Source organism: Mauremys reevesii, linkage group 27 (assembly GCF_016161935.1).
Source record: "Mauremys reevesii isolate NIE-2019 linkage group 27, ASM1616193v1, whole genome shotgun sequence".
NCBI lineage: Eukaryota > Metazoa > Chordata > Testudines > Geoemydidae > Mauremys > Mauremys reevesii.
Genome location: NC_052649.1, coordinates 8,737,928 through 8,790,097, shown reverse-complemented (window position 1 = coordinate 8,790,097; position 52,170 = coordinate 8,737,928). Strand labels below are relative to the sequence as shown.

At 64.1% G+C, this 52,170-nt stretch overlaps 2 protein-coding genes across 4 annotated transcripts; one reads left to right on the top strand and one right to left on the bottom strand.

Annotated features, from left to right (window-relative positions):
- Positions 1 to 7,734: 7,734 nt before the first annotated feature.
- On the bottom strand, positions 7,735 to 22,087 carry NAGLU (N-acetyl-alpha-glucosaminidase). 3 transcript variants are annotated; one of them, XM_039516934.1, is made up of 10 exons: positions 21,650 to 22,087; positions 18,702 to 18,849; positions 18,089 to 18,235; positions 17,611 to 17,696; positions 16,760 to 17,016; positions 10,975 to 11,136; positions 10,236 to 10,415; positions 9,673 to 9,766; positions 8,421 to 8,604; positions 7,735 to 8,034 (listed from the first exon to the last, which is right to left on the bottom strand). In XM_039516934.1, the coding sequence occupies exons 1-10, from the start codon at positions 22,048 to 22,050 to the stop codon at positions 7,864 to 7,866; spliced, it is 1,830 nt and encodes a 609-aa protein (XP_039372868.1). In that variant the 5' UTR covers positions 22,051 to 22,087; the 3' UTR covers positions 7,735 to 7,863. The 3 variants fall into 3 exon arrangements, with proteins under 3 accessions (XP_039372868.1, XP_039372869.1, XP_039372867.1); XM_039516935.1 differs by having other exon boundaries at positions 8,430 to 8,604; XM_039516933.1 differs by lacking the exons at positions 7,735 to 8,034; positions 8,421 to 8,604; positions 9,673 to 9,766; positions 10,236 to 10,415; positions 10,975 to 11,136 and adding an exon at positions 13,135 to 15,855.
- Positions 22,088 to 36,005: 13,918 nt separating this feature from the next.
- Positions 36,006 to 51,242, top strand: LOC120392265 (serine/threonine-protein kinase 17A-like). The gene is made up of 7 exons (XM_039516952.1): positions 36,006 to 36,256; positions 42,741 to 42,953; positions 46,846 to 46,990; positions 47,224 to 47,350; positions 47,721 to 47,769; positions 49,231 to 49,410; positions 49,706 to 51,242. The coding sequence occupies exons 1-7, from the start codon at positions 36,162 to 36,164 to the stop codon at positions 49,989 to 49,991; spliced, it is 1,095 nt and encodes a 364-aa protein (XP_039372886.1). The 5' UTR covers positions 36,006 to 36,161; the 3' UTR covers positions 49,992 to 51,242.
- The last annotated feature ends 928 nt before the right edge of the window (positions 51,243 to 52,170 follow it).

Here is a 52,170-nt window from a genome sequence, read left to right as displayed (position 1 = left end):
GTGTGTGTGTGCGTGCGTGTGTGTGTGCATGTAGCGGCACAACGGCAGGAGAGAGTCAGTGCATCACTGTGAAGTACTCAGAGGCAGAAGACATCGTATTGCCAGGACTCCACCTAAACGGGAAAGGTGGAATCAGTCAGTGCTAGACTCCGGAAGGCAGAATGCTTGTAAGAGAGAGTTACTGTACACACTGGAGCAGAGCATTGTCCCCTCTAGCCTGCTATCCCGCTTCCTGCCACACTGGCTCCAACCCTCAGGCCCATAGAGCCTGTTATTCCCATCGGCTCCAGCATCCTGCCTCCTGGTGTGCAGCCCAGAACTTACACTCCTCTAATCCAGGCTCTGCTTCCAGCAATGGCTTATGCCTGTTAGCTCACAGTGGCATAAACCCCCCACAATGCACCTGGTCAATCATGAAAATTGTCTGGAATTTTGCATATTTCGTTTCTTATAGAACAATCACCGGGACAAGGCTGGTGTGGGGCCTGGGCCTGCCCTCCCTTGCACGGGCTCCCTTCCAGTCGAACTCGAGGGTACCAGTTATACTGCATGTGCTTGGGAAGCAATGCAGAGGTGGGGGCCGATGCTTGTCACAAGGCAGGGCTCGAACACTCCCCATGTGTGGCTGGGAAACATGCAGTGGAACAACTCTGTCTAGTTCTTGCTTGGGCTTTTCCCCCTGAGTGCTCTTTGTAGACACACACTGTGGCGTGAAGCTTCACCCCCCGGTTCATCATCCCCATCAGAGGGACAAGGCCACACTGCTCACAATAAACCTGCTGGCTCCTGGGTTCCAGTCCCATTTCCACTCCACTAGCCCACGCTACCTCTGCAGCTGTCCGGGCAACTCGGACAAATGCATTACAGAGGGGACAAAACTAACTGCCCCTGGGATGCTCACGGGGCCCCCTGCGTCGTCTGTCTTATGAGTGCCAAGCCAGCCGGTCCTGAGCAGAGACAAGGAACTGGAGCAATTACCTGCCATCAGCTCTTCCTAGTCATCTGCCCCCTTCTCGGGGGCCAGCAGCTCTCCTCCTTCCTGGTCCCCCTGGTGGCGATTCCTCGTGGACAGCACGAAGGCCGGCGCAGCCTTCTCTATGTGGATCCCTCTGCTGCTGAAGTAGCTCTGCAGGGCACTTAGGAACTGTGGGGGAAACTCGGCCTGAGTCGGCTGGTGCATTAACAACCTGGGTCCTGCTAACTGCTGGAGCCGGCTCCACGGAGCCTGCTGGGAGCAGCTCTCAGTCCTGGGCCGGAGGGTGGAACAGGGAGCAGCCTGCAGCTCCTGGCTCTGCAAGGCAGCTGGGAGTGAGCAGCTCAGGCCCACAAACCCCCTTCCCGGGCCCTTAGCCTCGCTGGAGCTCACATCCGCCTGGAACAGCCAGCCCCAGGGCTCCGGTACCTCTGCTGCGCGGCTCCTTCTGTGAATGGTTTTCTCTGTCCAGCAGCAGCAGCCGGGGAGAACGTCCCAAGGGGCAGCGGCTCTGGGCTTGAGGTGCCAGCTGGGTCTGTTCTCAGTCAGTCTGAAGGGACTGGCCGTTCCGATCCCGGGGGCACCCCCGGCACCCGCTTTGTCTGGCTGAGAGCCAGGTGGACGGGACGCTTAGGGCTGTGCTGAGCTCCGAGCGCTCTCACCGATGGGCCTGGGCATGGGGGACCCTGCAGGGAGCTCCTTGTGGAGTCGGGCTGAGGAGCTGTATCCGCTCCCAGCGTAAGGGCGACAGGCCACGGCCTTGCCCCCGTGTCTCGTACAGACCCACGTGTTAGCCATGTGACCCTCTGCTTTCAGGGCCCCATTGAACCTGGACTCCCCGGGTGGGGGTGGGGGTGGGGGGCTTTGCCTGCTCTCCCCCAGACAGTGCCTCCCGCAGACCGGGAGCCGGGCTGGCCTGCAGGACCTGTCGTGGCATGAGTCATCGTGGCGAGAGCCAATTCATCTGGCACCGGTATTGCGGCTCATTAGTGAGGCCCTAATGGGCACTTGAAATGAAGCCTCCTGTATGGCACGCGGCTGCAGAGACGGCGGAGAAAGCCCGGAGGCCCCTCTCAAGGGCTTGGCTAATGTAACCTCAGCACAGAGGTATCGCACTGCCTCCCCACTTCCTTTGATCCCAGCCACCCCCTCCCCAAGCCTGTGTTATGGAAAAGAAAGAGACTCCCTCCCCCCCCCATAACAGCGACAAGGGAGACATGATCAGTTATTCATCAAAAGCCTTTCCACACCCCCGCCTCGGGGGTAGCGAGAGCCGCTTCCAGCTCCTATGTCATGGGAATGCCTTGTGCAAAGCGCCCCAGCCCCCCAGCTCACCAGCTCTCTGTTCTGCGGCAGGTCCAGCTGGTTCCATCTCTCACTCTGCAGGGATCTGCTCTGAACCCAGCCCTGCACCGGCAGGGACAGGAGACCGAGGAAGGTGACTTGAAGCATCAGGTTCATCTCTGGAAGTAGCCTCTGCTGGCTGTTAACAGACGAGAACTTGCCATGTCACGACCCCTGGGGGACCTCAGCCAAAGGCTGGCCTGGAGCAGCAGCATCACCCTCCTGGGGGTGCCTGGCTGGGCAGCGCGGCATTTGCACCGGGGGGTGGGGACAAGCCTTTGGCACTGAAACCCTCGCACTGCCAGAGTGGGGCAATGCTAAGAAAGCAGGCAGGGCTGAGCCCTGTGCCCTGTGCCAGCACCTCCCCTGCTGGGATACCTCCCAGCCATGGCTGAACAGCTCCCTGCGAGGCTCTGGGCGGCCAATACACAGCCAGCTGGTGGCGGCGCGGGGAGGAGAATCCAAGTCCCTGCTCTGGCCACTGCTCCCGACAGACAGGACAGAGTGAACCGCGCCGAGGGCAGAAAGAGCCCCAGGCCCTCTCCACGGGCCGGCTAGGGGCTTTCGCCAGGCTCTTCGCAGGCACTGTCCACACGGGACTCAGCCCTGACGTGGGAGAGATTTGCTCGCTGGAATCTCGGGGCTGGGACCGAAACGCAGTGTGGCCAGACTGCTGGGGGAGATGGGGCAGTGTGTTTTCAGCTGGATGACCTGGGCGGTTACTGGAGTGAACCTCAGGGCATGTCCCACGCAATCCGCAGACCTGGGCTGCGAGGCTCGCGCCAGCATGCTAAAAATAGCTGTGTGACTTGACATTGCGGCTTGGGCTGGAGCCTGGGGTGGGGGTGGGGGCATTAATGGCAGGTCATTTCTGCCAAGCATGAATTCCATCCTCAGTGGCCGCGGCTTTGCAGAGAGCGGGAGACGGTGAGCAGCCCTGCATGGACAGCGGCTATCCCTATGGCCAGTCCGCTGCCTAACGGGGTGTGGGTGGGTGTAGCTCCCTGATTTTTCATTATTATCCTCCCGCGGCTGCTTGCGGGACCCGCCTGCTTCTGCCTTTCCAGCCTGTGGGCATTGCTGTCAGCACAGCAGCTAGCCCCACCACTGCCCCTGAAGACCCCGCATGTAGGTCAGCCCAGTGACGTGGTTTGTGTGAGGGGCTGCAGAGGCTCTGCTGAATTATTATTAGTTCTCAGCATCTCATCCTGGAGCCTTTTAGTGGGAAAAAGTCCTAAAGTTTCCTAAGCACAGAGTCCCTGCTAAACCCTGCAGCCAGCGGCAGATTCGCCTCCGGGGGGGCCTAAATGTCAAGCGGCTGCTTTGATTTAAACCGTGGTGCGAAGGACGGGGGCCGGAAGACAGCAGGGAGGTAGCCCCATAAAGCAGCCCGGAGACCCGGCCCCCCTGTAATTTGAGCACTGCCGTGGGGTTGCTAGAGCTGGTCCCAGGAGTCCCTCCTCCCTCCTTTCCTAGGGGAGCGTGGGACTCAGGTGCGCTCTGGCCCCATTGCAAATACGAAACACAAAGAGGGCACTTACCTCTGCTCTTCCCTGGCGCTTGCTGTCCTGGCTGCTGATTGAAGTGTCAGGCAGGCAGCGCTTCCCCTCCTTATATCCAGCCCTGCGTTCCCGGTGGGTACGTCAGAAAAGGGAGCCATCACCCTGCCACACAGGGAGGTGGTGGGTGGACACATTGTTAGCCAAGCAAGTTGTGTTGGCCTTTGGGAGGACAGAGACGGGGAGGTCCTGCAGTTCATCTTCCACGCTCAGGCTGAATAGGAGCCGGTCACAGGCTTCTTCACTGAGCTGGGCGGCCAGAAAACGTGAGCTCCCAGTCCCCTGGCCTGGGGAAATCAGCCTCCCGGTCCAGAGCAGGGCAGCCTGGGCTCTGGGGACAGTGCCCCTGCCCAGAGAGCTCCGGGATGGGCTTTGTAAGGTAGGTGCAGCCTGGCAGCAGAGGGGCCCAGGCGCTCTGGGTGGCTGCCCTCTTCTCCACGCCCCGAGTGACTTTGGTGCTTGTTGAAGTGAGGAGCCCAAAGCGCTAGCAGGAGCCAGGCACACTGGGCAGGGACTGTGCAAGCTACCCACCCCCGGCTCTGCTGGTGCCCCTCAATCCCGACCCGCAGCCCCCTGTTATCCCAGCCCTGGGCTCCCCCTTCCCCACAGTTCTGCCAATGGACTTAATTTACGCAAACAGGGAGCCAAACTGCTCCCATTGACTCAGGCCCAGGGGAGCGTGAGCACTTTCTCGCCCAGTCCCACGGGGAGGGGGCTGCTTACATCTGTATTGCTGTAGGAAGACCTGAGCCTCCGGGGTGCCAGCGGCGCTGCTGCGCCTGCCCTCGCTGCCCGCCAGCAGCAGGGGCGGAGGCAGGCGCGGGCACCCAACACACCTGAGAAGCTTGTTCTGCGGGAGAACCGCACCGGGCCTGGGGTCGGGCCCCAGAACAGACAAACAATAAGAAAAGCAGGAGAGCGCCCAGGGGCCAGATCCTGCCCTGCTGGGGGTGGGGCTGAGAGCTGTGGATTAGCCTCTTCTGCCCAAGCCCCAGACCCTGCGCTCTGCTTATGGAAACCCAGCCCCCACCCGACCCCTTGAACTGGGGGGGACTCGCCGGCCTGGGGGGTGCAGGAGCTCAGACTGGTCTCTCGGGCCTTGCGCTCCCCAGCCCTGTGGTGCTGCCCTTGGACGCTCTGAAGCGCCTGGCTCAGCTCTGCCCGGCTGGTTGAGCGCACGGCCTCTCTGGAGAAGCTGTTTGTTCCCATGTTCTCCTCCCACGGCCTGTATCACGCAGCACTAGCTGCACCGGCTGCTCACGTGCACCAGCCTCTCGTCTGAGAGACAAACAAGTGGGCCTGGGACGCTGGCTCCTCCAGGGGAGCCGCTGGAGCAGGGGGCTAATTCGCCTGCAGCAGCTCCCGCGCCCATCGGCCCTCTGCACGGCGAGTCCTGGCTGAGCCCACCCCCAGCCGAGCCCAGCAGCAGGATTTGCACAGCTTAGCCTGGTCCTGCCTGCGGCCAGGAGAGCGCTGTCTGCCGGGACAGGGCTGGGATGGGCCGGGCATTAACGAGGCACCAGGCAGGACTGTCAGTGCTTGGCACTGAGGCGCATGGAGGTGAAGGAGGGACCGGTGAATATCCCTCCCTGCCCCCGCTGATAGGTGAGTCACATAATACAGCTTCCTCCCCCACCTCTCTGCTTCAAGGACCCAGGTGACTCCGGCCCGGCAGCCCCAGCAGGCAAGTGGGAAGATGAAAGTGCCAGGGCAGGAGGCTGGAGCCAGGGGTGAGCTAGGGATGCAGCTGGGCACGAGGTGGCCAGAGCCTCACTGCAGAGGCGGAAGCAGACGTGGAATGGGGCCAACACCGTGCTCGGTTAGCGCCAGCCCCAGCCTGCGGTGCCAGGCTCACCAGAGTGTAATGCAACTGCCCGGCTGGCTTTAGGATAATGCACCCGCCTGGCAGCAGAACACACCAACAATGCCTAGTCAGCACACCGCCGCCTTGCAGCTGCCAGGGCTGCCAGGGGGAATGCCCCCACCCTGCTGGTGTGTTTGCTCTGATGCTTGTGACAGGCTGAACTACAGCCTGCACCGCTGCCAGGGCTGGTGCCAGGCAACGGTCACTCAGCCTCCAGGAAGAGGGACTCACTGGGGTAAATCCTGAGTTGTCCCAAGACATGAGCCCTGGGCCCCTGCACTGCCTTCCCTGAGCCAATTCTAACCCCACAGCCACACGACGAGGAGCAACAGCCCCAGCCCCATGGAGCGGCCAGGCCCGAGCGATCTGCTCTGCGCTCATCTCTGACCCAGGGGCTCAGGAGTCTGCTTCACACATGCCCAGTAATAAGCAACATCTATTGCCGGAGCACCTGCCATGCAGCGGGAGCCCCATGGGCTTTACTGACTCCAGAGATGCAGCTACTTCTGGGGTGGGGCAAAGTGGCCATTCTGCACCCAGGGCACAGCACCAGATTCCGTAGGCGGGGAAGCCAATAGTGACTGCTCCGGCCTTGGTGTGAGAGGAGCTGATGCTGCTGCACTGGGCTGTGGCTCCCACACAACGAGGAAGCAGGACAGGATCTTCAGAGCCCAGGCGTGGTGAGGACCCGGCTGTAACAGCTCCTCTGACAGAAGGCAGCTCCAGCATCAACCCCTGCTGGGCTGCCAGTCATGCCACCCACAGGCTGCATCTCACCCGCTTGGGGCCGCCCATATTCAGCACGTGAGTGTCTAGCCCTTCTGGGGGTGAAGAAAACCTTCCAAGGTGAGCATGACAGCTGCCTGCATCTGCAGAGAGCCTGAACCAGTAGCTCAGCGAGGGGTGAGCTCCCCCATGGCCCTGACACATCGATAGAAGTATCGCTGAACCCAGGCCTAGAGGGGGCAGATGGGAGCTGCCATGGGGGAGGAAGGGCAGAGGGAAGAGAGGAGGAATGATGCACAGGACAGGGGGCTGGAGAAGGGAGAGAAGCAGCGAGAGCAGGAGCTTAATGCTGGACGGGAGAGTCCGGTTCTGGAGCACTGGAAAGGGCAGTTCTCCCCTCGAACCTGCCATGGGTGCCAGCGGCGCTCGGCGGGGGGAGGGGGGCTAGGAGCCGTATGGCCCAGCCCTCAGGAGAAATGAAATCCAGCCCTCTGCACCTCCCCGTTCCACTCCTGGGCCCTGCGCCACCCTGGGGGAACGAGCCACAGCCCCCCGCTGCAACCTGGAGGGTCTCCCATGGGGGGGCACTGAGAGACCAGGGTCTCTGGGGGAGCAGAGGAGACAGCAGCTAATGCTGAGGCCCCTCCGGCAGCACGGCTCACGCTGGTGAGCTGCTGCTCCAAGCTGACTGGCACATGAAGGCAGCTCTGCCCACTGGGCTTGGTGCCACACACAAGGGCCAGGATTCCTCACACCCCAGCCTGGGCAATGGGTATCGCCCAGCGGCTGCTGGCACAGGCAGGTTGAAATGCTCCTCACTTTCCACGCCCTGGCGTGGCCTCGTCTTCACGCCCTGCTCCAGAAGGCAGAGGGCAGGACCGCAGCCTGGCAGGGGAGACTCTCTGACCTGCCTTTTGGGGAGCGGGTTTAGCTCACCCTGGCAGAGCAGCAAGGGGTGGGGTACCAGGCCCCCCCATGGCCAGGCAAGGCCCAGCGCTGCCCCAGGCTGCCGTGGGGGCTGGTGGGTTCAGCATGAGCCTCCCACGCCTGCTGGGGAGGCGCGTAGAGACAGCCAGGCGTCCCCTTCACTTCACCGCAGCGCCTGTGGCACTTAGCAAGGTGGGCTGGGGTCCCAGCCCCATCTCCCCCCAGGGCAGGCACAACCTGAGCAGGAAGCACTGGCCCAGCTCCCTCCCACATCCCCCCGCCCCCAGGGCAGTGCAGACTGCAGGGCGCAGCGCTGGGGTGGATAGAGCCAGGAGCCATGCTGGGAGCAGACATTTATTGGAGCTCCGTGGCAGGGTCGTATCCAGCCCCCCTGTACAAACTCAGGGCAATGCGGGGGCTGCTTCCCGCCGAGCCCGCCCCTCGCTCTGGGACAGCCGCGCTGCTCCTCCTCACGCCCGGTCGCCCTGGGCCTCGCCCGCAGAGAACACGAACTGGTGCATGGCGCGGACGTACTCCGAGCCGTCGGGGCTGGACAGCTTGAGCCGGGTGAGCGGCATGAAGAGCTGGGTGGTGAAAGAGCGCAGAGGGGGGCAGGGGGCGCAGATGGCTTCCAGGAAGACCTGGGAAAAGCAGAGAGGGTGCGTGTCAAGCTGGCGGTAAGCTGGGGCCCCCCTCGCTGATGGGAAGAGCAGGGCCGCCTCAGCGTTACAGGGCCATAGACCTGCCTGGGGCCGTATGGCCCCCACCCCAGGCCCCTGTGGGCAGAGAGGGCTGGGCCGGGCTCCCTGCCCCTAGGCTCCCCTGGGAAAGGGGGGCAGGCAACAGGCCCCAGCCAGTCCCCCTTGCCCCAGCTGGCAGGGTGAGGTCAGGGGGCAGCGGCACCCATCACTGCTCTCCCCAGGGCTGGGTAGCGCTCTGCCGGGACCCCTCCGCGGCAGTCTGGCTGCTCTCGGCCCCTGGCCCTGCCCCGCTCCCCTGGGCAGAGAAGCAGGGAGCTGGGAGTGACCTGCAGGACCTCCTCGGTGTCCTGGGCCACGTCACGGAAGAGGCTCTGGCAGTGCTGGAGGTACTGGCTGTACAGGGCGCGGGTCTGCGGGTCCAGGGCTTGCAGCGCGCTGCCCTCGGCGTCCGTCCGCTGCAGGTTGGCCAGGAAGCTCGTATTGACCGGGCCGCACTCGATCAGCGTGACGCTGCAGGAAGAGAGGGGCCCTGTCAGGGGGCCAGCACGCCCCACCCTGCCCAGGGGCAGAGCCCCGAGTGACACCCTCCTAGCATGCACAGAGGGGCTCTCGCCCCCATGCCCTGGGTACCGGGCATCTTGCGCCAGTTCTGCAATATGGCATCTCTGAGCCCATGGCCCCAGGAGCTGGAGGGGTGTGCGAGACAGGGACAGGCCCAGAGGCAGGGAGATCACAGCCGTTACACGCTAGGGCTGAGGGTGATGGCACTGGACGTCTGCAAGCCCCCTGGATTTCCCCTCTGTAGCCGGCCGCGGTGTGAGCGGTGCTGGAACGCTGCCTGCAGGCCTGGGGCGAGCATCGTGTGGAGACGCTGGGGAGGCTGCAGGGAAGAGCCACAGAAGCGATTCCGGGGCTGGAGACGATGCTGCACAGAGCGAGGGATCGAGCCCAGGCTGGGCAGCTTCCCAGAATGGCGACTGAGCGGGGCCCAGGACAGCGTGGGTGGATCTTCCCAGGGAGGAAATACCCGGTGCTAACGGGCTCCCTAAGCCAGCCAAGAAAGGCAGAACAAGAACCAGCGGCTGGAAGCTACAGCCAGACAAATTCCAATTAGAAACAGGGCCGTGGTTTGTCACTGGGCAGGTGATTAACCACTGGAACAAGCTCCCCAGGGCACTGGTGGGTTCCCCATCTCCTGGGGTCTGCAGGTCCTGACTGGCACCTTTCTGGGCGATGCTTTAATCAGAGCCCAGCTCTTGGGCTCAGGGCGGGGGAACTCTCTGGCCTGTGCCATGCAGGAGGCCAGACCAGACAATCTAACGGTCCCTCCTGCCTTAAACTCCAGGAATGGATGAACCCCAACAATTCGGGTGCTTCCATCCTCTTGCCTGGAACTCCCCCTGCACTGTCAAGTGGCTGCAGGATTATTCTTCCCTTCCTGTCCTAAACTACTGGGCATTAGCGCCAGGCTACAGCTGCCTCGTTCCACCCCAGAGGTGGCTGCAGGGCAGCGAGTGCGAGTGACAGGGACAGGCGTAAAGCACTTTGTGTGGCCTCAGGCCCGTTCACGGTACTCACTGCATGTTGAACTGCTGCAGGATCACAGCCAGGCTCTCACACAGACCTTCCACTGCAAACTTGCTGGCGCAATACACGGCGTTGAAGGGGATCCCTAGGGCATGGCGGGAGGGACGGGTGAGAACCGGCAGGGGGAGCCTGGCCAGCTCCTCCCAGACTGCCCCCAGGAGCTCAGACGTTACGCTGGGCCCCACATTTCCCCCCCAGGAGGGGGGATTTGCAAGGCCACGTGGGTACCCACAGGCCAGGGGCAGCATCACAGAACACAGGCGTGGCTGTCCTGGTGTGGGCACGTGGGGGGAGCTGCTCCCCAATCCCCACCACAGCAGCTGCCTGGGCTCCTGGTGCAGTCGCCCCATTCTCCCCAGGGTCCTTGGTGGACGGTGAGGCCATGCATGGCCAGAATCTCCCCAAGAAGGGCGAGGCCAGCACCCCCCAGGCTGCAGTGAGGGGCCGACAGCTCTGTGCAGTGGGCAGGGTCGCTGGGTTTCCCAGGCACAGGGCTGCTGACTGAGCCTGGCCAGGGAGGTAGCTCCCCCATGGGGAAGGGGGGGGTCTCTCACCTTGCAGCGCCCCCACGCTGCTGGAAATGATGATCTTGCCGGCTTTGCGACGCTTCATGCCGGGCAGAAAGGCCTGGATGGTGCCAATGGTCCCAAAAACGTTCACGTCGAAGATGTTCTTCATGGCCTGGTAGGAGCAGGTCTCCAGGGGGCCCATCAGCCCCACCCCGGCATTGCACACTGGCAGGGCACAGCAAGGAGCCGCCCTTAGGGGGGTGCAGGGAAGGGAGCTCCCTGGGGCCCGCGCCCCCCGCAGCGCCAGCCCCACACATTCCAAAATTGGCATGAAATCTGAAGCGGGGGGCTCTGGTCACCGGGCTCTTAGGGCTCGCCCATCCCAGCGGCCACCCTGACACCAGGGCTGGGCACTTCCGTCTCTTTCGCAGTGAGCAGCACGATTCTCGCCCAGTCACGGGGCTCCAGGTGCGGGGGCTTCATGAGAAACCCCAGGGACCGCGGGAGCAGCAGGACTGGACATTATCCCCCTTCCCTCAGCGGCTCTGCAGGCTCGGCCCAGGGGGAGCCCCTCGAGGAGCTGGCTAGTGGGGTCTGAGCTGCGTGAACCCCCCGACCTGTCACACATGGCAGATCTGCCTTGGTGCCCAGCAGGCAGGGAGATGCAGCAGGCCGGCTGGGAACTAGGCCCCCTTCCCAGGGCTGGCTCGGGGGGGCGGGAAGGAAGCTGGCACAGGGCCGAGCAGCACGGGGCTTGCAGAGACGCCTGGCCAGACTGGCTCACCCAGCACGTCGACGCGCTGCTCCTGCACCTGCTGCGCGGCTGCAGCGAGCGAGAGCGGGTCGGTGACATCCAGCTGCAGGATCTCCAGGGTGCTGGCGTGGCAGCCCCGCACGCACTCCAGCAGCCGCTCCTTCTTGGCCAGGTTACGCATGGTGGCGTAGACTAGGGGAGAATGAGGGGGAGGAGGGGCTGGTTGCAATCCCCTCCAGCCCCTGGGCACGTGGTGGGGGATCTTCTCTGCCTCCAGGGGAGCCCCCCACTCTGGGGAGTACAAAGACCCTCCTGCTACAGGCGGCTCCAGCGAAAGGCTTTGCTGCGGCTTGCACCATGCAAGTGTCTCCCTAACATCCCCCCCCCCCGGAGAGACCTGGACCCCCCGCTCCCCTCAGGCTGAAGGCTCGTCCCAGCCCAGCTCAGCCAGTCTGTTGGCCCCCACGAGCCACCTCCCTCCAGGACCAAGCGACTCATCTCCCCCACCTCCTGGGATGGGGTGATCTCTAGGGAGCCCCATCTGCATGGACCAGGAGCAGCTACTGCCCCCCAGGTGCTCAGGGCCCCAGGGAGCTCATGGCCAGGCGCTCCCTGTCCTGCCTGACACTACACGGTTCCAAGTCGCCTCCTCCGTCCGAGCCTGCGACCTGCCCAGGACCATGTGCTTGTCTCCTCCCATCTGCCCTCGGGCCCCAGGGAGCTCATTCCGCTGAGATTGCCTGGACCCCAGCCCCCGGGCTCCCCATAGCTTTCCTTCCTAGAGGGCCTGTATTCCTTGACCTTGAATGGAGTGTGTATCCCGTCGGCCCCACCTTGCCCAGCCCCACAGCATCCCCATCTCCAACCCACAGCCGCTACTCCCACCTCCTGGGGCTGCAGAGCCCGGCTCCTTCCCAGCGGAGGACCACGCATCTGCCAGCCCCTTGTTCGCCCCAGCCACTGGGTCAGGCCCAGCTCCCGCTCTCTGCTGTACAAGCCCTGGCAGTACCTTTGAACCTGCGGGAGGCGTCCGAGGCCAGGCGCACAGCCAGCCCCAGGCCGATCCCCGAGGAGCAGCCTGTAATGAGCACCACGGTCTTCTCCATCGCTGGCTCCAGCTCGGAGACAGAGCATGCACTGCCGTGCAAGTCCGGTTCCCACAGACAGCCGAGGGGCTGTGGGCTCCGCTATTTTGTCTACTTTCTTATCTCAAGGCTGGGCTCTTCCCCGTCCCCCACAGAGCTTCACTCTCCGCCCGGCCCTGCCCGGCCCTCGGCAGATAAGATTCCAGCAGAGAGGCCATGGCGGAGGCGCTGAGCGGGGAGGGGTGTGGGGGGCAGGGGCAGCCTGTTTGCAGGAGGTGACAAACGGCCTCCCCCCCAGCCCAGGACACAGGCTTAGGGCTGTGGCAGCCTCAGGGAAGGAGTTTCAGGCAGCCACGGTGGGCAGTGGGGTGGGGGTTGAGAGGTAGGAATTGGGGTCAGCAGAGACCCCTGGGCTCAGCCTGATCCTTCCCCGAGGGGCAGGGCCAGCGCAGGATCGCTAACGCCAGCGCCCCAGCAAAGGAGCTTCCACTCCTCCCCCTGGAGCCACCAAAGCCCGGCTGCTGCTTCCCTCGGCCAGTGACCCTGCCAAAGAAGGAAATTCAGCTGGTTTGGCAAATCCTGGCTGGCTCGTCCTCGTCATCCACCAGGTGCTTACACATGCATTGTTTAGTCATTTGTTCCCAGCCCAACTTCGATCCCCGGAAAGGGACGACTGCCCTACAGTGCCTGGCGCGCCTCTGGTCTCCTTTCTGCAGCTGGGGAATGTCAAACCTTTCTCCAGTCCTCTGGGACCTGACTGGAGGGAAGTAGCGACTGCTCCGGGGCATCCAGGCCCAGGCCACAGCAGTTGCTCATTTAAGACCCACAGAAGGGGACCTTGGCCAGGCACCTGCAGCCAAACCCCACCGGTACGGAGCCCTGTGCAGCCCCCAGGGCTGAGTCCCGCAGCGCCAGAGCAGCTGGCTGGCTGCATAGCCTGGCCGGGATGCGGCCGTGTTGTGACTGCTGCAGCTGTGAACTGCAGCCCCTGGCTGTTCTCAGAGACCCGCTCGGATTCACAGCTGCCACTCTCTCAGCCCCGCTATGCACAGCGCCAAGAGCCACACCCCGAGGGGGTGGGCAAGAGACACCCCCGGACGCAGAATGAATGGACTCCAGGTCTTTAATTGGCATGCACAGTCCGGGCATCAGTCTCCGAAAAGTGCTGCCAGTTCAAACCAACGTACACAAGCGTATAAAAATCATTCGGCTAAAAGAGACAGTCCCACTGCAGCCCGAGCCGTGCTCCGGCGGCAGCCCTCACTCCCCAGAGCTGGAGAGGCTGGCAGCGACCGGAGCCAGGTGCAAGGAGGAATTCAGACACGTGCCAGCTCTGCTGGGGAGCTCACATGCTGGTGCGGGAAGGGGGCAAGGCACAGAAGGGGGGGCGAGTGTGGGGGGGTCCCTGCTGTAAAAATATACTGTCCTCGTAAAAATATATTCCCAACATCTGTTTCTGTTTAGTCCAAAGGCACGGGGTACAGAGTGGGGAGCCGGCCCCCATCCGAACAGGCCCTGGCACTAGGAATAACCCCATGTGGGTGAGTCGCTGTTCTGGGGCAGATCTGCCCCCATCTGAGACCAACAGCGAGGGCATGTGGGGAGAGGAGTGGGGACAGCCCTTGGAACAGCCAGGGGCTGGGAGGCAGTTTCGGGGGGTCGGGGGGTGGGGAAGGGGGAACAAGAGAAGCTGAGGCAGCACCCCTAGCCAGGGACAGATGGGAGCTGCGGGCGATGCAGCGCCTCCTCCTAGCCCTGGGCAGGGGCTGAGATACGCAGGGAGCCGGCTGCAGCGCACACTTTGCAATGGCACCAAAGCAGCAGGATTGGAGCTTTCCGGCCTCCCTGATTTTTGTTCTTTAGAGCCCTGACTAACAGTGTTAAACTCCCCTCCCCGGACCGAGAGCTTGGGAGGGTCCCGCTGCATTTCCTGCCCCTCAGCCTGTTCAGAACCGATTCCCTCCTCTGAGCTCCCAAAGCCCTGGAGCTGCCAGGGGCGGGGAAACTGCACTGGTTGTTTTTCAGCCTATAGCAGCGAGGGCATCACCTACAAGGGGGCACTACCCACACGTGCCCATTTCAGGTCTGCACCCAGCACCAGGGAATCCCAATGTCTGTCCCTGCTCCCTTCTGCGAATCCCCTGCCCCGAAGGGATCAGCATTCTCAGCCTCTGTCCCGCCTGCCCCTGCAGCAGGCCTCGTCCACCCTCTGCCCCACGATCCAGCTGCCTCCCCCAGACGCTGGGATCAGCCTCCAAGCCGCAAGGAGACACTGGTCAGGTCAGAGCATCCCAGCGCCCTGAGGGCCAGTGCAGGATCAGTCCCTCCAGCCCTTTCCCCGGGAGCTCATTCCCCAGCTCACCGCGCTCCATGGGCAGGTCCATCCCGGTCCTGCTCCCGCCCATGCAGCAGCGTCGCTCGCGCACAGCACGAGGCTACCTGCTCGGTTTCCCTCTGGGCCCATGGCCTTGGTTCAGGCTCTGGCAGAGGCTTGGGGGGGAGAGGGGGAGAGACAGAAGCTGGGGGCACCACCATCTCCGGCGTGGAAGAGACCGGGCCAGCCGCAGAGGCGCCATCCCATCCCCGGAAGGTCCCTGTGCCGCAGGCCCTCACGCAGCCCCCGCCCGGCCGCGCCGCATGGCGTGGGGGTAATACTTGAGGAAGATCTTCCTGGCGATCTCCAGCGTGTTGCCAGCCGGCTGGGGGGGGTAGCGCTTGCCATTGTAGACGAAGCCCCTCTCCAGCTGGAAGACGGCCTGGTTGAACTGCTCCTGGTGGAAGGGGGTGCCGGAGTTCAGGCTCTCCACCAGCGCCGAGACAAAGAGGCTCCAGCGCACCCGGTAATAGTCCAGCACCAGCCCCCCGAGCTGCTTGTTGGCGTAGTCCAGGATGTTGCCGTTGGGCCCCCACAGCGTCACCTGGTTGCGGGCGTTCAGGTCGTACAGCTCGGCTTCCTTGTCACTGGTGGCCGTGGCCCGAGCCTGCTCCAGCCAGCGGCCCAGCAGGAAGTGGGGGTCACTGGCCAGGAGGCCGTCCAGCTCCGGGAGCAGGTCGTACAGCAGCACCCCGCCGGCAGTCAGCAGCTCCGGCAGCGAGTGGCTCTCAAAGGCTTGCTTGATCTCCAGGTAGTACTCGCTCACCAGCTGCTGCACGGCTTGCCGGCTCACGTCCACCAGGTCGTAGCGGAAGGTGGGGCTGGCCCCCAGCTCAGCAGCGGCGCCCAGCAGCAGGCGCCAGGCCTCGTAGACGTCGCTCTTGTTGTACCACAGCTCCGTGGCCATGCGCAGGGACGGGCGGCGCACCAGCGGGCTGCGGTTGTGGTTGACGCAGGGCCCCGAGCAGTTGTAGACGCTGCGGAGCAGCAGCTGCCAGGCGCCGGCGGCCTCCGCGTTCCCGGTGCCGTAACGCCGCTCGGCGTAGTTGGCAACCCACTGCTGGAGGTCAAGCGGCTCCTGGCGCCAGCCCAGCTCGCTCATCAGCTCATAGACCATGTCGTTCTGCTCGATGCCCTCCGGGGCCAGGCCGGTGCCCACCAGGGTGGAGTTGGGGAAGCGCCGGGCGTCGAAGGGGCCCCGGTTGATGCTCTCCACCGTGCCGAAGAGGCCGTGGTTGCCGCCGAAGTTGTGCAGCATGCACCAGATGAAGGGCTGCCCGTAGAAGGACTCTGTCCGCTGGTACACGGGCTTGGACTCCGCAAAGAGATCCAGCACGATCATCCTGCCGCTGGGCACGCCGTGCAGCAGGGCCCGCACCTGGGCTGGCTGCCAGAAGTCAGGCTGGTGCTGGAACAGCCAGCCCTGCATGAGCCAGAGCGCGTCAGGGTCGGCTGGGGACAGACACACACAGAGCCGCTGGGGCCATCAGGACGCGCTGCCCTCCCCCGACAGAGCTGCCCCACACCTGGCACTCCCTAGAAAGCCCTTCGGCTCTGAGCCTGCCGGCCCAGGGCGTCCGCCTGCCTGCCGGCCCCTGGAGCTCACCGTGCGGCACACACAGCTGGGGGGGTGAAAGGGCCTGGCCGGGTGGCTGCAGTCCCCAGAGCCGGGACAGCCCAGGCAGGCTCTCCCGTGCACTGCCCTCCTGGTCTCGGTAATGCCCCTGCCCTGCGGAGCCCGCCCCACGCCCCTCCTCTGCGGAGCCCGCCCCACGCCCCTGCCCCGCGGAGCCCGCCCCACGCCCCTCCTCTGCGGAGCCCTCCCCATGCCCCTGCCCCGCGGAGCCTGCCCCACGCCCCTGCCCCGCGGAGCCTGCCCCACGCCCCTCCTCTGCAGAGCCCGCCCCACGCCCCTGCCCCGCGGAGCCCGCCCCACGCCCCGGCCCTGCGGAGCCCGCCCCGCGCCCCTGCCCTGCGGAGCCCGCCCCACGCCCCACCACTGCGGGGCCCCCCCCCCGCCCCAGCCCTGCGGAGCCCGCCCCTCCTCTGCGGAGCCCGCCCCACGCCCCTCCTCTGCGGAGCCCGCCCCACGCCCCTGCCCTGCGGAGGCTGCTCAGAGCCTCACGACTGGCTACCCATCCACCGCCCTGCAATGACCAACTCCTTCCAGCTGGGCCACCGAGCCAGCGCAGCCCCGGCTGGGAGGAATCCAGACCAGCCTTGACCCAAATCCCTGGGACGAAAGGTTCCCGGCTCCCCACCCCTGAGCCATCCAAGCCCAGGCCTGACTGCACAGCAAAGGCTCCCCAAGGCAGAGCCCCTTTAGGAGGAACCTGGGTTCCTGCTCAGGTCCTACCTGCGGTCATGGACCTGAAGACGGCAGCGCTGACCCCCGAGAGGTAGGCAGGGTCGGAGGACAGGGGGCTCATCTCATTGAAGGTGTCCGCGTTGTAGATGTGATCCGTGCCGAACTCTCTGATCAGCTCCTTCAGGAAGAGGGTCCCGATCACCTGGAACATGGGGTCTCCGGGGTCCAGGAGGTAGGCGCACGAGTAGGTGCAGTCGAAGTTGCTCCAGCTCCCAAGCCGAGTGACGTTTATTCGAGGGAAAGCCCTACATCACAGACCAGCAGCCGGGAGTCAGTCAACCCGCCCAGCAATGCAGAGCTCTACACGTGGGTGCAAGGAGCTGCCAGGGGAGCGCACAGCTACTAGGGATGTCGATAGCCGTTAAAAGGTAACCGGTTAACTCATTACAATTATACTGGTTAACCGTTAACCACGGTCGCTGCGGAGAACCAGTGCAGGGTGGCAGGGCCTGGGGTCCCAACAGCCCAGCATGGCTGGGGCCACTCCAGCTGCCTGCCCGCCGGGGATGGGGTCCTGCCGTCCCACTGCAGCCAGGGATGGGCTCCCACCTGCCTGCCGGGCCGTGCCTGGGGTCCCGCCCCAGCCCACCTGGCCCGACACGGCCGGGGCTGCTCCGGCCGGCCAGCGGGGTCCGCGGTTAAGGGCCGGTTAACGCTAAGCCTAATGCTGACTGGCTAACTGGTTAACCCTTTACATCCCTAACAGCTGTCAGTCCCATGGGTCCCTGCTGCTTCCAGGCACATGTGGCTGAGTCGCATTCGGTGGGGAGAGAGGCCCAGCAGGGAGAGCGGGTCTTGCCCAAGCCCCAGCCCTGACACGCTCACACATCTGCAGCTACCTCAAGACGCCCCTGGGGACGTGCCCCGCGAACGCCGGCAGCACCGGGATCATTCCCAACGACCGCATCCTCTCCAGGATCCTGTACTGGGAGGAAGGAGGAAAAGCCGGATAAAGGGGGCGCATGGGCCGGGAGACGCAGGCGCGTTGTTCTGGAACCCACCATTCTCAGGGACAGGCCCGCGCCACGTGAGCGTATCCGTACTGGAGATTCCAGCCCCCGGGCGGAGCCTGAACGAGGCTCCCAGCCCACAGGCACCAGCCAGAGGGGACAAGAGGCCCGGCTTGGAGCTCAGCACCGGGGCGACTCTCCGACCAGAGGGACTAGGATGATGGAGACGATACCCAGGCTGGTTCAGTGTCCCTAGAGCACGTTTCCCAGGCCCTTCCCCGGGAGCTTATTCCAGGGAGCGCTGCGGGGGGGCGTCTCCACAACCTGCAGGCCGGGTGCGCACAGCCCCGGCCCCAGCCGTGAGTACCTGCAGGTACAGCTGCTTTAGGTTCCAGGACAGCGGCAAGGGCCCTGCCCAGGTGTGCAGGTTCCCCATGCGGTTCCAGGCGAGGAAGGCAGGCCCGGTGACGTACTCGTCTATTTCAGACTGGTTCAGGCCCAAGGACAGATACACCTGGAGCGAACGAGGGGAAGAACACAGGGAGCGACGTCGGCCAGGTTCAGCTGAAGCCCTTTGCTGCTCCCCCGTGCAGGTCCCAGCTGCTGCCAACAGGGAGACAGACGCTGCCCTGCTGGGCAGGACGCTCACCCAGCTCCCGGACGTGCCCAATGCTGGGAACGCTCCCCTCTGGCCAGTCCCAGCATTCGCAGCCCCGGCTCAGCCTACACAGCAGTTCTACCTGGCCACACTGAACAGAGACAGCTGTGCTGTTGGTCAGCTGCTGCCCCCCAGCCTGCCAATGGCAGTCAGGCATCAAGGGGCTGGGTCACTCCCCGGATGGCAGCCCTCCCCCAAGAGCGACCTCTTCTGTGCTGTCCCAGGACAATACATTTAACGTGTCTCCCCAATCTCCTGATAAGCCCCAGCCGGGCCCTGCATGCAACACGGCTTCACTAGAGACACCAATCAAATACTCAACCCGCTGCCAAACAGCCTCCTGCCCAGTAAACGCCAGCGCCAGGTTGATGCCGTTGAGCGCCATCCAGTCGATCTCTCTCTCCCAGCGAGGCCAGTCCCACCACACGTAGGAGTAACTCTGGGTGCAGACGTTCTGGTAGTAGCGGAACCTGGGAGCGGAGAGAACAGATGCTTCAGAGAACGCGCCAGACTCCTCACCCCACCCTGGGAGACCACAGCCGGGTTGGCGCGAGCGAAAGAAATCAGGATGCAGGCAGCTCCTCGCAATGGAGCTTAATGTGCATCCAGGCGTCTTGTCCACTCCCGACCAGCGCTGGCCCCGTGGATGCTGGAGAATTAACTCAGGCAGCCTCTTCCCACGGGGACAAACATTACACCCCCAATACCACACACAGGGACTTGATTTTGTTTTTCCAATTGAGACAGTTTGTGCCGATTTCAACATCCCCCCGTGTGTTTTGCAGCTCAAATACCTGCAGCTCATACAAAGCCTAGTAGGGAAACGGACCCGGTCGCTTGCAGCAATGCGAAGAAGTAAACCTCCGCATTAGACAGAGAGGAACGGTCATTGTCCAAGACTAATGAAGTGCAAGCAGCACACAGGACAGCAAGGACCAGGCGCCGAGACCCCCTGCAGCGCTCAACAGCAAGGCAATATCTCTGCCCAAGAAGAATTTTAAATGAACAGCTCCCCTTTAACCTCCTGCTGCTTGGAGGAAGCTTCCAGCTGATCACAAGTGTGAGCCACAAGATTTCACAAGTCGTTTGATTGTATGGTGATGAACCACGCCAAGACCCTTTGCCTGGCTCCAGCTCAGCCGCGAGTGGGAAGCGCTGCAGGGCTTTGCCTTCCGGCTGAAGGAGCACTAACCACAGCTTCCGGGCCAGCCGCACCAGATCGCAGGCCGAGTGCCAGGGTGGCTTTGTGGGAAGATGATTGGTGTCCAAGGACCTGCGTGTGCAACCCCTCTGCTCCAGGATTCTTCCTTCGCTTTCATGTGGCAAAAGCGACCAAGCCATGCAGCCCCATGCACCTGCCAGGACCTTTGTCAACTTACAGGCCAAGGGAAGGCTCCCCTAAGGAGCCCCAATGGCTGAGCTCATTGGGTCGATCTTTGCTGGCATGAGCATGACGTGTTCAGGACCCAGCCAAGAGCACTAGTGCCTACGAGCAGCACAGCGAGGATCCAAGCGACTCTCAGTCAGCATGGGGGCCGCTCCAGGCCAGGGAGATGCTTCCTCTTGCCTGGGAAGGCTGCAGGCAGCTGACTGAAGCTCCCTGTTAAATGGGGAAGTGCCCTTTCTGCAGCAGAATCCTCTGGTCCCGTCCCAGGCCCACCCCAGAGCAGCTGCACTGTGAGCAGAACAGATGCTAGAGCCAGACACCCATCATTCTTGCACCCGGGGTTCAGTGATACAGGACCAAGGACATCCCTGGTGTAAGCTCCATTAACTCCACTCCCTTGCACCAGCCATGAACTTGGCCCATGACATCTACATTCCAGGTAGGGCCAACATTCCGGACGTGAGCGCGCGGGGGGTGAGAGAGGCCCCCAGCTGCAGAAACACGCCCAGGCCCTGGCAGACCCAGACTGGTGGTAAATGAACCAAACCTGTCCGTGGCATCTCCAGCTGCATCAGGCCCGGTGGGAGGCCCCGACCGCTGGAGGGAGCCCCTTGTTACCTGGAATTCAAGGGCAGGAAGGGCTGGGAGTTCTCAGCCCCAGGGCTTGGGAAGCAAACGAGCAACAGGTGTTTTCTGAAGTAGCTTCCAGGGGTGAAACAGCATCCCTGGGTCCCCGCCTGCCTCAGTAACCCCAGCGAGGTACCAGCAGCATGTGCAACAGAGGCAGAACACGGGAACCCTCAGCACGTGCCACTTTCAGCGCCTGCTTCCCAGGCGCGGTTCCATGCTAGGTGGAAGCCCCGCCCGGCAGAGTGGGCAATGGGGAGCGTGCGTGAGCCTGGCATTGCGCCTCGCTGCCCAGGCCCTGCATGCACCAAGATGGGGCCAGGAGCATCCCTCTGCCTTCAGCTGTGCCCCGAGCAGCCCCCAGCCCCCGTCAGACCCTCCCCGCCCCCAGGCTCTGGGCATTCAGCGCCCAGCCCGAGGGATGCTGGACTCCATGGACCGTTCCTGGCCCGGGTCTGCGCTGCCTGCAGGAGAGCCAGGGCCAGTCAGCTCCGATCACCGCACCAGGCCCTGCCTCTGGGGAAAGCAGCGACTCCCCACTGCCCAAGGAACGGGGTCTGCCTGAGCCAGCCTGGCCCTGCACCGGGAGAGCCCCGCAGGCTACAGCCAGGGCCCGGGGTAGGGCAGGGCAGGGCAGGGCGCGGCCTGGCACCGACTCCATGTTCAGGCACCTGTAGGAGCCGGTCAGTGCCCAGGCCTGGGGCGCCCGGGGCAGGGTCCCGCGGAGGGGGGGGGACAAGCCGGGCGCCCGGGGCAGGGTCCGCCGGGGGGGGGGGGACAGGCAGGGTCCCGTGGAGAGGGGAGCAGGCCTGGGGCGCCCAGAGCAGGGACCCGAGGGGGGGACAGGCAGGGACCCGGGGAGAGGGGGGCAGGCCTGGGGCGCCCGGGGCTCCAGGGGCAGGGTCCCCGGGGGAGTGGGGCAGGCCGGGCGCCCGGAGCAGGGACCCGAGGGGGGGACAGGCAGGGTCCCGTGGAGAGGGGAGCAGGCCTGGGGCGCCCAGAGCAGGGACCAGAGGGGGGACCGGCAGGGTCCCGCGGAGGGGGGGGCAGGCCGGGCTCCCGGAGCAGGGTCCCGTGGAGAGGGGGGGCAGGCCTGGGGCGCCCGGGGCGCCAGGGGCTGGGTCCCCGGGGAGGCGGGGCAGGCCGGGCGCCCGGAGCAGGGTCCCGTGGAGAGGGGGGCAGGCAGGGTCCCCGGGGGGGGGCAGGCCGGGCGCCCGGAGCAGGGTCCCGCGGAGGGAGGGGGGGCACCCGGTTACCTGTTGGGGCTGGTGGCGCTGATCACTCCGGGCACCGCGGGCAGCGGGTCCGGCAGCCGCAGCTGCGCCCCGGACCAGGACACGTGGCAGCCGCAGAGCTCCCGCAGGTAGCGGTAGAGGCCGGCGGCGGCGGCCACCCCGCTGGACCCGGCCACCCGCACCCGCTCGGCGGCCCCGCGCGGGGAGCTGAGCCGGTAGGTGTCCAGCCCGCCGGCCGCCAGCGAGCGGTTCCCCGAGACGGCGAAGCCGGCGGCCGCCCGGGGCCCCAGCAGCCGCTGCAGCAGCTCCCGCACCGCCGCCTCCTGCCGCGCGTCGGCCGCCTGCGGGGTCAGGTCTAGGGCCGGGGCCGGGGCCGGGGCGGCCGCCAGCAGCAGCAGCAGCAGGAGCCCGGCGAGCGCCATGGCCGGATCCAGCTTCCGCCAACCCGGGCCCGGCCAGCTGGGGGGCGGCCCTCCCGGGAGCCAATCAGCGGCCGGCCGCGCCCCCGATGTCTCAATGTGCCCGATGGAAACAAACGTTACCGAGTGGGGTGGCATGGAGCCGACCCCGGGATCGAGCCCTGCCGCCCAGCCCCCCAACCGACCCAGGGCAGGGGGGCCCTCCCACCCCCTCATACTGACCCAGGGGATCTCTCCCAGCCCCCCAACCGACCCAGGGCAGGGGGGTCCCTCCTACCCCCCAAACTAACCCAGGGGATCCCTCCCAGCCCCCCAACCGACCCAGGGCAGGGGGTCCCTCCCACCCCCCAAACTGACCCAGGGGGTCCCTCCCAGCCCCCCAACCGACCCAGGGCAGGGGGGTCCCTCCTACCCCCTAAACTAACCCAGGGGGTCCCTCCCAGCTCCCCAACGGACCTAGGGCAGGGGGTCCCTCCTACCCCCCAAACTAACCCAGGGGTTCTCTCCCAGCCCCCCAACGGACCCAGGGCAGGGGGTCCCTCCCACCCCCACATACTGACCCAGGGGATCCCTCCCACCCCCCAAACTGACCCAGGGGATCTCTCCCAGCCCTCCTACACCACCTCCAGAGCCACCCCGACCCTCAGAAACTAACTCCAGCCTTGTCCAAGTTAGGATTTCTTATCACGGACTATCACTCTGACTGTTCTGCACTGATGTGTTTATTTATAATCACAGATCAGGACCCTGTTGCACACACAGAGCAAAGAGATGGCCCCAGCCCCAAAGAGCTGACAGCCTCAGCATCAGGCCTGGTCGGCTCTTAGCAATTAGCTCAACCTCGCTACATCACTCAGAGCTGTGGAAAAGATCATGCTCTGAGGTCGACCTAACCCCCGGTCCTGACAGCTAAGTTGACAGAAGAATTCTTGCAGCATCGACCTAGGCTGCGTCTACACAACAGACCGTATAGCAAAGCTGTATCGCTCCCGCTGTGCTGCTGTAAGGTCTCCGGTGGTGTAGCCGCTCTAAGCCGGCAGGAGAGAGCTCTCCCGCTGGCAGAATTAAACCACCCCCAATGAGCAGCGGTGGCTATGGCACTGTCCACACCAGCGCATCTGTCAGTGAAACGTGTCGGGCAGGGGGGTGGCTTTTTCACACCCCTGACCAACAAAAGTGCTAGTGGAGACATAGCCCTAGCTACTGCCTCTGGGAGAGGTGGAGTAACTACAGAGATAGAAAAAAGCCCTTGCGTTAATGTAGGAAGTGTCTACACCACAGCAGCAAGGCTGTACCTGCACAGCTGTACCCGCATCGCTGTACCTGCACGGCTGTACCTGCATCGCTGTACCTGCACAGCTGTAGTGTAGATGTGCCCTAAATGTAAAAGTGTGATTTAAAGGTGCATCGATAGCATCTGCTACTTGTGTTAACCAGCACCGGCTGCTCTGTTGGTCAGAAGTCAGAGGCTACAGGCAGCATTGTGGAACCATGTGGCTCACACTTTGGCTACTCCAAGATTAGTGGCAGTGCATTTCTTCCTGCTCTGGGCTTCATTCTCATCCCCCTGAGATCCTGGAAGCAGGCTGGGGGTCTCGGCTGAGAGCACCAGGGAGTAGCAGAATGGGGCCCACTCTGCACACAGAATCACGAGCCCTGCAAATCCCAGTGCAAGTGAGTGGGTGGGCGAGTGTGTGGGGCGCACCTGTGTGGCTGATGTAAATGCAGAGCAACAGCTGTAATGTTACACTGGATGGTTAAGCCAGAGAATTGTGTCTGGAGTAGTGGAGTGTATCGCTGTGAAGCCTCCTTCCTACTTGTGAATCGGGCACTGAGCTGTTCTATGGGCCACACTCTGTTCTGGGTGACCACAGACACATACACGCGTCTTTAATTTTCCATTTGTGCAGCAAGTATCCGCCTCTGTCTGAACCGTGTGGCTCACTGAGCGTGTTCTCTCATCCCGAGAGGCGTCTGTTCCTCCTATTTCATTTTCCATCTGGGTGGGCTTCTTCCTGGAATTCCCCCTGCAGTCAGCAGCGGTGCTGTGGGAAGAGAGTATTTATATATACCCTGCCCCCCAGGAGATCACATGGCGGAATGTCCCTGGGATACAGTCAAAGGCAGCTGATGGCAGAAATAACAGGTCAGGGTAGATGAGCCATCGTGGCCGCATGGAAGTGACCCAGCCCTCTCCAGAGAACGGAGAGGCAAGTGTGTATGTGATGTGTGGCCAGAAAGGGTTAAACATCCTGCTGAATAAATGACTTAAATCCAACCCTTAAAGACATGTGGGGAGATAGGTAACGGTCAACGATGTAATCAACAGTCCCTGTCTATGCTGTATTCTGATAATTCAGAGATCAAAGAACATCCTCGCATCTACATGAATTGTAAACACGGGCTATCGCTGTATTCATCTCTCTTTGCAATGTAGAGCAAATCATCGTGAATATGGTAGAAGAACAGGCAGTTGCCTTATGTTAATTCGTATAGCTAAGTACGAAGGATAGACTGCCTAATGGATAAATTGCCTTATGCTAATCTGTGTGAATAATGAACGATGATGCTTAGGAAATAAGGACCTATTGTTCCCTGAGGGACTCCAACTTGTCAAAGAAGACCTGAAATTGTATAAAAGATCTTTGGGTCCTGATCCTTTTTATCTCAGATCTACTTACGCTTCACCAGGGGAAGTTTGAGTCACAAGATGAGATCTCAGTTCAGCTGGTACACCCTGGATATGATATTGGACATTGGACTCTAACCTATGGACTAAATTCTAAAAGAACTCTTTGCAGCTACAAAGCTCCCCATCTCTGCTATGAATCCGAACCTCAAGAATTGAACTCATGGCTGTAGGTATATTGATCTTTTAACCATACTCCCTCTCTTTTAATTTTTTAATAAAAATTTTAGTTTAGTTAATAAGAATTGGCTGTAGCGTGTATTTGGGTCAAATCTGGAATATTCATTAACCTGGGAGGTGATGTGTCTGATCCTTTGGGATTGGTAGAACCTTTTCTTTTATATGATGAAATAAGATTTTCAGAAATCTTCGTCCTATTTGACTTGGGTACCTGGATGGAGGCCTGAGGCTGGATTACTTTAAGGGAACTGTGTTGTTGGCTTCTGGACAGCCCGTAAGATAATAAAGAAGCTGTTTTATGCTGGCTGGGTAAATCTAAGTATTGAAAATATCCACCAGCTTTTGGGATAATCTGCCCCATTCTTTGCAGTTCACCCTAATTGAGTGACCTCAGCTGGCCCCCACTGGGACCCCGGTCACAGTGAGCCAAAAGACTGCGTCTGCGGGACACATCAAACCAGCGGAGGGAGGTTGGCATCGGGTTGTTGGAAATGGGAGTGACAGGGAAGAGGGAGGGGTGGTGTGGATCTGCTGGTCGGTCAGTGTGCGTGTGGGTCCATTGCCCTGTGCATGTCCCTGGGAGGATGTCTGGCCAGCTCAAAGAAGCACCAGGCTGGGAGAGCTGAGTTCTGAAAACAACTTTCCATTCAGCAAAACCACACACCGGCAGCACAAACATCAGTCTGGCTTGAGACGAACCCGCTGTTCTCCAGACCCTCTGCCCCCTGCTCCTGAGGGGCCCTGCAGGATCTCCCCGCAGCTAGTCAGACTGAGCCAGATTCTGCCCTCTGTTCCCGTGGGGTGAATCAGGAATGAGCACAGCGCTGTGCATGGGGTTGCTCTGGGTTTACACCCTGGGAACCTGGCCAGGAGTCTGCTAGAAGGCGAGCAGTCTCTCTGTGACACAGCTGGATGTCATTCCAGCCCTTTGAGCAGCACTGCGGCCTGCCCGGGAGAGGGATGGGATCTGAGCCCTGTAATGGAAAGTCCCCGCAGGGATCCAGGGGCAAAATGCCCAAGGAGCAGGGGAGGAGTCATGGGACCACAGGCTGTTATGTGTCTAGTGCCCCTTGCTAGCAGTTTCCTATGGGGCCATTTCTCCCCCCTGTCCCACCACGCTGCTGCAAGGGTCAAAGGTGCTGTCCAGAAATACAGCCCCTGGCTGAGATCTTAGCACCGTGCAGCATAGCTGGGGGCAGGGGAGTGCGACGCAGGCAGCCGCGTCTGCGAAGTGAAACTCCCCAGCTGATGGACTGCAGGGCTGCCTGTTCTCTCTGCAGGCTGCTGCGTTCCCAGGTCACCCAGACCCGGCGAACCGGACAAACAGCAACACACCAAGGCCACTTCCTGGTTCTGCCCCGGGCATCCCCATTGACCTCAAGAGCCCTGCGGGGCTGCTCATCTCCTCCTGACAGTCACATGGGTCAGCTCTCCTGACTGCGACACTGCGGCTCACGCGGTTCTGTCCTGGGCCCAGCACGTCTAGGGACGTGTTCCCTGGGGAGAGGGTTGGTGGTGCGCACAAACAGCAAACTGGGCACACAACTCTTCCCCACCCCCAGGGCTCCCAGGAGCCGCACGGGGTCAGACACTGAGACAGGCCAGTCCCGCTTCAGCCTGCACTCGTCCAGTGCCACTGTAATAGTCCTTCTTCGACTGTCCCACAGTGCACCGGGGCTCCCAGAATCCACTGCCTCTGGGGGCTGAGCACCGGGGGCATTGCCGGTGCATTGCAATGGTGGGGTGGAAGTGTCACATGTCAGCCCACGAGCCAGCCCGGTGAGCGCTGACCGTCTGGGCTGGCTCAGTTCAGAACAGCTCAGACTCGGCCCGACGGCGTCAGGCCCAGCCCCCTGCACTGCTGAGCAGGGGACTCGCTGGCTCAGAAAGGGCCCAGTGCTGCTCTCAGAGGCAGTGGGAGGAGGAACAGCAGGACAGCCCCTGCCCGGCCTTGCTCAGCCCAGGGACTCGCCCGCGGTTCAGGGGCTCTGGGACGGGGAGCAGCAGCTGGCCCAGGAAATATTGTCCCGGGGTGACAGGGAATTTGCATGGTGCTCAGATGCCCCCTGCTGGGAGGCTGCAGGAAAAGAGGCCATGAGGGGCCCCTGCCCGGGCTGTCCCTGCTCTCTGGGGAGCTCTGCACCCAGGTCGCTCTGGCTCCAGTTTTCCAAAGTGACCTCCAGCTTCTGGCACCGGGGGCCTGGTCAGTCAGAGACGCTCAGAGCCCCCAGGTCCCACCGCTCTCAGCAACAGCTGCGGGCGGGCGGGTGCTCCAGGAGGCTGGAGCTGGGCACCCCAGTCCGTCTCTCTGATCCACGGGCCAGTGCCTGGCCAGGCCAAGGGCAGCAGAGCACACTGGCCCCTGCGTGCTCACTGACACCCCCAGCTCACTGGCCACAAGGAGCCCTGAAATCCCCACTGATGCAGCCCCCCAGGATCTGCGGCTCCTCCCTGGGAGGCACTGGCCAGCTGCAGTGGGGCTCAAGGGTGCTGGAAGGGAAGGGGGTGCTGCAGCAGATCCCTCGGTGGTGAGCCCTGGCTGGCCAGCATGGGGGCAGCAGGCTCAGGGTGGAACGTGCTGGGCTGGTCCCAGGGAACCGCAATGTGATTCTCCCTTTTGCAGAGTAATTTTTTTTCCAGGAGCCACGTGAGGTCGGAGCTGCCCATCCCGTTGCACAGCCTGGAGGGGAAGCTTTGCTGTCCCAGGAGGAAGCCAGGTTACATAACAGAGCTGGTGCTCAACTCCAGCAGGCAGCTGGCGCAGGAAGCCCTGAGATACATGGGGGGGGGGCAGGCTGGGTGCCCCAGGACGGGGGGGAGGGGGCGGCGCAGGCTGGGTGCCCCAGGACGGGGAGGGGCGGCACAGGCTAGGTGCCCCAGGACGGGGGGCGCAGGCTGGGTGCCCCAGGACGGGGGGGGGGGCAGCGCAGGCCGGGTGCCCCAGGATGGGGGGAGGAGGTGGGGCGGCGCAGGCCAGGTGCCCCAGGACGGGGGGAGGAGGGGCGTGCACAATTACTCCTTGAGACATGGCATACGCAGGTGAAGAGAGATGCATCGCTCTGTACAGCAAAGTGGGACCCAGCTTCCCCCAGCTGTAAATCCCTCCCCCCACCATGCATAAAGGCCCCAAATGGCTCCACGCGGAGCCACCTCCTTCCCACTTTCCTGTTTATTTTGGCTGTTTTCCCTCTTTACCACAAACAATGGATGGGAAGGAGAATTCGGTCTCCTCTGGGCGGGCCTGGAGCAGGGAGGACCGGGGGCCAGAACTCCTGGGTTCTATTCCCATCTAGGACACAGAGTCACTCAGGCTGAGTCCATGCCTTGCTCTGTGCCTCAGTTTCCCCTCAGTGAAGTGGGGCTACAGGCCCTGCCCATCTGCCGGTGGATGAGCATCTGTCCATTAATGCTGGTGCCAGCTGCCGGGAGATAGATACATCTGCTGGTGGAGATGCTGAGCAGGGCCCAGGGGAAGAGGAGAAGTTAATGGTGTTTTGTAACTGCTTCCCGCTGGGGGTTCCCAGGAAATTCAGTACCCTCAGGGAAGCACCCTGGGCGGGGCTGGGTGTGCTGCAGATCAGGGTGCGAAACACCCAGAGAGGTTCCCAGCGGAGTCCGGCCCCGCTCGGCCCAGCAGGCTAGGGCTGAGTCTGGCCCCATGGACTCACCCTCGGGGCTTGCCTGGCACAGCTGCTGTGGGAGGCCCTGGGCTCCCGTTCAGCCAGGACTTGCGCACCTGGGGTGGAGTTTAGGGAGGCGCTTACCCTGCCTGTGCTGACTTGTACCAAGGCCCTGGGGGAACCTCGCCGCCCCCTGCGAGGGAGGGAACTGAGCCCCTGTGAAAATCTGTTCTGTCCCCAGCCGGCTCTGGTGGCCACACGGACAGTACTGACACTTGGTGCCATCGGCGCCTTCTTTGGTGGCCCTTGTGGCTTGAGCTGCGGGGGCTGCAGCCCAGTTTCTTGTAGACACGAGCCCAGGCCCCCTGGGCTGGCTGGGCCATGGGCCCAGTGCCGTGGAGCCGGGGAGCCTCCCCCCGCTCCGGGGGTGCACAGAGACCCTCTGTCTCCAAGGCTGGTGCCCCAACCCACGCCCCCGCCCCCCTCCAGCAGACTGAGGCGAGTCCGGGCAGGCCCTGGCTGGGCCAGTCTGGGGCGAGGCCGTTGGGTAATTAATGCCGATTAACAGTGTAACGTGTGGATTCTTCTCAGGTAACAATTCCCCAGGGTTGGCGCCTGCTGCTGCGCTGCCCTGCACCTGCCTGCGGGGCTGGAGCTGGGGCATCTGCCAAGCCAGCCATGGCACCGGGGGGATGGCAGGGCAGGCGTCAGCAGTGGCAGAACTTGCTTCTCGGGGGCTCCGTGCTTCGCCCTGGAAGCAGCAAAGGCTGAAGTCACCAGCCTGGGCCAGGACGCAGAGTGCAGGGCTCGGCAATGGGGAGGCCCCTGGAACAAGGCTGCTCTGGGTGGCAAGGGGCTGAGTCCTGGCTGGTGTCAGCCAGAGAGGCAGGATCCTCATGCAGCCAAGCCCCCAGCTATCCCAGCCCTGGGCTCCCCCCCACCCAGCTCTGCCAGTGCCCTTAACATTTGGGTTGAGAGAGACCTGGTGAATTATTATCTTCCTCTGGGAGAAAAAGTATTTTCTAGCCTGAAGGTCCCTCTAGGGTCAGGCGGTATCTCGTTAAACCCCCAGCACAACAACCCCCCCCCCCAATAACTCATGGCCCTTCTTGGCTGGGGGGGGATCAGTGGGGCGGGGGCAAATAGCGCATCTCCTACTGCTCCAACCACAGGGCCCCTTCCAGCCGGCTGTGCCCCAATCCCACCAATTCGGGGGGGGGGGCAGCGTGGCTCCTGGGGAAGGGCAGCAGCTGGGCGGCCCATGGGAAGGCTGGCTCCAGCCCCAGGCAGCCTTGTTCCCACGACCCCGGGGCCAGACACTCCCTCAGGTCACGCCTGGCAGGGATCTTATCAGTTTGGCCCCCTGCCTGCTGGGAACACAAAGGCTGGGGGGCGATTGGCATCTCAGAGCTGGGCTGGGGACGCTCAGCCCCCCAGCCAGAGACTCCCCCAGTCACACCCCCATAGAGTTCCCAAGCTCCCTGAGCTACGGTGATGGGAAATGCACGCCCCAGAGGGGAACACTGCCCCCTCCCGCCGGCTTCACCGCCCGGGGATCGTTTCCTCTCTGAGCTGCCTTTTCCTGCCTGATTTACCAGCCAGGGTGAGGCCACCAATTCACCCAGCAGGGTTGGGGGGACCTGGGAGCCAGTTCTGAGAGTGGGACAGGATCTAGTGGGTTAGAGCGGGGGGGCCTGGGAGCCAGGACACCTGGGTTCTATCCCCAGTTCTGAGAGTGGGACAGGATCTAGTGGGTTAGAGCAGGGCGGCCTGGGAGCCAGGACGCCTGGGTTCTATCCCCAGTTCTGAGAGTGGGACAGGATCTAGTGGGTTAGAGCGGGGGGGCCTGGGAGCCAGGACACCTGGGTTCTATCCCTGGCCTGAGCAGTGGCAAGTCAACCTCAGCCCCGGTGTAGACAGAATTCCTCCATCAACCTGGCTACTTCCTCTTGGGGAGGTGGGTTAGCGACGCTGCTGGAGAGTCCCTCCCTGGCGCAGGCAGTGGCTGCACTTCAAATGCTACAGCATCTCTGGGTCAGTCCAGAGTCAGGGTGGGGAAGGGGTGTGACTCCAGAGTGACCGGGGCCAGAATCTGGCCTGTGGGCTAGTCCGGGCCCATTTCAACCCCCCTCTGTGGCGTCCCTTGTTTGGAGGGCGCAGGGACTGGGTGCTGGGGCCTTGAGCCAGGGCTCCCGGGGAGATTTGTGGAACTGGTCCCGTTTAGGGACAAAGCAATGTGGCCCCAGGGGAGGGGTCTCCCCCGGGAGAAGGGGGGGGGGGCTGAGCTGGGGGCAGAGCAGTGGGCCAGCCCGGAGCCAGTCACCACTGCACTGCCACCCGCAATAACACATGAAAGAATTCAAGTGGAGAGGCTTTCATGAGACTTGGGGCAAGTGTGCCAGGCAGGAAATGCCTGAGCATTGCCAGGGGAACCCGGGCCAGCTCTGAGCCCGCCGGCTCCTTCCCCGTGGGGAGGGGCGAGACTGAGGCCAGGACTGGCCCCGGCCCTGCCCTTGCTCTGGAGGAGGAGCTGCAATGGCCAGGACGTGCAGGTCTGGTCTCCCCTGGGGGCCCTGTCCCAGCCCCAACATTGCCCACTCAGACCCAGGCCCACGGGCCGGAGCCCCGGGGCTGGTCAAGTTACAGTCTGGGCATTTCGATCCTTGGCAAAGCCCCCCAGCTCCTGGTGCTGCCCAGCTGTCAGCCCATGTCACTCCTGTGCCTTGACGCTGCACCTCTGCCCAGCCATCATGCCATGCCGCTACCCTGCCTTCACACCAGGCCGCACCTCTGCCCAGCCATCATGCCATGCCGCTACCCTGCCTTCACACCAGGCCGCATCGCTGCCCGGCCGTCACGCGGCACTGAGCTGTTTTGCTGATGCTGGGTCCCACCCCAGAGGCAGCTTGTGATGGGCCATCAGCCTCCAGCACACGCCCTGGTGGCCCTGCCCGTGCCAGCCCGATACTCAGAGCCAGGGTCTAAGAACAAGAGGCCTCCTTGGTGGGGTTTCATTAGTTAACTCCTTTTACAGGGTACAACCCCCCCCCCCCGTTAGCCCCTCAATATCCAGCCCTTCTTCTGGCTGGGGGCTAACGCCAGCAAGTGTCACCTCCCACGTGCAGGCCTTGAATCCTGCCTCCCCCCGGAGCTGGGTGACGCCTCAGGCCCTCTCTAGCCCTCAAGCAGCTTGTCGTACTCACTTCTCTTCACCAGCCAGCAGCTCCTGCTAAGGTCCCGGGAGCCCCTCCTCCGGCCGCCACCTGGCAGCCTTTGCCGGCCCCAAGTCCTCGTTAGCCAATGAGCTGCCAGGCGGCCCCCTCGCCAGGTCATTGCTCACAGGTGGGCCAGGATGGGCTCCCAGGGGTGGCTACATGCGACATGGCTGCACTGCGTGGCAGAGGGAGCGACGCTGCATGAGCACAGCCTGGGGCCGACCCTCCTGGGAGGGTGAGGGCCCAGGTACCCCTCAGTGCATCACTTACCCCAGGTCAGTGACGTCGTCAAGCAGCATGTAACGAGCCCTGTCGGAGATCAGCACTAAACTCCTCCAGCCCCCGCCCCAATTAACCGTCATTAACCCGCTGCCTAATCACCCCCAACATGAGCTGAGGAACCCACGGTGCTGCTGGGCCCCGATGACCAGATCCTCACCCTTCTAAGTGATCCAGAGCAGAGCCCAGCCACCGGATCGCTGGCCCCAGCGCAGGCCCTTGGCTGGCTCTGTCGGCCTCAAGCCTTGGGATGTTTCTAGGGGACTAGGGAGCGTTCGTTTCCCCATTTGGTGCTGACCTCACAGAGCCAGATTCTTTATGGAGCTTTATCCCCGGGCCAGCCCCCAGGCCACGACTCTGCCCCACGACTGCCCTCCGAGGCTCCACGGCTAGTCCAGGGCAGAGACTCCCCCTTTTTCCTTCACAGCTGGACAGGACCATGACTCTGGGTTTGGCAGGGGCCTGCTGGGCCACCCAGTCCCTTGGCTCTCCCTGCTGCACAGGGACTGTCCTCTCCCTGGCTGCGGCTCCTACCAGCTGGGCCGGGGGGAGGGGGTCCCCAGCTGGGATGGGCTTGGTGTCTCTTGGTGGGTGCTCCATGGAAGCTGGGCCTCCCAGCCTGGCAGCCAGGTCCCTGCGTGGCCCAGTGCCACATGCCAGTGGGAAGGACGGGGGGGGGGGGGGAGCACTGCGCCATATGTGAAACAAGCCCGTGGGGCTGTATTGTTCCCTTCCCCAGTCGCAAACGAGTCCAGACAGGCAGCTCCGTCTGCAGCAGCAGCAGCCACTCACCACAAAACTGCAGGAGAATTGTACTGAGCAGCGATGCCAGCAAGCGTGTGGGGCATGGTGCCACCGGCCCGGCAACCCAGCCTGCAGGGGGCACCTGGAGACACTGTGGGTTGGGACTGAGGGACAACCAGCAGAGCTGGGGGCTGGCAGCGCCCTAAGCTGCACAGATCACGATTTGCCCTTGGAAGCAGGGAGTGGCTGGTAGGGAGCTGGTGATAGGCAGGGCCCTGTGGGGCTGAGCCGTGGCCCATAACGCGGTGGGGCAAGGCTTACGCCCTCCCTGCTGGGGGGACAACGTTCCCGTCTCCGGGGCCATCCATCAGGCACAAGCACAATGCCTCTCCCATGATCTCTCCTCGCTGGAGCCCCGTTTCACAGCGTCCTGCCCCCAGCAGCGGCCGTGTCCTACCCCAGAGGTGGGAGCTGTGCATGGTAGCAAAGCCCCTAGGGAGACAGGTGTCCTAGAGATGCCAGGGTGATTCTCCACCTGCACCTCTGGCTGGCTCCTTGCTCCTCTCCAAGCATCGCGGCCAGTCACAGCCTGAGAACCGGCCCCTCTGATTCCTGCCGCATCCCCTGGCAGGTCTGGTGCTGGAGGCAGAAGCTCAGATGTAACGTCCCTCCAGCAGGCAGCGCCAGCCAGGCCCGAGCGGCTTTGCTGAGGTGTGAAGCAGCAGAGTCAGTGTGCACCAGCGCTGAACACCAGCCCGGCCAGGTCCCAGGGGGCTCAGCCTGACCCTGGAGCAGCGTCTGTGCGCGGTGCCCGGAGCTGAGCAGAGCCTTGCTGGGGACAGTCAGACCATGAGGCTGCACTTTGCTCTGATAACTTGACTCAGGGAAGCAAACGGGTGGGGCCTGGAGAACTGGAGGCAGCAGCTGGTGGGACTGTGGTGGAGGATGCTCCAAAGAGGAGCCAGACTAAACTCCGCCCCTTGCCTTGCCCCCTGGCGCTTGGTGTGGCCTCTCTGGATCCAGATCCTCCTGCTGGGCCTCGCTCTGCACTGGCCAGCTCCCTCTGCAGCCTGGGGGCTGTGCTGACCCTGTACACACCCCTCCGGGCTTCCCTCCCAGCCACGCTTGGCTGGGGCCGGAGGAGGGCACAGGGCTGGCATGCAGAGCTCTCACCCTGGGCACCAGACAGACGGGCCCACGAGATGCCCTATCACCATCCCTGGGGTAGTTACTGCGCAGGCTTCTAAGCAGCAGGAAGGCAGGTGGATCCCAGCTGGGCCTGCCCAGGGCCGCTCCGAATGGGGTAATGTCTGCGGCTGACTGGCTAAAGCCACAATGACATCACGCTAGGTGGCTGAGACCCTGCCTTGCAGAATGACATCAGAGCAAAGCGATTCAGGGCCTGGCCGGAGCTGGGTCCCGTCTGTAGGACTGCGGTTAATACATTCCTGGAGTTAAGGCAGGAGGGACCGTTAGATTGTCCTGCATGGCACAGGCCAGAGAGTTCCCCCCGGTTCCCCCGCCCTGAGCCCAAGAGCTGGGCTCTGACTAAAGCATCGCCCAGAAAGGTGCCAGTCAGGACCTGCAGACCCCAGGAGATGGGGAACCCACCAGTGCCCTGGGGAGCTTGTTCCAGTGGTTAATCACCCGCCCGGTTACAAACCGCGGCCTTATTTCTAACTGGAATTTGTCTGGCTCCAGCTTCCAGCTGCTGGTTCCTTTTCTGCCTTTCCCTGTTCGATTCAAGAGCCCATTCGCGCTGGGTGTTTTCTCCCTGTGAAACGTGCTGTGCCCAAGTCCCCCCTCGGTCTTCGCTCTGAGACGCTGACCAGCTTGAGCTCTTTGAGTCTCACTGTAGGACGTTTCCTCTGAAACCCTTCAATCGTTTCCTCTTTTTGGACACGTTCGCCTTGGAACCAGGCCCCCCTACAGCTGAGCAGTCGGCCTGAAAGGGCCCAGAGATCCCAGTGCTGGATGCAGGGTCCCAGTGCCTGTGTTTGCAGCGTTGATTGCAGGGGGTGGGTGTCTCTCTCACTGGTGCTGCTCCACCCACCCAACCCCCACTCAGAGTCATTTCCTCTGTTAGACTGCAGCTCTAAGCATCCTTCTTCCTCCCAGCTCTGTCTGGAGCAACCCCAGGCAGTGACAGAGCTTTATAAATATCATTGGGATGACGTCCCTCACGTCCTGTAATTAACCGTGATCTACAGGGATTCCCACGTGTGGGGTCAGATGCCGGTTTCCTTATGGATTAGTAACTGGGGAGGAATTCTGAGCACATGGGGTGACATTCACCCTGGTGTAGGGCAGGTGGCCAGCCTGGGTTGAAATGCAGTGGCAGCTGTCCCGTGAGGCCCTGCTCCAGACCCATGCAGCCTGTCAGGGCTTTGCACACTTGCCTCACAGGGGTTCTCTGCTGCAGCTCATTAAGCACCAGGATTGCAGAGCCAGAAACACATGGGCAGTGCTGCAGGGGGTGGGGATGGGGGAGAACCCAATGCAAACCCTGTCCCCAAGCTCCATTAAAGCACATGAGAGAGGGAGACTCTGTAGCTTGTAGTGCAAGAGAAGGTGCAGAGGGCACTGGTGCTTGTTCATGGGCTGTTTGGATGCTGCTGAGGGCACCAGAATTCCCCTCTGGAGGAATGTCTGCGAAACCTCCCTTCTTAGCTCTGGCTTTGCCAGTCCTCTAGCAGGCTAGACCGTGAGCATCCCACGAGCCTGAGCAATGCCTGACTCTCAGTGGGGCCTGGGCCCGTTACCACAGTACATACTAAATAACAAGGGGTTGTTATTGTAGGGTCGACTGCAATACACCTAACAAACAAGGGTTTGTTACTGTAGGGCTGCTCCTGCCTGCCGGCCTCAGGCCTGTTCCTGTTTTGTATGGAGGCGGGTGCCCGGTCCCGGGTTGGGGAGTGAGCTGGGGGCAGGGGCGGGTGCCAGGTAGAGGTGGTGCTTTTGCGGCTGGCCTGTGCCCAAGAAGGGGGCGCAGAGCTGCCTCTCCCAAGGAGGCCTCACCTGGGTCCCCAGGTGTGTCCCAGCCCCTCCCGGGGTCCCCAGGTGTGTCCCCCGCACCCCCTCGTGGGGGTCGCAGGCCGGTCTGCAGCACCGACAACCCATCCCCAGCGAGCCGCCGCCGCCGAGGCAGGGGGAGGGACCGGGCCTGGAGCCGCCCCCGAGAGGAGGAGACACCGGGCTGAGCGGCCCCCCCGGCCCTGCGGAGCCAGACTTCGCTGCAAGCCGCTGGCCCGGCGCACAGAGCTGCCCCCGGAGTCCGCACCGACCCGTCCAGAGCCGCTTCCCCCCGCCGGGCCGCCTCGCCTGGGACTGGGCCAGCGCCGAGCACCGGGCCCCGGGCGCTCCGGGCTGCGGGCTCCGGGCAGCATGAGCCGCCAGGGCATGGCCGCGCACACCCAGACCCGCATCCGCACGGACCGGTTCGCCGACAGCTACGTCCTGCTGGGCAGGGAGCTGGGCAGGTGAGCCGGGCCCCCGGCCGGGACCCCCTCGCCGGCCGCAGCAGCCACAGCGGGGCTGGCAGGTGCGGGCTGGGTGTCACCTTGTACCTGTGGCGGTGCCTGACCGCTCAGCTCGGGGGGGACTTTGCTGAGCAGCGTGTGACTAAGTTGGGTGTGTGTGTGTGTCGCTGTGTGTGTGTTACTGTGTGTGTGTGTTACTGTGTGAATGGCTCGGATGTCGTTGTGTGTGTGTTACGGTGTGTCAGTGGCATGGGTATCACTCTATGTGTGTTACTCTGTGTGTTACTGTGTGTCAGTGGCACGGGTGTCGCTGTGTGTGTGTGTTACCCATGCCACTGACACACCGTGCCACTGCCACACAGTAACACACAGAGTAACACACACAGAGTGATACCCATGCCACTGACACACCGTATCACTCTGTATGTTACTGTGTGTGTTACTGTGTGTCAGTGGCTCGGGTGTCGCTGTGTGTGTGTTTGTGTGAGTGGCTTGGGTGTCACTGCGTGTGAATGGCACAGGTGTCACAGTGTGTGTTACTGTGTGTGAGTGGCTCAGATGTTACTGTGTGTGAATGGCTCAGGTGAGCCACTCACACACAGTAACACACACACAGCGACATTTGAGCCATTCTGTGTGTGGGTGGCTCAGATGTCACGGTGTGTGTGTTACTGTGTGTCAGTGGCTCGGGTGTCGCTGTGTGTGTGTTAGTGTGTGAATGGCTCGGGCGTCGCTGTGTGTCTCCGCCTGGGGAAGCGTAGCCCAAGTGCTGTTTTGGGGCCTCTCGCCCTGGCTGCGAGCGCCCGCGGTGGCGGTGGCAGGTGGCAGCGGGCTCCAGGCGCCCGGGGGGCGATGTGTGAAGCCTTGCTCGGGGCCGCACTGCTGGTGCCCGGAGCAAGGCCAGGGAGGGGTGAACAAACCTGCCCTCATGGGCGTCACAGCCCAGGGCCACTGAGGCAGGGGCCGAGCCTGGGGCCGGGCAGGTTGTGGCAGCAGCGCTTGGCTGAGAGCCGGGGATGGGGGTGGCGGTGAAGTGCCCTTGGGGGTTGTCTGTCACTCTGCCGCCTGGAGCTGGGGTGGGGAGGCCGCCTTGCTGGCACCGCCAGCGTCCTCGGCTGACCCCGGGGCCAGGCTTGCAGCAGGGAGCCGGCCACAGCATGGACTGGGGCGTGGGGGGATGCCACTGAGATCTCCCTCCACTCCGGGGCATCAAATAACCCCCTGGGGGGCATGGGAAGGGCCTTTCCTGGCCCCTCTCCTCCCTTCGCTGGTGCTGCTGGCACCAGCCCAAAGTGCCCAGATCGCGCTGGGGAGCCTGGGGAGGGGGAGGGGAATCCAGCAGCTTCTGGTGAAGGGAGAATCTCTCTTGTTGCACACACCGCAGCCCCACACCGGGGCAGAAAGCCTGTAACCCCCCCCCCTCTGGACAGAGAGCCCTGCCCCCTCCCCGGGCAGAGAACCCTGCCCCCCCATCCCTCTGAGACCTTCCCCTGGTGCCTGGTTTTGGGTTTTCACACTACTGAAGTGCAGTTTGGTCGTAGCTGCCCAGTGCCAGGTGGGGGGAACTGGTTGCAGGGAGGCCCCCCAGCATTTCAGGGCTCTGCAGACAGTCGGAAGCCGAGCACGGTGCGGTTTCTTGCTCAGAGCGAGTCGCTTGCTACCTGCTGATTTCCTGCTAGCCAAGACGAGACAAATCTCCCTGACCTGGGCCCTGGCGGCTCTGCACAGATCAGGGTCACAGGGTGCTGAGCAGGTGACGTGCCCTGTGCATAGCACGGGCAGCCACCGGCATGGGGTAGCTCCGTATTTAGCAGGCTGCTGGTGCTCTGAAAGCAGCCCTGGATTCCCCAGGGCTGAGGCCGGAGCCGGTACCCACCCTGGCTATCTTTAGCAGCACAGTCTGCCCGGGACAGACGGCTGCAGCTGGGTTCTTGTGGCGGAAGCTATTTCTGAGCCGGAGCCTGGTGCCCTCGCTGCCTGGGCCAGGACTTGGCATTTCACCGTCTGAGCCATTGTGCCAGCCGCCTCTTATCCTGGTCCACACGGGCTGCTGCCCGCCCTCACCAGGGGGATAGTACCTGGCTCCCACCTTCCGACCCTGAGAACGTCACCCCGGGGCTCCTTTCCAGCCGTGCCTGTGGCCGGTGCAGCCCACATGCGGCCCCCTTGTTTCTGGCAGAGCCACATGATATGCCCAGCTACCCCACCCCAGCATCTGAGCCTCGCAATCCCTGGTGGATTGCGTCCCCCCAACCTCCCCGGGAAGAAGGGAACAATCACCCCCATGCTACAGCTGGGGACTGAGGCCCAGAGGGATGAAGGGACTCAGCCAAGGCCACACGGAGAGTCTGTGGCAGAGAAGGGAACTGACCCCAGGTCTCCAGTGTCCAGCCCAGTGCACAGTCCTTCCACCACCGGGATGAGCAGCCAGAACCCTGGTGGGGGCTGTGCAGCCAGCTCAGCTCCCCGCCCCTCCGGGAGCGATGCCTGCGGGAGCTCTTCCCCTCCGTGTGCTTTTTGTCAGAAGAATTTAAGCATGAAGTTCAGAGCTTGTGAGTGAGAGACAAACTGCCCATGGCTGTAGCCAGGCCCAGTCCTGGGCAAGCTTCCTGCAACAGCTCTGCTCTGCCCCTGTACCCCGACCCACAGCCCCTGCTACCCACCCCGGGCAACCCAGACACACGCTCTGCTGTGCCCCTGTACCCCGACCCACAGCCCCTGCTACCCCCCCGGGCAACCCAGACACAAGCTCTGCTGTGCCCCTGTACCCCGACCCGCAGCCCCTGCTACCCCCCCGGGCAACCCAGACACACGCTCTGCTGTGCCCCTGTACCCCGACCCGCAGCCCCTGCTACCCCCCCGGGCAACCCAGACACACGCTCTGCTCTGCCCCTCTACCCCCACCCGCAGCCCCTGCTACCCCCCGGGCAACCCAGACACACGCTCTGCTGTGCCCTGTACCCCGACTCGCAGCGCCTGCTACCCACCCCGGGCAACCCAGACACACGCTCTGCTGTGCCCTGTACCCCAACCCGCAGCGCCTGCTACCCCCCCGGGCAACCCAGACACACGCTCTGCTCTGCCCCTGTACCCCAACCCGCAGCCCCTGCTACCCCCCCGGGCAACCCAGACACACGCTCTGCTGTGCCCCTGTACCCCGACCCGCAGCCCCTGCTACCCCCCCGGGCAACCCAGACACAAGCTCTGCTGTGCCCCTGTACCCCTACCCACAGCCCCTGCTCCCCCCCCGGGCAACCCCGACACCAGCGCTGCTGTGCCCTGTACCCCGACTCGCAGCCCCTGCTACCCCCCCGGGCAACCCAGACACAAGCTCTGCTGTGCCCCTGTACCCCGACCCGCAGCCCCTGCTACCCACCCCGGGCAACCCAGACACAAGCTCTGCTGTGCCCTGTACCCCGACTCGCAGCGCCTGCTACCCACCCCCGGCAACCCAGACACACGCGGTGCTCTGACCCTGTACCCCAACCCGCAGCCCCTGCTACCCACCGGGCAACCCAGACACAAGCTCTGCTGTGCCCCTGTACCCCGACCCGCAGCCCCTGCTACCCCCCCGGGCAACCCAGACACACGCGCTGCGGTGCCCCGGTACCCGACCCACAGCCCCTGCTACCCCGGGCAACCCAGACACACGCTCTGCTCTGCCCCTGTACCCCGTCCCGCAGCCCCTGCTACCCCCCCGGGCAACCCAGACACAAGCTCTGCTCTGCCCCTGTACCTCAACCCGCAGCCCCTGCTACCCCCCTGGGCAACCCAGACACACGCTCTGCTGTGCCCCTGTACCCCAACCCACAGCCCCTGCTACCCACCCCGGGCAACCCAGACACACGCTCTGCTCTGCCCCTGTACCCCGACCCGCAGCCCCTGCTACCCACCCCGGGCAACCCAGACACGCGCTCTGCCCCTGTACCCTGACCCACACCCCCACTACCCCCCAAGCTCCCTAGACACAAGCTCTGCTTGTGCCCCTCAATCCTGACCTACAGCCCCCCCACCCCCAAGCCATTGCTGCTCTGGGTCCCTCTCGAGCAGGGACAGTACATCAGGCTGGGCTGGGATGTGCATAAAGAGGAGCCAAGTCCATTCTGATGGGGAAAGACCTGCCCTCGCCCCAGAGTGCTGGGTTCAGAGCAGCTGGGCCCATCCCCTGGCACTGTCTGAGCTGAGCCATAGTTCCAGGACCCACCTGGGAGTCCGGCTGAGCACAGAGCTGGGAGCTTGGCCCAGGAGGGTGCAGAGCAGCTGCTGCCCATGTCTGCAGGGCAGTCAGGGACCCTGCAGGGAGCCCCAGGCTCAGAGAGGGGAGTCCTGCCATGCTCATGCCAGTCGCCAGGTGCCAGAGTGGCTGGGGCCAGCTGAACAGTGCATTGGCCTTGCCCATGCCCCAGTGTTCCCCGAGAGCCCTGGGACACAGGGCAGGTTGTGGGCTCCCAGCGCAGAGCCAGCAACCCTGGGCCAGCTTCTAAGGGTGACTCCCAGCTGAGACTGACCTGGGGTGTGTGAGAAAAGCACACCAGGGCTGGGCTGGCAGGGGGGTGCGGGCAGGACTGAGGGGCCCTGGCAGAGCTGGGGGTGGGGAGTCCAGGGCTGGGCTGGCAGGGGGGTGCGGGCAGGACTGAGGGGCCCTGGCAGAGCCGGGGGTGGGGAGTCCAGGGCTGGGCTGGCAGGGGGGTGCAGGCAGGATTAAGAGGTCGGGGTGTGTGTGTGGAATCTTCCAGCCAGAATCATCGTCTCTCCGTTTTGCAAATTCCCTTCCTGGCTGTTTACAAGCAGCCACCCAGAAGCTGTTGGAATCTCTCGGTTTTGGGCACGAAGTTCTGAGTCGGGGCCATTTCCAGACTTTCTGGGGCCAAGCGGCTGTCGCCAGAGGTCGCCCTGAGAACAGCCGAGCGGCTTGGGGCTGGGCTGTGACGGGCTCGTGGGGAGCCAGCTCTCCAGTTCTGTCCAGTGGTGCAAACAGGGGCACTGGGGGAGCAGCCGGCCGAGGGGCCTGTTGTCTCTCGCTAGCCTCATCCAGGCCACTTGTCTCCGGAGCCCGTGGGCAGGGGGTGGCTGCCTGGCTGCTGGGACAGGGCCCAGAGACTGCGTGCGACAGGTCGGGACTGGCTCGGTGGCCTGGCCTGTGACGTGCCGATTGACGCCCCGGTGCGGCAGGACAGGGGCTAGTTCCCTGGGTAGCTCCTGCTAATTGGGAGCAATTTGCTGTGGCTTCGTCCAGCTTTTCTTCGGGGCCAATGATGCGAGACCAGGGCGGGAGTCAGGCTGTGCTGAAAGCTCAGGCTGGGCCGCGGCCTTGGTGCTGGCTGATGCACGGGAGGGGCTGGCACAGCGTGGGGCAGGCTGGCAGGGGTGAAGGGCTGCACGCTAGGGGGCTGCTCTGTGCCAGGACGGGGGTGGCCTGTGCCAGATGGTAAAGGCCCGGCTCTCTCTCGCAGCCAAGGGGCGGCTGGGCTGGGGCTTTGCCTGGAAGCTGTCGGGTTCTGTTTGGGCTTATGGGGTGGTTGGAGCCAGAGCTGGGGGGTCGGGGTGAGGAGGAGGTGGCTGCTATCCTGGGCTCCAGGGGGTTCTGGCTCGCAGGAGGGGCGGCTGCTGTCTGGATGCGTCTGGAGCCGTGTGGGTCGGTCGGGACCCACATGTGTGGCACAATCAGCCTGTGGGGGAAACGCTGGCCCGTCTCCGAGCTCCTGCTGGCTGCTGCCCCAGGCTCTCCTGGGGCTTGGCGGGCGCAGCGCAAGTGGGCCTGTGCCCGCTCCCCGGGGGGCTGTGGTTGCGGCACTGGGGTTCTGGGGTGCCCCCAGCTGCCGCTTGCTCAGGAGCTGAGCCTAGTGCCCAGGCCACATGGTTCCCATTAGACGAGGGGTTCCTGGAAACGGCAGCAGGGAACATCTGTTTACACGGCGAGATCCCAGGATCCTGGCTCCTCCCTGCCCCTTCTGCCTGCAGGGTGGGAGCTACCCCTGCCCCTGCTTGGTGACTCTTTCCCCCGGGTGCAGATCTGCAGGGCGCTCCCCTGGCAGGGGGACTGGGACAGGCCAGGGAGCAGGAGGCCTGGGGTCTGTTCCTGGACGCACTGTGGATAATGGGGGTACCTGGCCTTACCCCTGCTCAGGGGGCCTCAGGGGAGCTGTAGGGTCTCCGCAGTGCTGGGGGCTGGGTTAGCCGAGGCCCGTGCACCCCCTTCCCAGCAGCACGGCTGGTTGCCCTGAATAGAGCCATCTCCGCCCTCCCTCTCACCCAGCCCCCCCACGCTCCCCACTGCCAGGCCTCCCTGTCAGCACCAGGTCCCTGAGTCGTGGAAGCTGCACCTGGTGACTCTCACAGCTCAGGGGTTCATGGGGGGCTGGGCCCGTGGGGCTGGCTGCAGAGGGAGGGAGGGCAGGGGGGCCGTGCTGTGTGGGGAGGGGGCGTGATGATGGAGGGGCCGGGGCCAGCCCCTGCTCAGTTCCCTGATGGCTCCTCTCCGCAGGGGCAAGTTCGCGGTGGTGAAGAAGTGCCTGGAGAAGGCCACGGGCCGGGAGTTCGCAGCCAAGGTCCTGCGGAAGCGGCGCAAGGGCGAGGACTGCCGGCTCGACATCATCAACGAGATCGCCGTGCTGGAGCTGGCCGCCCGCAGCCCCCACGTGGTGGATCTGCACGAGGTCTACGAGACGCCCGCCGAGATCGTGCTGGTGCTGGAGTGGTGAGTGCCGGGCCGGGGCTCCTCGCTGCCATGGGCCTGGGCAGACGGGGCCCCCTCGCTCCTCGGCCCCATGCTGAGCCCAGCGGGGTCCCCACACTGCCTCACCCCTCGGCTGGGCTCGGCCCCAGCCCCTCGCTCTGCGGGGTGAAGGCTGCAGGCTGGGTCCTTTCCCTGGTCCAGCCAGTGGGGTCGGCAGGGGCAGGACCCTCTACAGAGCAGGGCATGGTCTCGCGGTGCAGTGGGGGAGGTTTAGGTTGGATATTAGGAAACACTATTTCCCTAGGAGGGTGGGGAAGCACTGGAATGGGTTCCCTAGGAGGTGGTGGAATCTCCTGCCATAGAGGTTTTTAAGGTCAGGCTTGACGAAGCCCTGGCTGGGATGATTTAGTTGGGAATTAGTCCTGCTTTGAGCAGAGGGTTGGACTGGACACCTCCTGAGGTCCCTTCCAACCCTGAGAGTCTGTGATTCTCCTTGGGGCTGCAGGGGGGTGTCTCTGATCAGGGCCCTGCAGCCTCCTGGGGCCTAGAAAGTGCTTTCCGGAGCCCTAGAACAGCCTGTCCATAGAGCGCGGACAGGGGGTACCTACGGGCTGCGCCAGGGCCTGCGTCAGGGCAGCTCCCTGCCCTGCCCTGCCCGGCGCCTGCACTTGAAACCTGCTGCCTCGGCTGGCTGCGTGGCTGGGGCGAGCGCAGCAGGAAGTGACTTAACCAGAGCGTGTCTGAGAAACAGCCTCAGCCTCGTTTCTCAGCTCCCTTTCCGGGCAGCTGCTGAGCTCGGGGCCGCATCCTGCCCACACGGCTCCACCACAGGGCCCCAGCTGGGTCCCCCGAGAGCGCGGCTTCCTGTCTGGGGCCTCTGCTCAAACCAGGCCAGGCTCCGTTACCGGGAAACAGACTCAGGTGGTGCCGGGACAGTGACGTCGGGACGGGAGCGGCAGGAGAGAGAAGTGACGCTACAGGGACACACTGCAGGGCTGAAGGGACCGCGGGGCTGACCATGGGGTGGGGACCCTGTGCTGTTGGTGGGGGAGGGCTGGTTCTAGGAGCCCGGCTGCCCCACTGCAGTGGGAAAGGAGCCCTCGCTACTGGCAGGGCCTCTGGACGGTCCCACTCTCTGCCCTCCAAAGGCTGGTGGGGTGGGGAGCACCCCCAGGGAGGAGGGAGAGCTCGGCCTTCACGGACCAAGGCCTGGGGGTAATTCCTCACTCAGGCCGGGTCGGAACCGGTGACCCAGAGGTGCTGGGACTGGGACCCATCATGGCTGCTCCTGAATCCCCCCTCGCTGGCCCTGGGACAAGTGGGAGGGGCTGGGCTGGCGCTGGCTGTTGCTGACATGGTGCCATGGGCACGTGAGGCAGGCTGGGCATCTGGGTAACCAGCACATTGGGTGTGGATGCTACCCCGGGCCCTTGTGCCAGTATAAACCCAGCTAATTACACAGCCCTTGATGTGGTGCTGGCAGCAGGCACCTGACCAGGCAGCTGGGGGACCCCATGAGGCCTGGGCATTCCTGGCAAACGCACCCCTCCTCGCAGGGCACGCAGGCGGAAACAGAAGCTTGCAGCTGCTCTGGGTGTTTTCGGAAAGCGCCTCGCTGGCCCTGTGGGTCTTGGGTCCCTTGGAAAGGCAGAGGGATTCTGCTCCCCTGCCACCGCCAGCGTGCTGGGTGGCCGCGGGGAAAGGCGCGTGGGTGGCTGTCTCTGAAACACGATGCTAGCTCGGCGTCGAGTTCCCAGAAGCAGCTGGTGGTTTTGTGTGCGTGTTTTCTGCGCTCAGAGCGGGGCTGTGATCTGCTCTCGCTGTAACCACAGCGTCAGGTGAGCAATGCAGACCTGCCCGTCAGCACGCTCCCTCCGCTCCTCCAGCGGGGCTGACAAGTCCCAGCCGAGATCAGGGCCCCACGGTGCGCACGTGCAGCGCCTAGCGCAGTCCCTGCCCCACAGGTGACAAGCTGAATAGACAAGACAAGGGTGGGAGAGGACCAGAGAGGGGAAGGGACAGGCCCAAGGTCCCACAGCAAGTCAGGAGTAGAACCCAGGCCAGGGCCCTCACCACTGGGCTTTGCTGCCTCTGATGTCACCTAGCGAGTCCCCCCAGATTTGGGGAGCAGCTCAGCCTGGAGGGACCCCCTCCGTGGCCTGGCCCACACTGGGAATTGGCCCCAGTTCCTGCAGTCGCAGAACCCACGGCTCCCTGCCTGTGCCAGCTGCTACCACGTTGCTCTGCTCAGGTGCAACCGCACACACAAAACCAGGGCACTAGGAAGCCGGCCCCCTGCAGCCCAGGAAAGCCACCATCTGCCCCCTCCCTTCCCGGCTTCAGGCAGGTGCCACAGGGCGTGGCTGCCCGCTAGCCTCCCCCGCTGGCTGAGCGTGGCACTGCAGGAACTCCCTGTCTCTCAGGTTCACTCCTCCAGCTGCCTCAGTCACAATCCAGTCCCCTTCCAGCGTAACAAACCTCCAAACAAAACCAAGGCTGCGTTCACCCCCTTGGGCTCCCTTCGGCCAGTCCCCTCAGAGTCACCTCGCTGTCTCCAGGGTAGAGCCCTGTGTCCCACGCGCCTGCCCGGAGCCCCCGACAGCCCAGCCGCTCTCTGTGGTTCCGCTACACAAACTGAGGTCTCAGCCCCTCCAGGGCCATCACCGCTCTGATCCCAGCCAGCTGGGGCCAGCAGCGAGCCCAGCTCCCTTTAAAGGGCCAGCCAGCCTGCGCTGGGGTTAGCGCCAGTGATGCACATTGTGGTCTCCAGAGGGAAGAGGCTCCTGGGGTGGCAGGGCCGGGGATGGGCAAAGACCCACCTGTCCCGCTGGGGCACCTGGATTCGGGCCTGCTCTGAAGCCGTATCCGACCCTTCCTGCCCTCACTGGTCCCATGGGTGCAGGCTCCCCAGAGAGGTTTCTGGCTCTCCCAGTTCCTGCAGGCCATCCTGGCTCCCTCCTGGCCTGGGCATGCCTGGCACTGTGACCCCTTGCCAGGAGGCTGGGGAACAGCCCTATGGGCCTGGTGGCACAGAAACGGCCCCTGCGGCTCCTGGTTAATTGGCCTGGTGGCACAGAAACGGCCCCTGCGGCTCCTGGTTAATTGCTGGCAGAGGCTGGAGCGCATCCTGGGCAGAGCTGCGGAGACACCCCTGGCATGGAACCAGCCCGGCTGGCGCCCAGGAACATGCAACATCCTGGCTGCTTGGGGGCACCTAGGGGTCAGCAGGATGGGCGTGAGCAGCTCCACGGGACAGTGCCGTGCGCCCTGCGCCCCCTGCCGGGGCTGGGCCTGGAGCCGGGCGCTGGGACGGGCACGGCCCTGCCCTCTGGGCGCTGGGGCTGCGGTTACATAACCAGCAAGGAACAGGCCAGGTGTTGGCACTGGCGGCTGGGCCAGGAGAGCGACCTGCCAAGAGCCGTCTCCTGGGATCCCGGCGGGGGGGCCCAGGTGGCTGTGCTGATGCAGGGAATGGGGGTGGAGCCCTTCCCCGAGGGGTCACAGAATCCTAGAATCTCAGGGGTGGAAGGGACCTCAGGAGGTCTCTAGTCCAACCCCCTGCTCAAAGCAGGACCAAACCCAACTAAATCATGTCCCTGTCTGCCGGCCCTTTGTGAAACGAGCAGGAAGTCCGGACGCCTGGGTTCCACTCCCGGCACTGGAGGGGAACGGCCGGGTCTAGAGATTAGCACCAGGGTGGAGGGGGAGGCTGGGAATCAGGTGGCAGAGCTAGGCCTGCACTGGGGAAAGAGGGCTTAGCGTGTGCTGGTGCTGGGGGGTTAGCGTGTGCTGGGGTGGGAGGTTGTTGGCATGTGCTGGGGAGGGGGGTTAGCGTGTGCAGGTGCTGGTGGCCGCGGGGGGCATTTGCCGGCAAGGCTCCATCCCCCCTCACCTGCCGTCCCCCCCCTTTCAGCGCGGCCGGCGGGGAGATCTTCCAGCAGTGTGTGGCGGAGCAGGACGAGGCCTTCACCGAGCAGGACGTGATCCGGCTGGTGCGGCAGATCCTGCGCGGCGTCGCCTTCCTGCACCAAAACAACGTCGTCCACCTGGACCTGAAGGTACCAGCGGGGCCGGGCTGTTACTGGGAGCAGAGTCTGTCGGGAGGGCGGGACGGGTGGACACAGCTCGGAAAGGGCTGGTTCCCCCAGGGCTCCCGGAACCCCCCCTTGTCCCCACGGTGGTGGGGTCCCTCCCACCCCCCATCGCTGCAGGGGGAGTGAAGCACCAGCCCTGCCTTGCCCCAGCACCAGCGTCCCGGCCCTCCCGGCTCACACCCTGCCCCTGCCCGCAGCCCCAGAACATCCTCCTGACCAGCAGCAGCCCCCTGGGTGACATCCGCATCGTGGACTTCGGGCTGTCGCGCCGGGTGGACGCCGTGCGGGAGGTGCGTGAGATTCTGGGCACGCCGGAGTACGTGGGTAAGTGGCACCGCGGCGGGCAGCAGAGACCGGGGACGGGCAGGTGGGGGGGCACATCCTTGTTGAGCTGCAGACATTGGTCGTGACTCCACAGGGGTGAATCTGCCCCGAGCGCCTGGGTTCTGAGCAGTGTGCCCAAGGGTCCCGGCTCCTTGCTCCAGCAGAGCCGGGGACTGGGCATGGGTCCTGCCAGCCCCCCCGGCCCCGAGCCCGTGCAGCCCTGTGCCGAGCTTGCTGCGCAGCTGCTGCCCCCTCCAGCACCCTCTGCTCTCACCGCCAACCTGGGCGCCCTCCTCGTCCGGGGCAGAGTCGCTGGCACCGCCTGGCACCAGCGGCAGGGCCCGTAACGCCCCTACGTTTCCCTTTGCAGCTCCTGAGGTCCTGAGCTACGAGCCCATCAGCACGGCCACCGACATGTGGTAGGTCTCTGGGGTCCCTCTGCCCTCTCCTAGGGCATGCGTCAGCTCTGGCCTGTGCGGGGCGGGGGTGGGGTCTGTCTTTTCTCCTGGGGGGTGGGGGCAGGGTAACGGGGTCATGGAGTCCCTGGGCGATGCTCTGGAACTGCTCCCCACAAAGCCAGGCAGGACTCTGGGGAGCCTCCTCCCCCTCGGAGCAGCCTGTCTGCAGGACAAGAAGCTCCCACGGCTTCACCTCCTGGGTCTCTCCTTGGAGCATTCAGCCTCCCCTGCCCCTCCCTGCGCTTCCCACAGCGAGTCGCCCAGGCGGGGTCCTGGGGGGGGCCACAGGGTCCTGCCCCCCCACTGCGCAGTCAGACGTGACTCTCAGCCAGCCAGTAACACAGAGGTTTATTAGCTGACAGGAATAGGGTCTAACACAGAGCTTGTAGGTACAGAGAACAGGACCCCTCGGCCAGGTCCATTTTAGGGGGCAGTGAGGCAGACACCCACGTCTGCCCTCACTCCTCATCCCCAGCCAACCCCAAACTGACTCACCCTCCAGCCCCTCCTCCTCTGGCCTTTGTTCCTTTCCCGGGCCAGGAGGTCACCTGATTCCTTTGTTCTCCAACACCTTTAGCATCCCCTGGCAGGGGGGAAGGGCCTGGCCATTAGTTGCCAGGAGACAGATTGTCGGCCATTTATGTGCATGGGCCCTTTGCTCTGCAACAATCACATCCCCTTATCCCAGCACCTAGAGACTTAAGAAATGCACAGGGGAAACTGAGGCACCCACAGGGTATTCAGAGGAAACATTAAGAACAGTCCCACTTAGTCACAAACGGCACATGGGGGACTGGTGCGAAGAGGCGGGGGGTGGTGTTCCCCCGCCACAGGTCACCAGGTAGCTGCAGCGTTTGCTCGCAGCGCGTCATCCGCGGAGCTGAGTTCCTGCTTGTCCTGGCACGGGGCACCCTGGGAGACGGTGAATCTCCCCTGCCCCTGCAGATACACTCCCCCCAGAAACCTCTCTGCTCTGCCCACAGCATCCTTGGCCCTCACCCAGCTGCAGGAGAGGCAGGGGAGCCCACAGGGTGGGTGCAGTGCCCGCTCGTGGCACGACCAGTACTGCAGTTGGGAGCTCCATGCCCCCACCATCAGCTCCCCTCCATGCCCCCACCATCAGCACCCCCAGGCCCTCCCCTGCTCTGGGAAGGAGTCTCAGCCCGCGGTTGTGAATCTGCCAGCGTCCGGGAGAGGAGCAGGGGCGAAGGGGGGCCCTCGGGCTTCCCTGGCCCCAGGGGCCAGGCTCAGCCTGGGGAGGGGCGGGAGGTGAGCACAGACCCCGAGTCTCATGGGTTTGGCCTTGACTGCGGGGGCAGCGACTCCTCCCATCGCTCACCGACCAGGCGGCTAGCGCCGGTGGGAGCCAGGCCCTGGCCCGCTGGGCTCCCCGCTGGCTCTGACCCCAGGGGCTCTCCCCAGGAGCGTCGGGGTGCTGACCTACGTCATGCTGACGGGCGAGTCGCCCTTCCTGGGTGACACCAAGCAGGAGACCTTCCTGAACATCTCGCAGGTGAACGTGCAGTTTCCGCCCGACGTCTTCCAGGGCATCTCGGACCAGGCCATCGACTTCATCCGCTCCCTGCTCGTCAAGAACCCCAGGTACCCGCCGCTGCCCCCTGGCCTTGTCACGCCAGCCTCGGGCATGTGGCACCCGGGCCAAAGCCTCCCGCGCCTGGGAGATCAGCCCTGGAACTGGCCTCGCACGTGTCCTGGGGAGGGGGCTCGTCCCAGCTCTGCTGGCTGCCGGGGTGTCGCCTGCTGCGAGCGCGGTGCGGTAGGAAGGCTGGACTCTCGGAGGCGGCCCCGGGGTGGCCATGCGGGAGGGGGGCAGTCGCAGGGGTAGGGCCGAGGACTCCCGGGCTGAGAGCACTAATCCCCTCCCTCCTGCCTGCAGGAAGCGAGCCAAGGCCGAGCAGTGCCTGCAGCACCCCTGGCTGGCCCCGGGCCCGGCCCCGGCAGTGGAGCTGGTGGCCCCAGTGCAGGCTGAGCCGGAGCAGGCCCCGGCGAGCGAGGGCAGCAGTGGCCCCGAGGAGGACGAGGAGCTGGTGCTGGTGGCCTCCTACACGATGCCCTGCCCCTGCCGCCAGCTGGGGGGCCTGGAGGTGCGGGAGACGGAGCTGGCCGGGGCCCGGAAGCCGTTCCCAGCCCTGCAGGAGATCGCCCAGGAGCTGGTGTGCTGAGCCAGCCGCCCGCATCCCCTGTGCCTGCTGCCTTGGAGAGCAGCGCGCCGGACTCGCCACGGGCCCGCCGGGCGCATTTCCGCAGCCTGTCCCGGAGTCGGGGCCCCTGGACACGAGAGGGACGGGCCCCTGGAGTGGGGGGCTCCCTGGGAGCAGGAGCAGCTTTGCCTCGGTCCTGGGGGAGCCAGTCGGGCGCCCGGGCTGCTCTGCCCCACAGCCACGGCTCCTGTGTACATAGCGCTGCAGGGGAGCACAGCGCCTGTCAGACGGGATAGGGTGGGTCACTGTGGGGGAGGGGAGCCCCCCGTGTCAGTGATGGGGGACGGGAGCACCCGTTACCAGCAGGAGCTTGTTGGGGTATCACCGCCCCGCACAGCTGGACCAGGCGGTGGCTGCCGGAAGAGACTGAGCCCCTGTGGCCTCTACAGGAGACAAACACCTGGGGGTCACCCCAGAGCCCCCCATTCAAACTGCAACCCGAAATCTGCAGCAGCTTCCCCCAGAGCAGCTGCTGGCGGGAGCACAGGGCCCAGCCGGGCAGAGGCTGCTCAGCCCTGAACCCGGGAAGCTCCATTTGGGGGCTGGCCCTGCCAGCGGGCACTGCAGCACAGGGATGCCCCTCCCGCCCCGTCCTGTTGTGGGGCATGGAAGGGCCCCACTGCCGGGCCCGGCCCCCCCCGGGCAGCTGACCCACGCTTTGCCTCTGGTTTCTGAATTAGCAAATTAGTTACTGGCCCATTTGGGCCGGGGGGAGGTGGAGGGCTGGCTGCACTGACGCGCTGTTCTGTGCCAACGTGCTGGCCATGGGGCGAGGCCTGGGGAGGGCAAGGGTGTTCGCACCTTGGCCTCAGGCGCCAGGCAGGGACTCGAGGGGGAGCCCCAAACCGGGCGCTCCTGCAGCGGGTGCCTGGCCCAGCAGAGGGCGCCATTGGGCTGCCCCCAAGTGAAGCCCATGGGGCAGCAGCTGGGCTTTGCGGCCGCCCTGCAGGGCTGGCCCTGGGAGGGAACGTGCCGCCGGCTGCCACCTCCTTGCCTGTTATTTTTTAAATAAAGGATTAAAGTTTCTATCTATAAAAATGTTGGCTCCTCCCCAGAGGGTTCCCAGGGGCCTCGTGCCCCACCTGGGCCCCACTCTCACCCAGACAGGCCCAGGGGCTGTGCTGCAGCCAGCAGTGGCTAAGGGAGGCGGCCCAGGGGACACCTCTCCCCGCCCGACAGGAGCCTGGGCTCCGTGCGAGCAGCTTGGGCAGGGCGGGGGGGGCTGGGAGGAGCAGGTGTCCCAGGCCCCAGTGACCTGCCGCCTGGGGCCTCACAGTTGCCGGCTTTGAAGTGAGCAGGACACAGGGGCTCCCCGGCCCCTAAGGGCTGAGGCCCCATCGGGGCTGCAGTTCCGGCCAGGCGAAGTCGCCGTGCGTAGGGCAGGTGCTGCGACCCCAGTGTGACGAGCTCCCCGGAGAGATGGCAGAGCAGGGGGCAAATGACTCAGCCCCCAGTGCCCGCGTGGGGGGGGCTGAGCCCCGTAGCTCCTAGCCTGGCGTGCCGAGCACCCGGCTCCCTGCCAGGGCCATGACAGCCCAGGGTCCTGGCTGCCTCGCAATCACACCTGGCCAGTCCGGTGCTGGCGGGCACAGGGGAGCGCAGCAGGGTTTGCTACTCTGCCAGGCAGACACCAGTTCACCCCCTTCCCCCCGGGATGCACCCAGAAAATTCACAGGACATGCACAGGGCAGCGCACGGGGCGCCCCCATCTCAGCCTGCACAGCTGGCACTGGTGGGACGTGGCCTGACCCATGCCCAGCCCTGCCGCTCTGCTTGTGGCTGCAGGAGCGGGTCCTAGGGCAGAAGGAGCAAACCCCGGCGCCCACCTCCCTGGGGCTGGCTCTTGCCTCCAGCTCCTGGGCACGGTCAGTGGCTGAGCCCCCTCCCCCCAGCTCGGGGGGCTTGCACAGAGCAGCTTCATCAGGCTCTGCTCCCACATCAGCTGCAGGGAGGAGCCCTGCCCAGCCCAGGTAGGCAAGTCCTGCTAACACCCAGTGCCTGCTGGGCAGACCAGCTCCATGCACCCGCCCCATGCCAGGTACAGGCACTCAGCGCCCCCAACACCCCGCCCCCCACAATCCAGGCAGCCTGCATGGGGGCAGTCCCCCCCCCCCGCGCTCTCATGGCCACGTGCCCTTGG

Excerpts from the sequence above, each read along its gene's own strand:
- NAGLU (XM_039516933.1), bottom strand. The coding sequence starts at position 22,050 with ATGGCGCTCGCCGGGCTCCTGCTGCTGCTGCTGCTGGCGGCCGCCCCG. Across the intron at positions 17,017-17,610 it reads GTCCCCAGGGGCGTCTTGAG|GGCTTTCCCTCGAATAAACG; the intron begins GTAGCTGCAGAT and ends TCTGTGATGTAG. Across the intron at positions 15,856-16,759 it reads CTTCAGGTCCATGACCGCAG|CCGACCCTGACGCGCTCTGG; the intron begins GTAGGACCTGAG and ends GTCTGTCCCCAG.
- LOC120392265 (XM_039516952.1), top strand. The coding sequence starts at position 36,162 with ATGAGCCGCCAGGGCATGGCCGCGCACACCCAGACCCGCATCCGCACG. Across the intron at positions 36,257-42,740 it reads CTGGGCAGGGAGCTGGGCAG|GGGCAAGTTCGCGGTGGTGA; the intron begins GTGAGCCGGGCC and ends TCCTCTCCGCAG. Across the intron at positions 47,770-49,230 it reads AGCACGGCCACCGACATGTG|GAGCGTCGGGGTGCTGACCT; the intron begins GTAGGTCTCTGG and ends GGCTCTCCCCAG.